This window comes from Marmota marmota, unplaced genomic scaffold (assembly GCF_001458135.2).
Source record: "Marmota marmota marmota unplaced genomic scaffold, marMar, whole genome shotgun sequence".
Lineage (NCBI taxonomy): Eukaryota > Metazoa > Chordata > Mammalia > Rodentia > Sciuridae > Marmota > Marmota marmota.
The window spans coordinates 49,934,475-50,006,563 of record NW_026000108.1 but is presented as its reverse complement, the minus strand read 5'-3'; the positions used below and the strand labels follow the sequence as shown (position 1 = coordinate 50,006,563).

Sequence of the window (72,089 nt, the reverse complement as noted above, 5' to 3'; positions counted from 1 at the left end):
ATAGTTAATTTGAGAACTGGATAATCTATTTTGAAAATATTATCAGCCACTTTCAACTTTAGTCTTGCTGCTGCTTCTTTCCATGTGTTCTTTTCTCTGTAAAATTTACTTAATTTTTTGAGCTTCTTAGTCTTTTCTTTAGGCTGTTAAACTATCCTTCACATTCCTTTTTGTCTCTCTGTGGTATTCCAGCAGGTTGACTCTATGTCGTCTTCCCTTACTCCAATTCTTCACTCACCACACACTTAGAAGAATCCTAAGTACTACAGAGCTTTTTAAAATTTCAGTGACAATTTCTTTCCTTTTCTATCATTTTTTACAATTAAAGATGCTATACAATGTACACATTAGCCTTGGTAATGTGGTTCCACTTCTTCATTCTCTTTTGACTGGCACAAAGAATACACTGAGATGAGTGCATATTTATGAGGGAGAAGCTGCACATGCGTGCACACATGTAATACAAATGCATCAAGTGCTTAAAGGCAGATACATTACAACCTCATATAGTAATTCCAGAATTTGGGTTTTCACATCTTTAATGTTGGAAAATTGCCACTGACCTTGGGTTGTCCTCTTTGTCTTCCTGACTAATCCATGTAAAAGAGCATCAGATTCTTAAGAAAATCAGTTCTTTCTGACCCCTTGTTTATAAATAATGCTTCTTTGATTTTCTCTCTTTCTTCCTATTTCCTTTATTCTTTCTACTTTCTCTTTTTGTACTACCTTATACCAAAGAATGTAATTGACTTAAGAGAAAAAATATGTAATTTGTGCATATGAGTGTGCAATAGTATATTGGGGTAAAATCTTTTTTTTTATACTTTTTTGGAGAGAGAGAAAGAGAGAGAGAGAGAGAGAGAGAGAGAACCCTAATATCTATTTTCTAGTTTTCGGCAGACACAACATCTCCGCCTGCACGTGGTGCTGAGGATCGAACCCGGGCCGCACGCAAGCCAGGCGAGCGAGCCACCGCTTGAGCCATATTCCCAGCCCTTAAAATCTTGAATATATTTAGATGATGAGATGATATAAACCCGTGATTAAGACACCAAGTTTATTTCACACAATATATTGATTTTTTTTTGTTTTCTTGAATTTTTAATAAAATGAATTGTCAATTTTTAAAAATTAAGTATACAAATTGTAACATAATGATTTAAAATGTCCTTCTAAAGATCAGAATATCTGACAATCTTGGCACATTATTTAATCAGGTAAAAATGAACATATTGAATAAGTCACAAATTTAGATGAGACTCTCTGTTTCCAGTTCTTATCATTTATTCACGTCATCTATGTTTCCCCACTAGTGTTTGTGTACAAACCCTCACAAGAATTTACTGAAGTGATTTCCAGGATTTTATTTTTTGTTGTTGTTCTCCTAAGATTTCTTCCTTGCTTGTCTATCTACTTCCATGATTTTCTGCTTCCACCTCACTTGAAACTACCAACTTCTCTCACATTATGCAATAGCTATTTAAATTATCAAACTACATTAAACATTCAGAATCTTCATCCAGCAATGTCTTGTTTCTTGTTCTCACAAAACTGACTCTAGATTCCAGCAACTCTGCCCTATGCTGCAAATTACTGTTCCTGTATGCTTCCATGTGCGGCTCCAGTATCTTAATACACAGCTTTGATACTCAATCACTATGATAATAAAAATCTCTGGAGGGATTCAAGCCAAAAATTAAATATATCAGCCTAGACGGGATATATCTGTTGCTGAAACAACACATGGAGTGATAGGGGTTGAGAACATGGGCCCAGGAGAGACAAAACAAATTAGTGAACAAAAATGATGTGTTCACATCTAGAAAACTGCAGTGTATTCTAACTGGTCTCCTTTTAGCTTCTCTTCCCCCTCTCCAATCTATTCTTCCCACAGGAACCAGAATGATACTTGAAAAAAAAGCATGTTTTATTTCCTAATCCCCTGCTTAAAAATTCTTCAATGACTTCTCATTGCTCTTTGGATAAATTCCAGTACTTGAAACATGGATTATAATTCCCGCATGGTTGGTTTCATTTTATAACACTCTTACCATTGAATGCTATTTCCCAGCTATCCTGGTTTTTGTTTGGTTTCTGAGACATATTAAGTTCATTCCCACCTGAGAACTGCTGTTCTTTCTGATTGATAAATATTCTTCTCACTCATATCATCCTTCACTGAGTATTGTAGACATTAGATCTTAATAATTTTCTGTCTTGCTTTTTAAAATGATTCAATGAAATTTATTGTGTACGCAGATATTTCTACATTTCCACATTTTCTTTATGTTTAAATTCCAAATTACAACTTAAAAACTCCTGATATGTATATTTTAATTACTTTTAATAAGGAAGGTATAGTGGTACAGGTCAAGGAAGGCAACTTACCAGAACATTGTTTAAATAGGATGAATAGTAAGAATCAAGAGTCCATGCAGATACTTTACTTTCCTAAATCTGAATATCACAAAAGACACAAAGACTGGACTAGTAGCAAGGCAATTTTTGGAGCATAAATGTTGTGTGGCAGTAGCTTGAAGTCCATCATGAAAGTAATGGATTGAAAATTGAGTCCAGCCAGGCACAATGGCACATGCCTATAATTCCAGCAACTCAGGAAGCTGAGGCAAGAGGAACACATATTGGAAGCCAGCTTCAACAATTTAGTAAGGCTCTAAGTAACTTGGTGAGAGCCTCATAAACAAACAAACAAACAAATAAATAAATAAATAAATAAACAAACAAAATTTTTAAAAGGGATAGGGATGTGACTCAAGGGTAAATCACGCCTGGGTTCAATCCCTACTACCAAACATAAAAATAAAAGGAAAGAAAAAAATTGAGTCCAAATAAAATTGAGCCCTATATGTTTGTAGAGATGTAAATTACTTATTAAAATAGACAAGAAAAGATCACAACTTATTTAGTTGCATGGTGTTAGCCTCATTATTAAAATAATAAGGAATGATGTGCCATTGGAAAAGAGAAAATGTGCACCACACTTTTAAAATAGGAAATATTTCCATTGAAATAGAGACTAATCCAAGTGCAATGTCCATATCAAGAATAATTTTTTTTAAATTAAAGTGGCACAGAGGTGAATATGACATGGTTAGCACCTTCCAGGATTTTATAATCTAGAGAATAAAATCACCTAACAATTCGAGGACTCACAGAAATCTTATAAATTGAAATTTAGCAGACAGAAATATAGCTATACACTATAAATTTAAATATTCTATATAGCATGGATCAATAGAGTATAGCTCAGGAGTTATATTTTGTAAGAAAGAGAGAAGGAGAGAGAGGGAGTGGAAGGGAGACAAAGGGAGGGAGGGAAGGAAGTTTCATTGAAACATCATTAGGCTCCATTATCTGTGTCCTGTTGTAAGTATTCTTGTACCTCAATGACAAAGTTGGGGAATTAAAACAGAGACCACAGAGTGTAAGAATCCTTAAATATTCATTATTTGACTCTTTTCAGGAAAAGTTTGCCTACCTACAGTGTAGATTATAACTATAAAATGTGAAACAAAAATATTTAATGTTTTTTTCCTCCATTTTTAAAAAAGAGCCTATTTTCCTGTTAGAACCAGGCAAACTGATCTTAGACAATTTTAGAAGGGGCCATAATGATTAAATTATACTTAGTTTTATTCCCTCATTTTTAAATTTTTCATTTTTCTTGAGATATAATTGATACATAAAATTATATATAATACTAGATACATACAATTATACGTAATATTTTGATATACAAATACATTTTAAATTATTATCATAATCGGCTAAATAACATATCTGCTTTGATGTGTGTATGTTTGTTATGACAATATTTAAGATATATTTTCTATTGATCACACTATATTATGTGCATGTATAAATATGCCACAATGAAGCACAACATTTTGTACAATAATGCATAAATAAAATAATTTTGAAAACATGAAAATATTAGGAGAATGAAGTATCATTCTCCTAATCTTTCTATGTAATATGACTTTTATCATTAAATGCTTTGAGAATTATAAAAAAATTAATTCCTTAGCAATTTTCAAGTATACCACACAGTGTAATTAACTATAGTCATTGTGCTGGGTATTAGATCTCCAGAACTTACTTGTTCTGCTTAACTGAAACTTTGTACACTTTGTACAACATCTCCCATCTCTCTACTGCTACCTGCTGTCCATCACCACTCTGCTCTTCCCTTCTATTAATTGGACTCTTTCACATCCTGATTGTAAGTTAAGTCATGTATAATTAGTGTTTCTGTGCCTGGCTTCTCTTACTTAGCATAATCTTACTAGGTTCATTCATGATATCACAAATGATAGGATTTCCTTCATTTTTAAGGCTGAATAATATTCCATTGTGTATATGTGTAGGACTTTTTTTGTCCATTCATTCCTTGTTAGATATAGATTCATTCCATATCTTGACTACAATGGTTTATTTGGTTTTGAATCAACATAAGCCCTCAGAAGGTATTTGAAATATAATATAGAAAACCTAGTTTTCTACAAGTAAAATGGAAAAAACTGGTTAGTTCTATATATTGTTTTTCTGTTAAAGGTATCTGCTCTTAGGAAACAATTTTGCTAGTTAATTTCAGCATGCTTCTACAAACACTCTTTTAAATATATCACAGTTAAAATGGAATATATATAAAAAATAAATAAATATATCACAGTTAACTATAAAAATTAAAAGCAAAGTCAACAAACAGAAATTACTGTTTATCTGAATTTGCAATTTTCAACAAGATAATGATCCTTAAGATAACATGATTTCTTTTCATGTATGCATGTGTATCAAAGGGAATTTTCTAAAATTAATTTTCAAACTAGAAAAGAAAATAAGTAAAAGGAAATTGAGATTGTCACTCACAAATGTCACCCCTGAGGGTGGTCCATTCTATAATGAGTAACAAACTGAACAAAGATTATCAGTGGCATAACAAGGTAGCCATTGCCGGTGAGGTGGTAAATAGTTGGTAGGAAGTTAGGAATTGGCTATGGATATAGCTCAGTTGGTAGAGTGCTTTGCTTCACATGCACAAGGCCCTGGGTTCAATCCCTAGCATCACACACACACACACACACACACACAAGGAAGTTAGGAACAAAGAATTAGAAATGTTGGATCTGTGCTCTTTGCATCAATTTTCCCAGATTATAACATTGAAAGCATTTCACTCCATATTTTCTATTTGTTTTTTCTTCATATGTTTATAAATTTACCCATTTAGCAAGTATTTACTGAGTGCTTAGTACAAAGCCAGACCCTCTTGTAGTCACTGTGAATGCAAGATACACAAAACACAATAGGAGTAAAAAAGTAGAGAGTTTGATGAAATGTAATATTTATCTGTTAATCCTATTTTGTTTGCATTTAGTTACACTCTGTACTTGTATTAGCATATCTAAGATTTATCCTTAATGGATGCACAAAGTTCTTGAGACCTGTTCCTTAATTAATGTTGCTTGTCTGACTAAATATTTTCAAGGATTTCTTTTTCCTGGTACATGGAACTACTCTCTTGGTTTTCCTCTAGCTATACCTGACTTGGCCAACCCCTCTCTTATGGTTTTCCTTGGGTAGAAAAGAGACCAAAGTACCAAGACAAGGTATGAGCAACTGAGCCTATGTTTTATCTGCAGCCAGGTAACAATCTGTGTGGCCTTTTCTCTCCCTCCCTACTCTAATGGCAAAGGCACAAATTTCTTTCTAATCAAATGCTCTGTTCTGAGTTTTCAAGTCTTTCTATATGTGCTTCCATCTGTGTTCACACTAAGCTTCCTTAACTTTAATGCCTTACATAGTCAACCCCTCTTCTTGTTTTTCTTGGAATTTTAAGATTACATTTTAAAAATACTCACTTATTTCATTTACCATAATAGGTAACAATACTTAGAAATATCATTTTCACCTAATTTCAAACTTGATTACAATTATCATGTATATGTTGCTTTTATCATCATAGCCTGAAGACTCATTTTTTAAATGGCTTTCATTTAATATGCTTAATAGCTTCAATATGGTTGATTTTACTAGAAGAGGGAGAGTTATTTATTTATTTTTTTCCCATGTGAGCTAAATAGCATAATGGAGATAGCACATTTATTTCAGAGGTGGTTCTTTATGGACCACATTTTATTCATATGAGCAGGCACTCTTTAATTGTGTGTCCATACTCAAGGGTCAACATGAAATACTTTATGTAAAATTATAAAGCATTTTTAGCATCTTGTGATTGATTGAATCATAAATGTATAAGGATTCTCAGTTCATACAATATCAGTGGACTGTAAGTTGAATCTACAAAGACTTGGCAAATGTTCAAACTAACCATATTTGGACTACCTAGCTCTATTTGTGATGACCAAAGGCAATTCTAGCTGAGTTTTAGAACTCAGGAATATTCAACACTTTACAGGAAACAACCAAAAACATATAATTCAAATGTTTCCCTAGTAAAACAATAATATTATAAATAGTCTATTTTTTATTTCTGTAGTTCTGTAAAAATATATATTCTAATTTTTACAAAAATCCTGTAAAGCAGACAAGGCAGGTGTTTAGAGATGTTAACACATTTTCTCAAGAAAATGAAATTACCATCAGAGCCTGATTACTCTTAGTATAAAACTCCCTTTAATATATCAAACTTCTATTGAAATTTGATGTGTTGCAATGGCAATTTTTAGATCATATTATATCACAAAAATGCATTATAATGCAGTCGAGTATGATTATAGTATATAATAAAAATATTTGAAAAATTATTTTCTTGTAGCTTGTGAAAGAAGAGTCTTCTATCACTCATAAAGATGGAATGCCAACTGTGTGACTAAGTTCACTGTGAACACTCTGCTTACAAGGCAGTGGAGCAGGTTCTTAGTACACCCAGAAAAATGTAACTCAGTACTACTAATTTTATTGTCAATGCTAGAGATCCATTACCAATATATTCCTCAGAAATTAGCATTTGTCTGAATAATTTGAAGTCTGTCTTTTACTAATTTTAATGTAAATACCAGTGACTGTGAAAAAAGAATAGTTTTAGTAATGCTTGCTTATATTAAAAGAGGTTGAGTGAAATTCATTCAATAGAATAATCAAATGTATTTGCGAAATTCCCACAGCCATAGGTTTATGAATAAAAAAGAGGATATTAGTTCAATATATCAAAACATATGACATATAGAGGCATCCGAATATATTGAAGAAATATTTCCCATGCCGTATCATATTATAGATGGTATAAATGATAAGAGTTTACAATACAGGTGGGATAAAGTATGAAGGTCTGCAACACTTCTCTCAAAATGAAGATAAATGAAAGAAGATTATTCTTGAAGTCTGTCTATACCATTCAAACATGAATATCATCTTCTTTATTGACACATTGAATTTTCTACAGTGAATAATGAGTGATGCTTACAAATTTATTATTCCACTGTGCTACAGTTAGATCTGAAATGTTCTGCCAAAAGCTCATGTGTTGACCATTTGGTCTCCAGTTGGTGGTGTTATTGTAAGGTGGTGGAAACTTTAGGAAAAAGAGCCTAAAGTTCTACCTAGAGGGAGTATGTCACTGGAGGCATGCCCTTCTCTCTCTCTCTCTCTCTCTCTCTCTCTTTTTCTTTCTCTCTGTTTCCTGGCTACCATGAAGTTACCATTTATTTCATTATACCCTCCTCATCGTGGTGTTCTGCTTCATCACAGGCCTAAAATCAATGGAGTCAGCTAAACATGAGCTGAAATCTCTGAAACCATGAACCAAAATAAATCTTTCTATATTCTATGCTGTTTATGTCAGGTATTCTTTCACAGCAGCCGAAAAAATAACCAACATGCCCTGGGAGTCTGTTTGTATGTTTGATTGTCAAAAAAGTAAAACACATACATACATACAAACATACACAAACACACACACACACATTTAGAGAGGGAGAGAGAGGTGGCAGGACTATATTCTCACATAGTAAAAATCAAAATAGTAACAGTATTCTACAAAATATGAATATTCTACAAAATATGAATATTTTCATATAGCTATACAGAGATATTGTGAAATCTATAATGCTTATATCCAATATGTCAACTTGAGAATGAAGCATTTTAAGTTCCCAAGCTGAAAAATACAAATGTTGAAATTTATATTTTAGTGTTTTCTTCACCAACTAAATACTTTTATCAACTGTGTGTGTACATGATTTGAAGTGAAAATAATAAAGTGTGTGCAAGTCTTGAATCAAATGTTTAAGTTACCAAAAATCCAATGTTTTCAAAATCTAGTCATAGCAAGATGCCCATGGGTCAATAATTCTGAAGTTGCTAAATTTCTAGGTCCAATATCCACAATTGGTGATTCACCAGACTGTAATGGAGTTCAGCAACCAGAATATTAAGTTATTCTGGTATAATTTGTCATAAGATTAAACTTTTAGGGGAAAAAACTATCATTGTCAGTATATTATCATAGAATAATGTTTACTTAATTAAGTACAAGTCTATAAGAAATACTATTCAAGTTAATTTTTTCCTGCCATTGTTTAAAAGAATCAGGAGTAGTACCTTCATTAGGTATCATTAAGCTTGTAACTTACGCTAAACCCAGTGAGGTCCTAAAGATCTATTTGCTATGTTCTCTCAAAGAAAAAAGAGCAGAGTTACTAAAGTAACACAAGAAAATGACATTTGTGCCTCCTTTCCACAAGTAAATGAATCAGAAAATACTTAAATAGAGAAAGAGGAATATTCAAACAAAATAATATAAAGCAAACAAGGAAAAACAAGGCACTTATCAACAAAACCAGAAGCCAACCAGTGTCAAGCAGGGAGAGTTTTATGCAACTGTCCGGTGTAGCACTGGTTCATAATCAAAGCCAGAAAATAGATAATACACTTTCCTTGAAGCAAGCTCAAAAGACACCAAATTGGCAAGTTACAATTCCTCAGAAACAATTTCAAAGATCAGTTTTCAAAAGGTATAAGAAAGTTAGGATTCACTTTTCCTTGTCTACCTTAACTTGATCAAATAGAATGTAAACTTGAACTTTGGTTCTGCTGACCATCAACATGGGGAGGCAAGAGTGGAGGGCCGGTGAGTCAGATTCCCAGCTGGGTTATGTGATGTTTTCCAGGGAAAGAACTCTTCCAAAGATGGGGTGGTCAAGGCACAGAAGCTTTAGTCAAGGTGACAGGTCCATGCTGGAGGAGGCATGTAAGTACTTTGAGCACACTGAGTTTATAGAGTCAGATAATATTCCAGGGAACAACACGGAATTCATTCAGTTAGGCTCATTTGTTTAGGAAATTTTTACTGCATATGCTTCACATGTCAGGCATGGCTCTTGCTTACTAATTTAAATTCACTGACTTATAGTCTAAAATTATTTATACTACTACTACTACTACTACTACTGCTACTACTACTACTACTACTACTAAAATATTACTAAAAAAATAGATTTACCAAGTATTTTACCCATTTTTATACTAATCCCTTCTTCTGTTTTTAATTTATTTCTGCTGATAGACATCCTTTAGTTCTTTATTCAGTAAAGATCTGTGATATTACTCTTTGTAAATCTGAATATTCAGCTTTTATTTTAATCAAAACTTGGTTCATTATATTATATGAGTTGACTCATCATAACCTCAGACATTTCTGTTTCTGTTGCTCATGGAAATCCTGAGAACTATAAATGCATGAGAGGATACTTTACAGGGAGTCAGTGTTCCCATCCTTGATATGTGTATGTGTTGTGTGTGCATGTGTGTGTGCATACACAGGCATATGTTAAACTTTGATGTTTTGAGACTTATAACAATGTATTCAGTTAGGAGTTTGATTTTTATTTCCCTTGGTTTGGATCAGAGATGATTTTTGAATCTGAGAGTTCATATCTTTTCTGTACTAATAAATACTTTCAGTCATTATATTACTTTTGTTCTTTCCCATTTTGTCTCTTTTTCTGGAACTTCAATTAAACATCGGCTAGTGTTTCTCCTTATGATTGTGTTATATCTGGTGATTTATCCAGAACTTTATGGTTAATAATTCTTTATTCTGCAAAGATATTTCATTATTTCACCTGTCCAATTTTTTTTTATGATTATGGTCTTCATTTCTAGAATTTGGATGATTTTTTCATACAAATATTTTTTTTCTCAGATCATTTTATATTTTTAAATTTTAACAAAATATTTTAAGGTGTATTCTCCATTTTCATGTATCTATGTAAATTCTTCCTGTTTGATGAGTATTTCTTGTTTGCGATTTTTTATCATGAGCTTATCCTCAGCAGCTACTTATTTTCTGGGAGTATCACAGATCTTGAGTTCTGCAGGCATTTTCAGGAGCAGCTTTATATTTTATTTTATCAGAGTAGTGTCACTTTGGAAACATTCCAAATGTCCAGCAGAGACTTAAGTTCTGATTGCTTAGAGGTTGTATTTGTCAGAGTTCTCCAGAGAGAGAGAACCAAGAGTAAATGATAGATAAGTAGATAGGTGGGTAGGTAGGTAAAGATAAGAGGGAATTGATAAGGGCAATTGGTTCCTGTGATTATACAGACTAAGCTCCATAGAAAGCCATCTGCTGGAGATCCTGGGATGCCAGTAGTTAGTTCAATCTGTCTGCAAACTTCAGAATCAGGGAAGCCCATGATCTAACTGTCTGAGGCTTACAGTCTGAGCAACAAGGAAGACACAGGTACAAGTACCAGTTCAAAGGGCTTACCTCTGTCCTTCTGTTGTAACCAGGCCACAGCTGACTGAATGGTTCCTGTTCACATTGAGGGTAGATCTTCTTCCCATGGTACATTGATGTACAATTCAATCTCTTTTAGAAATAACTTCATAGACATCCTCAAAAATAATAGAGGAATCTTTATATTCCTTAATCCAGCCAAGATGACAATTAAAATTAACCACCACAGAGGGAAACTCACCTAGGCTCGCTTTATAATATTGACTAAGATCTCCTGTCAACATGTCTTTCCTTCACTAGCATGAACTCCTGTTGTAAGAGAACTCTCTTTTCCAATTTCTTTCTGTTTCTTACATGTCATAGACATTAAAGAAGTATGATTATTCAACCAAATTCATTAGTCAGTAATTAAATTTCATCCAAATGCATACAAAAGAAAATTTTACTTCAAAACTAAAAGTTATGAGAAACCATGGTTTATGTTGTAAATTGTTATCAATTAAGTAAAATTTAAAGATATTTTTTAAAAAGAAATCCAATCTTTCCAATGTTCAAATTTGTTCTTATGAAAGAAAATAATGCAAAATACACTGGCACAAATTCTCAGTGTTAAGCTATTTGTCAGGCATTAGGTTCTGTTCTTCCAAGCCCTCATGCAAATATTTGTTTCCGAAGAAAGCCATTATATCATGATACTACTTTCTAGTCACAGATGATGAGCTTATATTGAGGGTAAAATGAAATTCCTAAAGGAGCAGGTGCATTCTAAGCATATTAATTATGAAAACAGTTTTAACTATTAATCTACGAACAAAATAATTTTTTAAAATGAACCTCTTGTTACATTTTCGCTGCAGTGGAATAATACAAGATGTTAGGAGGAAATCAAGATATTGTCATTTATACCCTAAGTAAAGAATCAAATTCTATAACTCAGATCATCTTAGAACACCTACCATAAAATAAAGACACAGATATATTGTTGAAATATTTTATGTTCACTTATAGAAAATGAATAACTATTTTAGCAGGTTTCAATCACATAGTCAAATCTTTGCTAAAATTTCTTTCAAAAAACTTGTCGATCCAGAGAAAGAATGACCCTTTTTTAAAAATGTTAAAAAAATTAACACAAAAGCATTTTTACCATCAAAATAATTTCAGAGCAATTGGAAAATAAAATTTTATTTTATTGGCTACCTGGAAGTTTGAAATAAGTAGGTTCCATTTTAGACTCAATCTACAGAAGTAAGTTGAATTACAAAATTACTAGAGGTGATCTACATGTGGAATGGCTATTGCCTAAAATTATACTCTTTGGATTAATAAGCAGTTTTTCATTCGATTTAGAGTGAAACTCTCTCAAATTCCCCCCTGCAATTCTCTCTCTTAAAACCAGAAAATTATAGTCCTCATAAGAGATAAGCAAAAGGTATTTGCATAAAACCTGGAACCATCTCAATTCTAGGCAAAGTAAAGAAATACTTGGCACAGTGCCAGGTTTAGGTTCTTGGGTCTGTTTGTCATCTTTCAACTGCACATGCAATGTAGGATATTTCTCCCAGAAGCCTTGGACTGACACAGTTCTCTTCTTTCTCAAGAAAAACCATAGAATGTACTGAGAATGGAATAAACCTGAGGTAGTTCGGCCAAACAACCTACACGTGTTCCAAGAAACACGATGTACTGCAGTACTTGAGACTAACATATCATGTTGCCTCTGAGGTGTAAAGAGGCAGGGATGCTGCTTTCTGGGATCCCTCAGCTGTGATCTAAGTGCAGCATATACAGACAAGACCATATGCTCCCCAGGACAGGTTTCCTGAACCTTGGGAGATCAGTTCATCATGAATTTTAGACTTCTGTTGTCCCTTCCTGCCTGTCTGTAAGTAATAAATCTGCTTCATGTAACTGGTGTGTGGGTGTTCTGTATCACTAGATTTAGGCAAGTAGTAACCAGAGCATGGATGAACCTGTTTTGCTAAATTGGAATGGAGAGCAGGGTCCAGTCTGACATAGCCATGGCTTGTTGGCAAAGCAGGTCCTGCCCAGTACCCAGTCCACAGTGAAGATATCAACTTGGAAGCGCAGGAATTGGCCATGGCCTATGCATGATCTCTAAATATTGGGAATTTACTTAATTGCTCATTCCTCCACTGAACAGCTTAGGAAGAGAGCACTCACATCATCTTGAAGAATCTGAGAGGGAAGAAACACACATAATGCAGACCTTCACAGAAAGGAAGACTCACTGTCCACAGGACAGATGAAGGAATAAACCAGGGAAATCTTATACAACTTGGTTGCTGGGCTTGTTTAATAAAGCAGTATTGTGGATTCAAACATCTCAGACCTAATTGTGCAGTTAGGAATGGGACCCCACTGGAGGCCAGTGGCCCTATACTCCTTCCAAGATTAAAGGATAAAGATAATTCAGACTTTTTTTTTCAAGATTTTGGATACTAGAGCCCACATGACAATATTTCCAGTTCTTTTTGGAAGAACAATTAATCTGATGACATGAGGAGGTTTGGAAACAAATGGGGTGACCCATAGTGCGTCTCTTAGTGGTGCTTGTCTGCTCAAGGTAGGACCCTTTGTGCATTTCAGGTATTGATGACCATGGTTCCCATTGATGAACTTCATTTTAAGCACTAACATTTTAGATGCTGGTGTCACAGAGCATCACTGCCATCTGAAGGGGCAGTTGCACTGGCAACTAACAGTTCAAACTATAAGAGTGGGGTATATTTGCTCTACAGGTCTCTAAGCTACCCAAGCCCCAAGGGATTATTCAACAAGAGCCACAAAACATAGTAAGTGGAGAAAAGAATGTTACTTTGTTGATGCAGAACTTGCTATAGAGAAAAATGTTCCTACTCATTTTTTTTTTCCACAATGTAACCACCTAATTTGGTTGGTCAAAAAAGGCTTCAGGGAATTGGAATAACAATGGACTCCAAATGGCTGAATGCCAAGACCACTTAGGCAGGAAGCCAAAGTATTACAAATACTATCAAGAAAAAATTTTTGGCTCTAGCAGTAACCTACTGATAAAAAGAAGGCCCAACAACTGTTTAACCATTTGCCCCCCGGGCAGGTTTCCTCAACCTTATGAGATCAGTTCTAAGAAGGTATGTACTCCACTTGGGTGTACTCTTGATTTCCTTTATCAAAGTGACTGACAAAGCTGCCAACTTTAAAGAGGATCTTTGTAGCACATGCTCTTGGAAGCCATTCAAAAGGCCATGGCCCAGATGCTGCATTTGGAACTTGTAGAATCTGTTAACCCAATAAAGGTTCAGATGTTCTTGGTCTTCACATATGTTCCTTGAAATTTGTAGAAGCCCCAAACTGCCACTTAGGTGCACAAGCCTCTCAGATTTTAGACACCTAAATTGCCCTCCATAGTCTCCAAAAATAACTATTTTGAACGGTACCTCCTTGTCTGTTATTGGGCATTGATGGAAACTGTTTTACAGGTCACACTCCACACTGCACAGTTAATTTTCACTTAGGCACTCCAAATCCTCACTAATAAAATTGGACAGGCTCAACAAGACTTAATTGAGCAAAGAGAAAAGATACATTTAAGAACTTGCCCAAATAGTACCCCAAGGGACCAATAAGTTCGATGAAAATTGACTAACTTACCAGAAAGAACAAACAACCCTTAGGAAATGGTTTGCTTTTAGCTGTGGCTAGCCTAGAGCCTAAGACTTAAAGACATGTGTATCAATGGTGTGGCATGATTTACTGATAGCTCTACAAACAACAAGCAGACAGGATCTATTTGGCTATGGCTGCCACATGGTCAGAGGATGCTTATTGCTAACCATTTATGCAGTGTTGCTAACCATTTATGCTACCCCTACTATCATATTTAACTACATTGTCACTGACTCATGATCATTTTCAACAGTCTAGCCAACTGCTCAGGAGAATGGCAACTGAGAGATGGGACTATTCACCCATTCTGTCCCATTATCACAGATGTGGAACACCTATAAAAACTTAAATAAATATATAATTATATAATATATAATGTAGTAATATAATAATGTAATTAATTTATGGTATGATTGTAGTATGATAATGTCAATTTAATAATAACACATGTAGGCTCTAGAGTATGATTTTCAACTTATTTTAATGCACCTATCTCAATTTTATTGAAATACTAACAGAATTGAAAATTTTGAACAAAATGGGTTAAAGGATTCTCTGTGTGGGCACAAAGACTCTGGTATCAGCTTGCTACAAGGGACAAATATATCACTTATGTGGAATCAGGGACTATCATAGCTTCCCTTAATGAGAACTTAGGTCAAATTTTTGGAGAACTCATAAGAATTCACTCTGATCAAAAAACATCCTTTACTTCCCATGCAAAACCCCAATGGGAACATTCTCAAGAAATACAAAGGACTTCCATCATACCCCATCTGATTAAGGGCAATATGGACCCTAAAGACTACACTCCAACACAAGGGGAAAATGACACAGCAGTGCATGTTCAGAAATGCTGTGCTTGCTGGGGCTCAGTGGCAATAAACTTGGGAAATTTAACTTTGTGCTCAGTTCTATGATTTATGTAATGGTGGTCATAACATTTAGATACATTAATTTGAAAGAAATTTAAGAGAAAAAAAGAGAAAGAAACCATTTTAACTAGTGTTTGATACGAATTACTTAAATATTTTATATCTTTGCTAATTTTTGTCTAATTCTTATCATTTTGTTACTACTTGTACCATTATGTGAAAAAAATTAAGGCACTTGCAGATCCAGCATTGTGAAGTAACTATTGTACATTGAAGGTCCAATTTAATTTTTTTTTTCATAAGGAAAATAACATATTAACAAACAATAGAAATTGTCCTGTAACTTTGGCTAACTAACGCCTTTTATCAATAGGGGATTAGTCATACCTTTAGTCATTCAACAAATACTTGTTGAAATTTTCTATATGTTAGGTCCTGGTGTTGATGCTATTGACACACTGGAGACCAGAAGAGAACAAACACTTGCCATCATAGAGCTTATTTCATTGGAAGAAAGAGTAAGCAAACCAGCAAAAATATATATGATTACATATGTGTGCAATACTTAAAATATAGATATAATATGTATTAATAATGGCAGATAGCGAGAGTGTTATAATGGGTAGAAAATATAGCTGAACAAGAATATAGAGAATATTGGGAATTGAGGTCAGGAATTAATTTAAGAAGTGTTCAGAAGAATTATCTTTGTGGAGGTGATGACCTATAATGAAATGAGAAAGAAGACTGCAGGAATCTCTCTCTCTCTCTCTCTCTCTCTATATATATATATATATATCTCTCTATATATATATAGAGAGAGAGAGAGAGAGAGAGAGGAAATGAAAATGAGAATATTTTAGGCAATGTAATAATTTGGTGCTATGATTTTAATTTGTCCCTAAAATTCATATGTTAGAAGTATCCCAGCTCTGTACGACTGAAAGGTGGGGCCTCTTGGGAGATGCCTAGGTGGTGCCTTTCTTCCAGTTTTTCTCTCTCTTTCTCTACTGCCATGTGAGGAACAGCATTTCTCAAGAGGATACAATGTCTTGGAAAGGGAGATGGAACCCAAATCAGACATCTAAATTTCTGGCACCTTGATCCTGAATGTTCCTAGTTTCTACACCTGTAACAAATAAATGTCTGTTCTCTATGAATTATCCATACAATAGTCTTCTGTTATCACAGCACAAATATGACTAAGTTACCAGGGTAGAAGCCCTAAGCATGATGTACTTGGCATCTTTGTTCATGCCAACCATGCCACCTGGTTCAAATTATTCAACATGGTTATTATAAAATTTTCTTATAACACCAGACATATATTAAGCGCTCAGCATGTGATAGTTGCTATATGAATTAATGGGTAAAATATGGGCCACATTGTTGTAGACTAGAAATATCTGGAGAGAGAAATTATCTAATAGAGACATTGTTGAGACCCTGGAAATATAAAGAAGATATAAGAGGAAAGAATAGGCTATAAAAGAAGACAAGGAAAGTCTAGATACAAATATTAATTATTTTGCCATCTTGCCAAGTGAAAGGAACAGAAATATGCAGATATCTTAGGCTTTTAAGATTCTATCATGTTTTCCTTAAATAGGGTAATACTACTCTTAGGCCAGCCTCCCAATAAAATCTTGAATATATTTATTAAAAAAATAAAGTAGATTTAGTAATTTGTAAGGCTTAAACAGATACACATTTTACTTTTACTTTTCTAATTCTTTTTTGTCATATTTTTGAACACTTAGAAATTAATTTAGAGTAAATTATTTCAGCAGCTATTTGTTAAGAAGTAACAGTGGAAAAAATCTGAAAATATGAATTTTATTTGATTGAAAGAGCTCTAGTTCCTGAAAAATGGACAATGGATATGCTTAGCAGTGTTAGCGATATGCAGTGGCGCACACCTATAACCTCAGTAACTCACAAGGCTGAGTCAGGAGGATCACAAGTTCAAGGCCAGTGCCAGAAATTTAGTGAAATCCTGTCTCAAGATTAAATTAATTAATTACTTTTAAAAACCTGGGGATATATAGGGATGTGGCCCTAAAGAACCCATGGGATTAATACCCTGTACCAAGAATTTAAAAAAAGACATTTGTTGAATACTTATTCACACAAAATACTCTCTGACAACAGGAGAGAAAGGGGGCAAAAAAGAAATAATTTTTTTCCTGAATGACAAAACTACCATAAATTGGGTAATTGTAGAGTCAAAGAAAAGGAGTAGAAGTACCCAAGGTTTACATATATTTTGATAAAAATAATTATTCTAACTAAACAAAGAACATGTCTTTCAGGAAAAAAAATGTCAAAGAAAAAGAAGAGTAATCAAAAAGGCAAATTCCTTTAAACTGGTACTTTGTTAACCATTGTCTAAGGACTTCAGGACTTTATTTATGCTGGTAAAAATTCATAACACCTTGAGCCTGCTAACAGCTATAAATTATGAAAGTGCCTCCTAACTCCTGTATATTCATGCTAGTTAAGCAACTTTCTGACTATAAATTGGCTTATAACAGATGTTTGCTGGTATATTTTTCTTCTAATATGAGTGCATGATTCATGTTATTTTTATATTTCACATTAATATATTGTCATTTGGGATTTTATCCATTTCTGAGCTTGAATCATCTGAATATATCCTGAAAAATATGTGTATTCTCACATATATTAGGATATCCAGATGTTCAATATTGAGATTCATGTCAAGAACTCAGATAAAATAGTCCTTTATGAGGCTTTATAGACAGTCACTTCCAGAAGAGCTTCCACTTTGTTGGAATTATTTCTTTAACTATTCTTCAGACTTATTTTCCCCCTTTTACCTATCTATGCCAAAACATATACTATCTGGATTGAAATTTTATTGGTTGTTCCAGTCCTTTAAAATCATGTTACAACTACTTTCCCTGAAACCTCTGGCAGGAATAGCATTTTGTTGTTTTATCTCCCATGATACTTGCAACACTTTTATATTTATTATTATTATTATTATTATTATTATTATTATTATTATTATCTCAGTGATTGAACCCACAGGCATTTAACCACTGAGCCATATCCTCAGCCATTTTTTATATTTTTATTTAAATACACAGTCTTGCTAGTTTGCTTTATGGCCATGCTAAATTGCTGAGGTGAATTTTCAAATCTGGATCCTCCTGCCTCAGTCTCCCAAATCACTGGGATTATAGGTGTGTGCCACCACACCTGGCTTCCCATGATACTTGGTATCTCTGTGTAACATACATATATATGTGTGTGTATAAACATTTATAATCATGTTATTTTCTCTTTATGTTGTGTATTTCTTGTCTTTTCCAAATTATTATAAGCTACTTGAAAAGAACCATGAGATATTATTATGACATGCAGTTTGAGAAATTTCATGAACTCATTTTAAAAGGATAGATATTCCTTTTTAGAGGGTGGGGGTTCTGGAAATCAAATCCAGGTCTTCACACATTCTAACTAAGCAAGTGTTTTACCACTGAGCTACATCTCTATTTCCAAAACTTGAAAAATATTGAATTAAATGCATTTAATGTATCAAAGATTCTTTAAATATTGCATATAGACACATGTACTTCATTTTTGATAGCTATACAACTACATCCTAGTAATGTTTCTCACAGAAAAAAATCAATATTCTCTCTTTGTATTTTATCATTTCAAATAATAGTAATTTACAATAATAGTGTATTGTTCTGAAGAGACAAACTATCCAGTTAGCAGGAGTAGTCTACCTGGAAAGGAGGATAATCTCTTCAAAGCGTACAGAAGGCCTGGATCATTCTCCTCTTAGTGCTGCCTGTCTGATTGTTACCCAACTATATCATTTGTTTAGCACAGAAGTATCAGAGGTACTAGAAGCAAATAGATACGGAGGTTTCTTCTGGTCATGCTTGTTCTTATTTATTTTAATCCAGAAAACTACCACTTCTGAGTACAAAATGATGACATCATTGAGCATTTCTAATGTTCTGTGCTGCTGCTAAACCCTGGGTAGAAAGTAAATAAGTAATCCTTAGGAAACTCTAGTGAGGAGTGTTAACCCAGCTTTATAGGAGGAGTCCAGCACAGAGGAGGAACTGAATGGTCGAAGGCCACATTAAGAGTCTGCACCAGAACTGTCAGCAGAACTAATGAACATCTGCCAACAAGCTTGTGCCCAAAACAAAGAGTGGGAGTCAGTCTTAATTGCTGCAGAGTGACACTACCAACTACAAAAGGCACTTTTAACTAAAGGGATTTCTAGTCTACTATCAGCATCCAAGTTAAAGTAAAAGTATGTCCCTGGTGAAAAAGAGAGCATAGATTGTGCACAAAGCTAACACTTTAAAATTCCATCAGAATTACTATTGAGAAAATTATTTCCAGTTAGAATTTAAGCCATGAGAAAAGATAAACGTATTTTTGTATTAGCAAGTCAAATAGCATTGTATATTTTCTGTTATAATTATAATAAATGAGAGTTCCAGTCTAAGTCTACATAGCAAAGGTTTTCTAGGAATGGATGGGACAGGCTTAAGAGAAGTGAGAAAGATTCTGGAACATTCCATTCTAACTGAAAAAGGAGCCAGCCTCAAGGAGCTAACCTCATCTATGCACCCAGCATTTACTCAAAGAGCTGGTGATTTTAGAATGTGCCCTCCATCCCAGTGCTGATGAGTTCTCTAAAGATACAGATAATAAGTTAAAAAAGTGAATTCCTGGAAAGATTTATAGCCTGGCTTCCTCTTTGCTCTGACATGATGTGAATCTGAGAATAGCAAAGTGTTCTCTCCCATGTCCCTCTAAATCACCTTCATTTGGCTCTAAGACTCTTGTACAAAAACAAGGACAGAGTGACAGCAGCCCAACTTAGAAGTGAGCAGTACCTAGGAGAACCCAGTAAAGCAGCAATACAGGCCTGGAGCCTCAAGTGAAGAAGGTAAAGATGACAGGGTGGGGCCAGCACCCAGAGGGAGACAGCTGCAGTGGCAGCAGCTGGTGAGAGCAGTCTTGTTTGCAAGAAAATGTGAGGCACTCTGAAATACCAGGCAGAGACTGTTGAGTAGGAACGTTTTTCCATCTGCTCCAGAGGTACGCTGCCAGGGTGATTCCTTATCTACGTATGGGCTGGTGAAACTTTGGGAAATAAGTAAAAGGTAAATTTAGTGTAATGCTTCTGGATTCTGTACATCTATGGTGTAATATTTGGGAGTTAACTGATTTTTATGTATGTGATAGTCACAGTTTCTGACTTCAACCTTATTAAATATACATAGAGATATAAGGACTTCGATGAAATTATATTAAGAGTTCTATAGAAGCAGGTGGGAAAATCTTTTTGTTTTGTTTTGTTTTGCTTGGGATTGAACCCAAGGTCTATAGCATGGTAGGTAAGCACTCTACCACCAAACTGTGTTCTCAGCCCTCTTTCTTTCTTTCTTTTATACCAGCTTTTTCTTTTCTTCTCTTTTTGTTTCAGTGACATTTATTTATTGTTTTGGTCAATGTGGTGAATAAGCTTACTTGAAAGTATAGTTGGCCAGGCACAGTGGTGCACATCTGGAATCCTAGTGGCTCTACAGACTGAGGCAGAAGGATCACAAGTTCAAAGCCAGCCACAGCAGTGGCAAGGCACTAAGCAACTCAGTGAGATCCTGTCTCTAAATAAAATACAAAATAGGGCTGGAGATGTGGCTCAGTGGGCAAATGCCCCTAAGTTCAATCCCGGTATCAAAAAAAAAAAAAGTACAGTTGAAGGTTAAGTTAGAATAATTAAAAGATTGGACAGATTTAATAATCACCTTAATTTTTATAAAGGAAGTGAGTTTTCTATGGGAGTATCAATTTTTTGTTGGGTAGGGGGACTGAAGGCACCTGTTTTGAATTTATTGCTTTCTATGACTATTTTTCATTCTTCATCATTAATAAAATGTTAGCTACAAAAAAAAAATAAGACTATAGCAGATATTCAATGTGTTTGAGGGGAAATTTGAAAATTAGGACAGCAGTTTCCTCTGTGACTATTTCAGATGTGGTATAACCTGGTCTGCAACTTGAAATGCTATCAGGGGAGAGGCAAGAAATGCAAATGAAAGAAGCATCCCAATGCTTTCCTATTTCTTGGTGAGCCAGGGTTTTCTTAAACTGCAAGAATGACCTTGAATTAGCCAATCCTCCAGCCTCAGCTTCCCGAGTTGCTGGGATTACAACTGCACCTGTGTGCCACTGCACCTGGGTGGGAAAACATTTTAAATATCTCAAGAATCCAAAAACAAACAAACAAAAAACCCTGCAAAACCCACTGGACAGTGGTGACAATTACCTACAAGTTATAAATACTTAAAGAATGATGACTTATGTAAATAATGTCAGATGGACTGGCTGATGATATGACTTATACTTAGGAATTTGGGCTGAAAAAAAAAAAAACACAATACCTATTTCTGAAATGTAGGAAGGCCCTTTTGTTGTTCCTAACATAGGACCTAAAATGTTTCATACATATGAAGACCAAAAGTCGCAGATTGTGCCCACATCAGGGAACTCTTTAATCAATAGAAACCCCAGGATACCAACTTACTCTAAAAGAGATAATCACCTGAAACCTATCTATATTCATATCTTTGCATGATAAGAAGTTTATCCATTTTATATGCCCAGAACATTATTACATACTCTGGAACAGAATGGTAAACAACAAAGTTATATCTTCACAGGGTTCATAATCTGGAGGGGAAGATAGACAGTAATCAATTAATCACATGCAAATTATGATACTGTACTTCATCAAATATATAATATCATCAATTTCATGATGTGATGAGATTTTTTTGCATCATTAAGAAAAAAACCCGGGGCTGGAGTGGTAGCTCAGTTGTAGAGCACTTGCCTTGCACAAGTGAGGCCCTGGGTTCAATTATCAGCACCACATTAAAAATAAATAAAAAATAAATATATTGTGTCCATCTACAACTAAAAAAGAAAGAAATAAAAAAGCCCATTTTGTGATGCAATGCTTTCCAATAACTTAGGCTTCTTTAAAAATAATTTTTTAAGGTTTACTTAGACATGGTCTCATCAAATATTACACTTGATCAAACAGTTCAGTACCCCTAAGTGAAACCAACTGAATAATGTTTTCTTAAAACTTTTTTTTCTATCACAATCAAGTTTCTCTCAATAGTGTTGATGTCACCCCCTCCCATAAATACACACACTATCATTCACTGTGTTCCTGGGAATTTTAGCACTATAGGATTTCTTTACAATGCAGTCCATTTTTGCTTCCAAATTTCTTTCAAGTCACTGAATTCCATTTTCCGCAATTTTGCAGCCGGTAATTTTCAGCTTAGCATGTGAAAGACAATCCTTCTGCACATAGCTCAGTAACAAAATCTCACCTATCCTCATCTATTCTTATCTTTCTTTTTCAAGTACCACAAAGAAATGTATTGTTCCTTTGCACATAAATATGGAGATGCAGTCATCCCTCCATTGATCTGTATTCACTGCATTACCAAATACATGCCATACTATTCCATGCATTTCAGCTTCCACAATGCACATTTTATTTTATTGCCAAACCATTATGATTTTGAAATATTTTTTAAAAATTAACAGATGTAATGGAAAAATGCACATAGTTCCATTCCATAATTTGTCAGCTTGTTTTATCATAAGTCCCCTCTTCATAAAAGTAGTTAAATACAACAGAATACCAGTTTACCCAAGAAAACAAAAAGACTACTGTATTAAAAATTACTAAGATGACAAGTTCAAAAGGATTTTATAAATCTCATCCTAATCAATGATAAAAGGGTAATAATGAACTTAAAAGTAAAATCTCTGGAAAGAGTTGTGGATATACTGTAAGTTTGGGGTATAAATTTTAGTAAGTTTGGGGGATAAATAACTCTAACCCAAGAGTGTTGATGAATATAGGTAACTTTCTTAATGAGTTTGATTCTAACGAAAATTTAAGGGACATGGAAAGCTCAGTTCTAGGGGTAAGAGGGATGGAGGGATTATATTTTTTAAATGTGGGAGGGAGCCTTGGACACAGCTAAATGCCAATCAGAAACATCAATATTTATAGCTGCTCAATTCACAATAGCTAGACTATGGAATCAACTTAGATGTCCTTCAATAGATGAATGAATAAAGAAAATATGGTATATATACTCAATGAAATATTACTCAGCTTTAAAGAATAGTAAAATTATGGCATTTGCCAGTAAATGGTTAGAGTTGGAGAATATCATGATAAGTGAAATAGCCAATCCCACAAAACCAAAGGCTGAATGTTTTTTCTAATATGCTGAAGCTAATTCAGAATAAGGTGAGGTGGGCGGGTGCGGGGGGTTGGGAAAAATAGCTTTACCTTAGATTAGGTAGAGGGAAGTGATGAGAGGGGAAGAGAAGGGATGTAGGGATAGGAAAGATAGTAGAATGAAACAGACATTATTACTGTATGTATATATGTGACTACATGACCAATATGATTCTGCAACATGTACACTCAGAAAAATGGTAAATTATATCCCATCTATGTATGATATATCAAAGTGCATAAATGCATTCTACTGTCATGTATAACTAATTAAAACAAATTTTAAAATGTTTTTAAAAAGTAACATTTAAAAATATGGGGAAAGTATCAGGCAAAAAAAAAAAAAAAGAAAAAGAAAGAAGAAGCAAAAGTGATAGTATCATAAAGTACCTGAGAAAGCTGTAGGTGATAGGCTAACTAGTTGTTGTGAGATCAATTTTTATACTTGAGATGAGGCCCAGGATATAGTATGAGATCACAGATTCTAGAATCAGGAAATCTTTGTGAAAATACCACTGCTTACTTCTGGGTGGTCTTGATCAAGTTAGTTAACCACTCTGTGAATGTTTTCTCATCTAAAATGTGAAAACAGTTAATGGTACAAATTTCACAGGATTGTTTTAAGGATCCTATGAATAGATGTTTTTAAGTTTCTTAGAATTGTGCATAACAAATGTATAGCATTTTAAGTCTTTGTTGTTACTATTATTTTTATTAAGCAATCCAATTACTCATGCTGACAGAATTGGCTACTTCAGGTTAAAGATTGCTATTGATTGGTCACTCATGATGTCAGTGATCTAATACTTGTGGCACATAAGATTATTGGTATTTTAAACTGAATTTTGTCTTTTTTCACCCTTACAAGTTCATTATAGAGCAAAAAAGCAGAAATGCTGTTTAATAATCCAGCAAGCAAATCCAGCCCTCATTTTGGACTTTATCTTTGACAAAATGTAGATCTCCAAATATTATATTATTTGTGGTTCATGAAGATGATTTTCTCATACTAATATGAAAATTTGGAAATATATAATATATTCACATTCATTTTTCTTTGAAGGAGATTGCAGTAGCAGTATAAACATTTATTTGGCATGCAACAGATCTAGGTTTGAATAAAGATCTATTTACTTGCTACCTATGTAACACTAAACAAGTTTCTATTTATTCATTTAAAAAGATAATGTAAAAAGTATTATCTCAGAAAACTCTGATGAGCTTTACTTAAGAAAATAGATGTCAAAACCTTAATAGAGAGCCTAGTATTTAAAAAGTATTCAATTATACTAATGAGATTATTGGTTTTTTTTTAGTTTTATTGATTTTTCATATATTTGTATATAGAGTAATATGTTCACACCAATTCATGACTTTATACATGTACTTTCTTTGCATTATAATTCTTATTACACATATATACCACAATTTTTTTATATCTGTTTATATATAAAGTATGTTGACACCCAATTTGAGTCTTTATACATGTACTTTGGATAATGATGTCCATCACATTCCACCATCCTTGCTAATCCCCTGCCCTCTGTCTTTCCTTCCCACCCCTCTTCCCTATCTAGAATTCATCTAATCCTCCCATGCTCCCCTTCCCTACCCCACTGTGAGTCAGCCTCCTTATATCAGAGAAAACATTTGGCATTTGATTTTTTGGGATTGGCTAACTTCACTTAGCATTATCTTCTCCAACGCCATCCATTTACCTGCAAATGTCATGATTTTTATTCTTTTTTATTGCTGAGTAAAATTCCATGTGTATATATGCCACATTTTTAATCCATTCATCCACTGAAGGGCATCTAGGTTGGCTCCACAGTTTAGTTACTGTGAATTGTGCTGCTATAAACATTGATGTGGCTGTGTTCCTGTAGTATGCCGTTTTTAAGTCCTTTGGGAATAGTCCGAGGAGAGAGATAGCTGAGTCAAATGGTGGTTCCAATCCTAGATTTCCAAGTGTTTTTTTAAAAAAATTATTTGCATTTTCAATGTAAAAAAATATGTGACTATGTGAAATATAACAAGTTGAAACTCCCATTTTCTGTATAGAACAAAATCTCCATTTTCTATATAGAAAGAAGTCAAATAATATACTATTGGCAAATAAAAGGTATATAAGACTTGTAGAATAAATGAAACCAGAAATGATATAATAAAATAGAAATGTCCCAGTAGTCTTCTGCAACCTAATAGACACACTGAAAAGAAAAAAATAATAATTTAGAAATAATAATATTACTGAATAACTTCAAAGAAGTTTATGTATGTTGTTCTAAGTATAATTTAAATTAATTATGCAAAAAACAACATTCAAAATTGTGAAATATAATATACTTGTTTATCATTTCTCATCTTGAAAGAGAATGTGAAATTTGCCCTTGCAGTATCTCCCCCAATTCAAACATTTTTATATGTATGTAAATATGGCAAAATCTAAATAGTAAGAGTTTGTATTTTTATTATCTTAATAATGTTATTTAAAATTTTTACTATATTGTATCTCAAAGTAAAAGCAATCTTAAAATTTTGCTAAATAAAATATAGATTAAACCATGACATTTAAAAATGAAGGTGAAATTTCAAAATACATGATATCAAATATCCTACCCAAATTAAAACTTTATTTTAATTTATTTATAAATAATGTACAATAGATATTGTAATTAATTATATCATATAATATATTGAAAACACAATAATATTTCTTATTCATCAATTGTTTTTAAATATTTAGTACTAGGTAACCTCAAAATCCAGGTAAAAAATTAATATTTGATACCTGTAGCACTAGCCTAAGACATAAGCTAATATCTCTCTTATTATCTCTTTCTGCTCTAAAAATTAGGTATATTTTCATATTATCAGCAGCTTTAATTTTGTCAATTCCACTCTGAAATATTTTTCAAGTGAATCTACTTATTCTAGTTTGGGTCTTACTGTCACCATCCTGGTTCTTTGCATATAACTTCTCAAAATAAGAATAGCATCAATAGCAAACAAACCAATAAACAAGATAAAACAAAAAAACACAATAAATTTATTGTAAGGACACAAGTATAAAACATTGCATCCAAAAGAATGCATATGGTTCTTGGGAAAGGTGGAAGTGAAGAGGTAGGAGAACTAAGGCAGAAAGTGTCTTTTCTTTTGCATATTTGTTTGTCATATTCATATTCATATTCCCTACACCCACCACTTTCTCTTTGTCCCTGTCAATTTTCTTTGCTCTTCAGACTAAAAGTGGCATATATTCATCATCAGTTCCCAAGTTTTCATGTATAATTCTATCTGTGCAAATAAGGATTCTCAGACCCAAAACATTTACAAGAAGAAAATTTATTTGTTATATGTTCAGTTATTCTCGGTCAGGGCACAGAATTAATTGTATCATTTGCCAATGCACTCTCTAGGGCCTATACAACAAGTAACCATGAATTCCCACAGATGAAAATTTCTTTACAAATAAAATAACACCAAAGTATCTTTCCTTGAGTCTGTATCCCAAAAAATTCATATTAATGTGGAAACACAATTTTCTAACCTGATTTTCTTTTAAGGCTTAAAAACTTAGGAATATTTTTTTAAACTATTCTAGCAGTCCTCATTTTGAAGTCAATATGGAGTCATGAAGCTGGAAGACACTGCTTAAAAAAAAAAAAAAAACACAAAAATATTTTTCCCCAAGTTATCCTGATTCTGCAGTGGATGTATAATTTTATTTAACTTTTTGCATTCTCACTGTTAAGATTGGGGTAAATGGCCTCCCCAAAAGACTCATATGTGAGAAAATTCAAGAAGGTTCAGGGACAAAATGATTAGCTTATGAGAGGTGTAAACTCATCAATGGCTTAATTCACTGGTATGGAGTGGTAACTATAGGCAAGTAGGGTGTGACTGAAGAAGGTAAGTCACTGACAGCAACCCATTGGGATATATACTGTGTACCTGGTGAGAGAAACTTTCTTTCTCCTTCCTCAGTAACCAAGTTCTGAGCTTCTTTTCTCTTCCACACCCTTTCACCATACATGATTCTCTGCCTCATTTTGGGCCCAGAGCCATAGAGGCAGCCATCTATGGACCGAGACCTCTGAAAGTATGAGTGACAAATAAACTATTCCTCCTCTAAAATTGTTCTTATCAGGTCTTTTGGTTGCAACAATGAAAAAGTAAACTAAAACACTCATTATATTATTTCATAATATAACTCAGCTACATCATCCTATCAGATGATATAGCATATTTGAAAACATCTCTGTTGTAACAACTATTCTAAACCTATAATTTTTATTCTATCACAATAGAAATTACTGTATCATTGTTTTCAAAGATTTTACATTACTTCAGTGATGAGTAAATTTAGAATTAGAATTACGAGGTATAATATTGGGTGGGATTTACAAAAAGCACAAGTTAATTAAAGTTTCTCAGCTCTGAGAAAAAATAAAAAAAGGTTCTGCATGGTACTCATGGTGCTTACTACTACAGTCACTATCCATCCTTACTCTCTTTGTGAAAATATTTATTTTCCTTATTAATTTTATGTTGAGAGATTATCAATAAAAATAGGGAAACAACAACAAAATCTTCACATTCTTCCCCCACCCAAGGTTTGAATACTACTAGTAAAGAATGATTCTATATAAAAATAATTGTGATTTTGTATTTTAAAGGATTTGGGAAAATAAAATATCTGTACACTTAATTTTGCATTTCTTGATTTTTAAATATAGTTTTATATATTTCTTTTTAATAGCTTACAGATATTACATTGATAACATAATAAATACATATTTAGATACAGAAAATATGTATAATGAATGATGGTGAAATTTATACTATATTTTAAAGGTAATTTTATCAGAATATATATTTATTTTTACTTAAAGAGATATTTAATATAGGATATAAAATGAAAGTTATTTCTGAAAACTTTTGCTTTCTGAAAACAAATTTAATTTGTAATTTGAATGGATTGGCTTATAGCTTTATTGTCAGTAAGAAAGGCAAGTCATTTTGAATAGAAAATATAGAAAACCTTAATTGCTGAAGCCATTGCCAAGTAGGTATGACGCATGGCATGACCCAGGTCATTTGCAGCTACATTGCATGTAAGGTGACCTTGCTCAAGGACCAGGGCGGATCCGGGTTTAGGGCGGATCTGGGTTTAGGGCGGATTGGGTTTAGGGCGTTCCAGGTTTAGGACAATCCGGGTTTAGGGCAGTTCCAGGTTTAAGGTGTACCCTGCTGGGAATAGGGTGTATCCTGCTGCCTCAGGCATGCCCGCTCCTTGAGTTCCCATTGAGTTCTCGAGGGATTCAGAGAGTATTTGGGATTTTGCCCAGAATGTGAATTGGGCCCAGAACGTGAATTCCCCCAGAACGTGTATAGAGTTCGGGAATAAAGAGTTGCTGTTTGAATCTACAAGGTTTGTGGTGGCTTGTGATTTTGTGCCCAGCCAGACTGCGGCACTTAATGAGTCTAGTAATAATAAACTTTTAATCTGAACAAGACCAAGAAAATTTGAACTTCTGTTTTCCCAATCCTACATGAAATTAAAAGCTTCTGCATTTTTAATCAGCTCATGACACAAAATAAAAATTTTGAAATTTTTTTCTATGTTTTTTAAACTGTACAGGAGATTCAAATAGAGGAGAAATAGGAAATTTTATTCTTTGTCCTTAGCATTTTAAGAGATTTGTTAGGGGAAAATCCATTTATTATAAATGTGAGTGGATTATTAGAATTCAGTGATTATTAGACTCTTCATACAGTGTGAGAAAGAAGTAATGTGAGCAGGCAACTTACCTTTTTCCCCATCTAAAACAGAAGATAGTTGTTTATCAACTATGATATTAGCTGCAGCTTTTCGTATATATCCTTTGTGAAGTTGATTAAATTCCCTTATGTTTTATTTCGCTGAGGAATCATAAACTGGCATTAGATTTTTTTGTCAAATAATCTTTGAGAGTCTTCTCAAAAGATAACATGGTATATTACAATTACTGATTTTCAAAAATTAAACCAACATTGCATTCTTAGAGTACATCTCACTTGGTCACTGTGGTCTCCCTCTTATCACTAGATTTGATTTCCTATTATTTTCTTGCTTTCCACATCCTATTCAGGGAGGATATTGATGTGGTTTTCTTTTTTGTTATTTTTTAAATATCTGTGTCTGGCTTTTGTGTTAATCTAAAGCTGGTTTCATCTAATGAGTTGGAAAATATTCCCTCTTTCTCAATATCTTGTGAAGAAATGGTCTTATTCCTCCCTTAAATGCTTGATAGAACTTACCAGTGAAGTCAACTGGGCCTTGTGTTTTTCTCTTGGTGATATATTATTTTTCCTCTTGGTGATATTTTTTGATTAGCTGTTACCAATTGTGAGCATTCTGAGATTACAGGCAATATCTTTTTATGTTTAAATTCCTTTAAATAACATGTCTTTAATAGCTGAAACATTAACAAATAGTCAAACGTTTGAAAACAGTTTGACATGTTAGAATGGTGAGTAAACCAGTTGTTTGAAAGCCAAGTAAAAATAACAAGTGAGCATTTTAAAATGCATTAGAGACAATTAAATGAATATCATGTCACCCTTTCTTCCAGATCTAATTGTGATAAAGTGCAACATAGATATGAAATTGCATTTTGTTTTGTTAGTTTCATTTTATTTGTTTTTGCTCATATGTGTTGTGTGTGGAATGTATGTGTGCTTTAAATATGAGTTACATTGCCTTTAATGTCTACAAAGATACAGAAAACCTAGAAATCCTCTTCCATCTTACAAGGTACTTCATGTTCTGCATCTCAACTATAGCATTCCTGTATTTTCTAATTAATTGATTATTCATTCATTACAGGGTCCCATTTTCATTAGAGCAATGTACTAAATATCAATGACCCCCCAAATTTGTCTGGTGAAATCCTAACACCCTAGGCAATGATATTAGTAGACCAAAGCCCTCACAAACAATATTGGTGTACTTATGACTCCAGGGGGTTTCTTGCCCCTTCACCACATGAAGAAACAATGAAAAAAATTGATGTTAATGAAGAAGGAGACCCTCACCAGATTCTGATTCTGCCAACTTCCCCATGTCCAGAACTATGAGAAATAAACGTGTGTTGTTTATAAGCCATCTAGTTCACGCTATTATATTATAGTAACCTGAACAAACTTAAGAACTAGATATATGTATTGTGAAGAACTTTAAGAATACATCATGTAAATCATTATAAATTTATATTTTGAAACTTTTACATGTTGTGAAATGCAATAAAAATATATTTTTAGAGATTGATCAGCCACCCATATTTTACATGTTAAAGTTTCTCTTCTGTTCTAAAAAGGTATGGCTAAATAAGGAATCCAGTACTGCTATATGTTTATTGCAAAATATAAAACAAAGATTATTATTTGAGATGTTACAAGGGATAGAACATACATGTGCTACAATATATCATTCTCACAAATTTAAGGCATCTACCCAACTTAATCCTAAATGATAGCTCAGAAACCATTGTCCTTATGTGCTGCTTTGATAACATTACTTAACTTCAGAATTGCAGCCTTCAGAAGCATCAGGAAAAATTCACTATTGGATTCCAGTTTTGTTAAATACGCTTGATCACATAAATCTCCGTAAATTACAGATAACTTTACTGCTTCTGCTCTAGCTAATCTATGTGAGACACTGTGCTTGCAAAATTATTTTCTGTCGTTCCTCAGATTTATTGCTCTAAGAACTGACATAAAGTATATTCTGCCTTACCTGTTAGTGAAAGAAAGCTTCATTCATCTCTTCAAAATTACAAATGCATAATTACAAATATACAATCCTTGGTTCTCATAAAGTTATAGGAATCAGTTTCTCAATCAAAACCTATTTAAATGGTCCAATCTTTGGAATTTCTTTTCCAGTCCAGATTGCAACTAGATCACAAAATAACAAAGCAGCAAAATCAGCCTTTTTGTAGCACTTATATTGGGCTTAGTAATAAATATAACTAAAATTTGTTTAGTACTAAATAATACAAAGCAATATAATTTAAGGACTTTTATCGAGAATATTTTCTTTAGTCTTGTAATCTAGTTATTTTGTTTTGTAGCAGAGGAAAATTTTGACCAAAATCTGCACAGCTAAAAAGTATTTCTACAATGAAGAGAGAACCCCAGTTGGAGGGTTAATCAAATTTTTTTTCTTTCCACTATATTAATCTTATTTATCTCTAAACTTTATTTTCCAAGATCAGAAACATATACAGTCTAATTCACATAATTTAATTGTCCTAATTTTTTTATAACTTAAGAAATCAGGGCATGGGTCTAATGGGTTAGGAAAATAAGAAAACAAACTTTCCTTTAATATGTGCTCAATTTCATGCAATGCACAATCTGGATACAAGAAGTTAAAATTGCCAAATTTTCCATGTCACCTTCTGAGGTAGAGATAATTAATCTCATTTTAGAGTTGAATAAACTGAAGCTCAGAAAGGTTAATTGCTTTGCACAAAGTAACAAAGCTAATAAAGAAGAACAAAAATGCAAACATGGGTCTCTCTAATATATAAATCTGCCTCCTTACTCACACATTGATATTTCTCCTGATTAACATCATGTATTAATAATAATAGCTAATCACTGTGTACAGTCTTTTTCCCCCCGAGTTTCCAGTTTTATTCTTCGTAAAGGTACCTTTTCTTATCCTTGATTTTCTGCAATAATTATCACTGGTACACATGCTCTCAATTATGGCATTGGTGTGCTTTAATGTTTTTAAGCATTTTAACCTTGAAAATTTCAAGACACATACAAAATTAAAGAGAATAACTAAACTTCATGCCTACATTAATCAGCTCCTAAAAGAATCAACATTCATGATCAAAATTCCTGTTTAGATTTTACTTCCACACACACCTGTCTCACTCAATTTTTCAGATAAAGTTTGCTTAAATTAAAATGCACAGATATTAAATGAATAATTTTGGTAAATAACTCATGTATAGTCCACATTTCCTACCAAAATATAGACCATTTCCACCACCCCAGAGACTTCATCCTGTGCCTGTTTTGGCAAGGGCTGTCCATCCCTTAAATAACCACAGTTCTGATATTTTTTCACCACCTTTTTTGTTCTAGAACTACATATACATGTAAATCATAAAGTAATTTTTGTGCCCAGATTCTTTGTCTTACCTTAAAATCTGAGTTTTATCCTTGTTGTTGTGTGTAATTTGTTGTGTTCCAGTTTGTGATGTGGGTTTCTGCAGCCTATCAATTCATTACCTAAATCTACCATGTAGCATTTTTCCCATTCTTCCCTTGATTGACATTCAGATTATTTATAGATTGGGGTTGTTATTCATAAAGTTTCTGAGAAAATTTAGATACAAGTCTTTCTGTGGACAAATGTATTTGTTTTTCTTGAAAACAATTTAGATTTCTAGTTCAAATATTTATCTTTGCAAGATTTTTCAGGTGGAAGGTCAAGCCCAGCAGCCCAGAACCACTCACACAGGCCTGTGCAGGACCAGGCTCACAGCAGGCCCAGTCCACCCTTCCTCAATTTGGGCAGACACTCACCAGAGCCTAGCCTCTGGTGCAGGACTGCCCCTTCTGACCAACAAATTACCTAGGGAGGTCAAGCTCAGTGGCCCAGATTCACCCACTCCAACTTGCGCAAGACCCAGATCCAAAATACAGTAGCATTCATTGAGGGACACCAGCAGGGTATAGAAGCCCAACATCAAGGTGAGGTATAGACAATCTGCACAGGTGCTACAAGAATATAGGGAAGAAATTGTAATATCTCAGATACAAACTGCAAGAAGGAAAGATACATTGACAACATGAAAAACCAAAGGAGGAAATTACCCCAAACAAACCAGGGACATTATAATAACAGAACCCATGGACAGCGAAGCTGATGAAATATCAGAGAAGGAGTTCAGAAGGTTTATAATTAAAATGATCTGTGAATTAAAGAATGACCTAAATGAGCAAATACAGGCAAAAATTGATCACTCCAACAATGAGATAAGAGAGCAAATACAGGTAGCAAAAGATTACTTCAAGGGAGAGAGATACTGAAAAAAAAAAAAAAACAACAAAATCAGAAATCCTTGAAGTTAAGGATACAGTACATTAAATAAAAAACTCAATAGAAAGCATAGCCAACAGACTAGATCACTTGGAAGAAAGAATGTCAGATAATGAAGACAAAGTATACAATCTGGGAAATAAAGTTGATCACATAGTGAATATAGTTAGAAACCATGAACAGAACATCCAAGAATCATGGGAAAAGACCAAATGAAGAGTTATTGAAATAAAGGAAGGCACAGAGTTTCAAATCAAATGAATTCACAATATCTTCAATGAGATAATATCAGAAAATTTCCCAAGCATGAAGAACAAATTGGAAAACCAAATACAAGAGGCTTATAGGACACCAAATGTACAAAGTTAACAACAGATCTACACCAAGACACATTATAATGAAAATGCCTAGCATACAGAATAAGGATAGAATCTTAAAAGCCAAAGAGAGAGGAATCATATCACATATAGTGGGAGATCAATTAGTATCTCAGCAAATTTTTCCACCCAGACCCTCAAAGCCAGGAGATCGTGAACAACATATACAAAGCTCCAAAAGAAAATGGATGCCAACCAAGAATCTTATATCCAGCAAAACTAAGCTTTAGATTTGATGATGCAATAAAAACCTTCCATGATAAACAAAAGTTAAAAGAATTTAAAACTAGAAAGCCTGCACTAGAGAACATCCCCAGCAAAATATTCCAAGTAGAAGAAATGAAAAACAATGATGAAAATCAGCAAAGGGAGGGGTTACACTAAAGGAAAATCTAATCCAAGGAGAAACCAAGTCATGTTAAATACCAGAAATAAACAAAAATGCCTGGGAATACAAATAATGTCTCAATAATAACCCTGAATGTTAGTGGCCTAAACTCACCAATCAAAAGACATAGACTAGGAATTAGATTGGGAAAAAGAAAATAAAAAGATCCAACAATATGCTGCCTCCAAGAGATGCATCTCATAGAAAAAGACATCCACAGACTAAAGGTGTAGGGTTGGGAAAAATCAAACCACTCACATGGACTGCAGAAGCAAGCAGGGGTTTCCATCCTCATATCAAATAAAGCAGACTTCAAACTAAAGTCAATATAAAAGGATAAAGAAAGACTAAAGTCAATCAAAAAGGATAAAGAAGGACACTACATACTGCTCAAGGGAACCATAAACCAACAAGACTTAACAATTATAAATATATATGCCCCAAACCAATGGAGCATCTATATTCATCAAACAAACTCTTCTCAAGTTCAAGAGTCAAAGAGACCACAACACAATAATTTTGGGTGACTTTAACACATCTCTTTCATCACTAGATAGATCTTCCAAACACAAGCTGAACAAAGAAACTGTAGAACACAATAATGCAATCAATAACTTAGACTTAACTGACATATATAGAATATTTCATCCTTCAATGAGAGAATACATTTTCTTCTAAACAGCACATGGATCCCTCTCTAAAATAGACTATATAGTATGCCACAAAGCAACTCTTAGCAAATATAAAAAAATAATATGCTACTGAATAAACAATGGGTTACAGAAGACATCAAGGAGGAGATTAAAAAATTTTTAGAGGTGAATGAGAACACGATACAACATATCGAAATCTCTGGGACACTATGAAAGCAGTTCTAAGAGGAAAGTTCACTGCACAGAGTTCATTCCTTAAAAGAAGAAAAAGTCAACAAATAAATGACTTAACATTACATCTCAAAGCCATAGAAAAAGAAAAAAAATCAACACCAAAAGCAGCAGAAGACAGGAAATAATTAAAATCAAAGCTGAAATCAATAAAATTGAAACAAAAGAAACAATTGAAAAAAATTGACAGAACAAAAAGTTGGTTCTTTGAAAAAATAAAATTAATAGACCCTTAGCTATGCTAATAGAGAGAAGAAGAAAGAAAACTCAAATCACTAACATATGTGAAGAAAAAGGAAATATCACAACAGACACTACAGAAATACAGAATATAACAAGAAATTATTTTGAAGATTTGTACTCCAATAAAATAGAAAATATCGAAGGCATTGACAAATTTCTGGAGTCATATAATTTGTCCAAATTGAATCAGGATGATATACACAATTTAAACAGATAAATTTCAAGTGACAAAACAGCAGATGCCATTAAAAGACTACCAACCAAGAAAAGCCCAGGACCGGATAGATACACAGCCAAGTTCTAAAAGAACTTTAAAGGTGATAGTGGAATGTAATGATCATTATTATCCAAAGTACATCTATGAAGACATAAATTGATGTGAATATACTTTGTATACAACCAGAGATGTGAAAAAATGTGCTCTATATGTGTAATAAGAATTGTAATCAACCAAAGAATTGAAATATTGCGCTCCATTTGTGTACAATGAATTGAAATGCATTCTGCTGTCATGTGCAAATAAGTAGAACAAATAAAAATAATATAAGAAATTTAATTTGCTTATTATTCATTCTCTAATTGATTTCATATTTTGATCTTATTCTATAGCTTTAATAAACTTATCTATTCTAGAAATTTTTTGGAGGTTCCAGAGATTATGTCTGTAAATAACCATATCATCAGTAAATATTGAAAGATCCACAGATCCCAAACCCGGAAAGGACCACGCGAGAGAGACACTGGCTGCAAAAAGCAGGAGGCGTTTATTCTCACACAGGCGCCTGCGGGTGCTCAGCGAAACCTCAGCCGGAGCTTCGGTGAACTGGCACACCGGGCTTTGGGGTACAGATCTTTTATAGGGAGCAGGGGGTTAGTTTCTAGCTTAGCCCAGCAACAGCTATTCTATTGGTTCCTCTGAATCCAGCCTCTTGGTCACCCGGGGGGCAAACTTGTTTTTCCACTTTATGTTCTCGGAAAAACCATAAAATTGCACCCTGTCCTTTTAGTTCCTGTTTTTACCATGTTTGCTTAAGTTTGGCCCTTCCGGGGTTATCTCTATGGAACATCTTGTGGTAACATTGTGCGAGACTTGAAGTGCTACGTGCAGCTGGTGGGGTTTTGACATGGGGGTTGTGTAAGGGAACATCTTGCAGCTTCAGGGCACAGGGGTTAGTTTTCCTAATGTTGGGCCTGGGGTCTTGAGGTCCTTCATTCCCCCCTTTTCTTTATCCAGGATATAATCCTATATCCATTGACCTATCTGCTCAGAGTCCGATATTAACAGTAATATAATTAAGGGGCCAGCTACAGCAGATAATATAGTAGTTAGCCAANCCGAGTTCGTCAACTCCTTCTCCGACTGACTGCCTCAGAAACCTGAGTGATCACAGAACTGCTTCAGAATCAGATGGCTCGGGAGAAGTTTGAACTTCTCCATCACCTACAGATGACTATGCATAGTCTTTCAGACGCTGCGCAAAACAGAGTACAGATAACCAACAGGACAACAAGACAGAAAGTTTGAGCTGGCCAGCTTACCTCCCAGTGATGTCGGGTGTCCTCCGGATAGGGATCAGGATCGGAACCGGGATCTTGGATCTCGGTGGAACCTCCAAAATGAAAGATCCACAGATCCCAAACCCGGAAAGGACCACGCGAGAGAGACACTGGCTGCAAAAAGCAGGAGGCGTTTATTCTCACACAGGCGCCTGCGGGTGCTCAGCGAAACCTCAGCCGGAGCTTCGGTGAACTGGCACACCGGGCTTTGGGGTACAGATCTTTTATAGGGAGCAGGGGGTTAGTTTCTAGCTTAGCCCAGCAACAGCTATTCTATTGGTTCCTCTGAATCCAGCCTCTTGGTCACCCGGGGGGCAAACTTGTTTTTCCACTTTATGTTCTCGGAAAAACCATAAAATTGCACCCTGTCCTTTTAGTTCCTGTTTTTACCATGTTTGCTTAAGTTTGGCCCTTCCGGGGTTATCTCTATGGAACATCTTGTGGTAACATTGTGCGAGACTTGAAATGCTACGTGCAGCTGGTGGGGTTTTGACATGGGGGTTGTGTAAGGGAACATCTTGCAGCTTCAGGGCACAGGGGTTAGTTTTCCTAATGTTGGGCCTGGGGTCTTGAGGTCCTTCAATATGATCTCCCTTCTTCCTTTCTAACATGAATACTTTTTATTTTATTCTTCTTGGGTTATTAGATACAAAATTAGCTCTGAGTATTGGTATATACTTTTCATCCAGTTGAGGAAATTTTCTTCTAATCCACTGAGAGTTTTTTGTTTGTTTGTTTTCAGGGATATATATTAAATTTTACCAAGTGACCTTGTTTGTTCTGAACATTTTTTGTGTTCCTATTAGTATTGTTTAGATTTTTTTCTAGGATACAATTGATTTACTTGGAAATCATTCAACCTGGTGAATATTATCTTATATTGTATTAGAAGGGAGTGGGTTATTGCCTAGTACTAAGTTGAGAAACTGCTAGGGAATGCCATTCTTTGTACTCCAGGTGTTTCCCAATATTTCACTTTGACTTCTGAGAATACGCATATTCTTCACTCTGAGCTTTGTGTATTATTATTTCTAATAATTTTTTTGTAAATCTTTTTCTGGCCTCCGCTATTTCTACACATGCACTGATCAGTATTCCTCAAATACTTCTATGTATGTGCCAGGCATGAGGAGTACTCTTCTCTGGAACTCTGCACTGTGAAATTCATCTGCCTTAGCCTCTCTGGAATCTCAGATCCCTCTCATTCACTCAGAAAAATAACCTAGTTCTATATGAGTTACAGTCTCCAGATTGTAAGCTCAGGAAATTCTGTAATTAGTCTCCTTTCTTTACCAGCTCTCAAGGATCACTTTTTCATTTGGTGATATGATTCATTGTGTCATTTTTTTTTAGATTTTTATTTTTAGTTATTCCAGGTTGGGGAATAAGTCTGTTCCCTTTTGCTCTATCTTGGCTAGAAGAAAATTTGGTCTTTTTATGTTTATGCACATTTTACATCTGTATCCCTTCCTGTGTATTCAGGTTATAGTTTCTTATTTGCAATCATTCTGAATGGTTTCCTTTAGCATTTTTTATGAAAGTCTGAATACAAAATAATTTTCTTGATTTTGTTAGACTTAAAATATCCTTTACTTCCATCACTTTAAAAACATACATTTCTCTAGAGGCAGTTTATAGTTTGATAATTTTTTTTCCCAGCACATCCAGATATTGTTGCATAGGGGTTGAAAAAATATTTTTAAATTTTTATTTTAATCTGATAAGAAGTTAGTTATTATTTTAATTCCTGTTCCTGTGTTTGTCATGTGTCATTTACCTCTGGGCTTGTAGGCACTTACCTTTTGAAATCTACAGTTTCACAAGTGATGTGGGCTGTTGAGTTCTTGGATCTGTGTTATTGGTGCTCCTGTTTTGTTTTTGCTTTTTTGTTTTCAAGTTTGTGAAGTGGTTGCAGTAATGGATAGTCACAATTTTCTGTATAGATTTTTTTTCTTTTATTTCCTATTTAATTCCAATTATGTAAATGCTATAGTGATTAATATTTCTATTATTCAATTTCAATAATTTTTTGGTCTGTTTAAATTTACTGACTTTTATTTTTCTGCCTTCTAACTCTTATCAATTTAATAAAATTTTCGTTTTGATTAATTGTACTTCTTAACCTTGGTGCTTTGATTTGGATTTTATTTTAAAATAAGTTTATCTGTTGATATTCCACATCTATTTAATCATTATAAATATATTTTCCTTTTAAGTCATTGAATATATCATTATAGCTACTATAAGGTATTTGATTGCTACTTACAATGTAAGGATAATTTTAGGAAAGTTTTTGTTGACTGCATTTTTCTTCTCTGTATATATGTGATCTTATATTGTTTGAGTTTTGTTTTTGTTTTTGCTTTCTGATGATTGTGGATTGAACATTACAATATAACATTCTCAAGACTCTACAGAATCATAGGGTTGATTTTTATTTAAGGAGGATTTTTATTTGACTAAATTTCAACTTTTTTTCTTCTCTGTGTGCAACAACTTAAATTTCCATGTGGATATTCCAAGTTTTTTTCCTCCTGTGCTGAGGACTGATCCTCTGGTTTTGAGCATGCTAGATAAATACAATACAGAGCACTATATCCCCAGCTATTCCATGCAGACATCTCAGGTTTGAGCTGCTGCATTTTAGTTGGAACAATGTAACTTCCTTTCATGCATTAAAAATATTTCACTGCTATAAACATTGATGTGACACATCACTGTAGTATGCTGTTTTTAAGTCCAGTGGGTATAAACCAAAGAGTTGGACAGCTTGGTTAAATGGCGGTTTCATTCCAAGTTTTCCAAGGAATCTCCATACTGCTTTCCAGATTGGTTGCACCAACTTTCAATCCTACCATAAATGTATGTGTGCCCTTTCCCCCATATCCTTGCCAGCACATATTGTTTTTTGTATTCTTAAAAGCTTCCATTCTGACTGGAGTAAGATGAAATCTTAGAGTAGTTTTGATTTGCATTTCTCTAATTGCTAGAGATGTTGAACATTTTTCACATATTTGTCGATTGATTGTATATCATCTTATGAGAAGTGTCTGTTCAGTTCCTTAGCTCATTTATTGATTGGGTTTATTTGTTGTTGTTGTTGTTGTTGTTGTTGTTGTTGTTTTTTTGATGTTAAGTTTTTTGAGTTCTTTATATATACTACAGATTAATGCTCTATCTGATGTACTTTTTGATAGGGCAAAGGGGAAGGAGGGTAAGGGAGGGAGTATGGGAGTAGGAAAGATGGTGGAATGAGATAGATATCATTACCCCAAATACATGTATGAGGACATGAATGGTGTGACTCTACTTTGTGTACAACCAGAGAAATGAAAAATTGTGCTCTATATGTGTTCTGTGAATTGAAATGCATTCTGCTGTCATGTATAACAAATTAGAATAAATAAATAAATTTAAAATAAAAAATTCACTGTTTTGTCAAGATTTGTGCATTTTGACTTTTTTTGCTGTTATTATTGTTGATTTAGTTTTTGTTTACCATCTAATTTCCTCTTTTCCAGAATTTCTTCTATAAATTTCACAAAGTTCCTCCAGCACCTAACGCTGAACTCTGCTATCTTAAACAAAGAAAGTCATGGTTTCTACTGCAGGAACAATTTCCAATTCAAAGCAACTTCAGACAAAAAGAAAAAAAAAGTTTGCAATCTCATAATCTTCACATTTTCCAGTTTCTATTTACGAGCATACCTCTCTCCAGTTTCTTTCTTTCATCACTTTACATTGCAAAAACTTTATTCTAGCTAAACTGCAAAACTTGAATTCCATTAATCTCTTAAAATGTTTATTTCCATAAAAACCACCCTATATAATTTTATGAAGTAAGTATGGCAAAATTTAAAAATAAGTAACTATCTAAATTTGTCACTAATTTCGCATAATGATTACCTCCTAAATCTCTTGACTGTCCTCACTTTTTTTTTTATTTGAGAAAAAGGAAAAGGAAGATTTATTGCTTTGTTAGCAAAGGAGAAACACAGGGGACTCCTATCCCAAAGGCTGTAATTCTCCGTCATTTTATGAAGGTCAAAATCAATACTATTTAAAATAAAACTTTCTCCAAAATTAAGGGAAAGAAGACCTACCTTCCAACCTTTACTATGAAATATGTTTACATATTTAATAAATTATTTTGTAGTTCTATGTAAGTATAGCTGCATTTAATTGAAAAACATTTTTTTCCATATCGAATGGAATTTTTTGCCCTGTTTGACCAAATGAGTGTGATTTACTCTTTATACTTTTATATTGTTGATTTCTTTAGGAAATTTTCCCCAAAACTATCTTACTCCTATCGTATGCTAAGTTTGGAGAACTTCTTCCATGGACCTTTAACTTATTCCTCATTTCCTCTAGGAAATTTATCACACTGTCCTGATATACCTGGTTCAACTTGTCTATTTTATCCCAATAGACTGTGGATTCCTGAAGGACAGGCATGTAGTCATCTACTTCTATATACCCGACAATAGGCACAATAATCTTTCAAAGTAAGTATGTAAATAAATGTATTTATCTAAAATGAACTCCTAGTAGGTAGGATTGTGTGATTTGTTCTGTGTTTTCTTCTTATATTCTTAACTCAGTTTGCTGTAACTCGATAATGAATATTTGGACACTTTCAGGATTGCCCTGGTGAATACCTTTCTTTTGTCTATTCTTTATCTCAAGAATACATGGTAATGTTTCATACTTTTAGCTCATTTAAGTCCTTACCTCATTCTAGTGGAATTGGTATGAATAATAAAACCTACCCACACAGTTTTATTTTTAAAGTTGTAAGTGAATAACATCCTACTCAGCACAATCTGTCAACAAATTTATTTCCTTGAAGATAAATGGATCTTCATAAATGTTTAGTTCTTATAAAATACTTGACCATCATCTTCATTTATTCCCCTTCTACTATAGAGAGCAATTAAAAATGTTATCATAGTTTGCATTTTGTTTCAAAGGTTTCCTTTTGTTCTCTTATAATCAGAAATTTTACCTTCCTTTGCAGTATGGAATATGAAATACACAGGTCAATAATTTAGAAAAAAATGAACATATTTTTCTATCAACAAGATATTCTAAATGTACTGTTTAAATTGTCACTCAGTTCCTCTAAATTTGTTTTAACAGAATCATTTATTAAGTATTTGTTGTTTTTACTCCTTGAAAAATTTTTACATAACACTAATATTTCTTACAACCGTTTCAAGATTTCACTAGGAGAAAAAATTATGATTAATATTGAGAAGGACTCTCTACCAGGAAAGTAAGAACATTTGTTCACTGGAGGAAAAAATAATTAGAAAGCAAGCACCATAAAATAATGTCAAAATAGGATAGTTAATTTCTGCATGGCAGATAACTGCTGCTACAAATATATATCATTAAAGATTAACTGGAAAAAAGTACTTACATGTGTTACATTCAGCTTTTTTAAAAAATCTAGCCTCTTCTATCTACACATATATACCTCAGATAGGATATTCAATAATTTTTCAGCCCAACTTTTAATATTAAAGAAGAAAAGAAGAATTATAAAGAAGAAGTAAAAAACAAGTATCATGGTCTTAAAGGTTGTGCTTTATTGTAAGCCATCTGATTTTCCAACATTGTGGAGGAGGCTGTGCTGTCTGCAGAGAACACTGCTGCTCTGTTGCCTGAAACATTGTTAGCAGGTGGTGAAGATGAGGAAAAGAAAGAATATGAACATGTGCCCTGTAAGAAAGAATAGCTTGCACTTAGCTAGTTATAAAAAATATCCCAAGGCAATTCTCCAATATGTTGTGTTAGAAAAATGGGTAGCCAACTCTACAATATTCTAAGTTAAAGTACATTAAACAACAGCCTATAAATATTGACATTTTATATTCTCTAAGTCATGAAGCTAGTAGCATGTAATATTAATTAATGTTATTACTCAAGCCTTCCACTTTCAAAAGATATACAATCTGACAAGTTGGATGAGTGACATTTTATTTTTGTTATGTTGATAATCTGTAAAATGACATATTCAATTCTTGCCTGAGTTGACTCAGCTTTTGTTATTTTCTATTTATTTCTTTCTTTTTTATTATATATAAACTTGCTTATTCTAATACTTACTGACAGTTCTCCTTAGAATGATTCTTTACATATTCAATTGCTGTATAATGTCACAGGATGTTTTTTTTCCCCCTGCTCAGGAATTCCTTCAACAGTTCTGAATGATTTTCACCCTAAATAGAGGCCTTTTTAAAGTAGAAGATAATCAATCTGCTGTTTCATGGAGGATGATCCTAAAATGTCTGCAAAGCAAGTAATAGGAAGAGATCAAAAATCAAATTTCTTTATTACCTTATGTACACATAGGACTGCATGGCCAATGTGATTCTATAACAGAAAAATGAGAAATTATACTCCACTTATGTATGATATATCAAAGTGCATAAATGTATTCTGTCATGTATACATAATTAGTAATTATTTTAAAGTTTAAAAATCAAATTTCATTGTTTACCATTCTTCATAATATCAATCCATGGCTAACTTGTCAAAATCCTTCCTCATCTAGAATAACTTTTACAACTGTAATTCTTACTTCTTTTAGATTTAAAATTTAAATGTAAAAATATGAAGTCAAATATGAATTAAAGTAACAAAGGATGCTACAGTAACTATAAGACTTGCATCAGCAATATATTATATACAAGAATAAATGCTAGGAAAACTATAATATTAATTTATTAACCTCTACAAGAATCATTGTTAATAGTTGTCAGGTGCTAGATACTCAAGGAATAATCATTAAGTGTCAATTGTGTTCCAGGAACAGTTATATGTATTCTGAGGATACAACAGCAAAACAATGATGGGCTTTCAACTTTAAAAAAATTGCAAAGGCTCAACACTGGTCCAGTTCTTTAACTAGTTTCTGAGAAAGCATATTTGATTAAAGTATGGTGCTAGCCCCAGGTAGGATTTTAAATAAACCCTCCTTCCCCACATGAACAGTTAAACTCAGTGTGTTCTAATGAATTTAGAGTCTGTTTTATGCATTTCTGACATGGACTTTCCATTATTTGAAGTATTTTGTCCCCACTGAGAGTGCAATGTGACCACAAATCCCAACCTACTCCTTTCATCCAGGAATATGACGTCTAGATCTGCCTGATTGTGTCAACACTGCCTAGGCAATTTTTGACCACCTTACTACAGTTGTTCACTCACCTTTTGGGCTCTCACTGTATTTCTAATACAGCTCATACCCATCTGAATTACTGAAAGCAAACAGGTCTGAAGCCCAAGTCTGACACTTCCCCTGCTTTTGTAAATACAGTTTCTGGAAAACAGCCATACCCATTCATTCACATGCAGTCTATTGATGTTTCCACGCCATGATGGCAGAGTAGTTGCAGTGCACAGCATACGGACCATGAAGGCAGAGCTATTTATTGTCTGGCTCTTTACAGAAAAGTTTCTGATCCTTGCTTTAAGTGTCAGTTGGAAGGGTGGTTGACTACAGACAGGAGACCAATGGATTGGAATATTTACCATCCATCTAAACAAGTTCATTGTTTTTCTTGCCCAGTGTCTTCCTGTGGTTCTTGCATATCACCCCAGGGAAGCTTACCTAATATAAAAAATTAAATTGCGTCTTTATTATTCACAGTGCGGTGTTTACTGATAGGTGCTTTTAGGCACAATGGTAATAACAACAGTGAGACCCACAGAGTGGAGGCTCTTTCTGATAGGCACTAATCCTACCTCTTGCATTGCTCTGTGAAACATAGAGACAAGCAAAGCTGATTAATGCCTCATGTTAGATTGATAAATTCTCTAACAGAAATAACCTTGAGTCTTTTATTAGCCTCTCTACTTGAGTTTCTGTTTTGTTCTTCTTTTCCTGAACAAAGTTGATTTAAAATAAAGATTGTATAACTTTCAGCTGAGAAATAACAAGTCAAGAACTCAGGTTTGCACACCAATGGGACTGAATTTAGGCCCTGTCCTCTGTAATATCTGTAAATATATTTTCATATTACACTCTGAAATTGTAAATTACTAAATTAAGTTCAAAATAAATAGATTAGTTTTGTGTGTTTGACCAATAACACTGACAACAATAATATTGTTCAACTACTGAGTTTACATTTTCCAAAGCTTGTTTGGATCATGTGGCTTTATACTTTGAATACAAACATATAGATTTCATGTAGGCATGAGTGTACATGACATTTCAAAGTCTGTACATCATTAGTATGAATTTGCCATGATCAGTATCATCATTAATACTGAGCACCCGACAGGGCCTGACATATAATAAAGACCTATGTGAATGAATCAGGTAACTGGAGTGTTTTTTCTGTGCGTGAAACCATGCCAGCTTTACCGTCAGTACTGCTTAGGTAGAATTTGTATAAGAGACCTTTGGAAATGTTGATCACATTCTGTCTTGGCTTTTACTATTAAAATTGGGACTCTTTACATCAACTACCCTCAGAGTGACCAAGTGTAGCCCATTAAGTGTTTTTGAAGCTTCATACACTTTATAAACCTCTACATTTAATAAGTATTTTAGAAATAATTACACAGAAAAGCAATTCTATTTGCAAGCATAATGACCCTGTAATTAGATATTCAATAGGATGTTAAAATTTAAAAATGTAACAGTGCAGATTTTCAAAATGAAAATTTCAAAAGCAAATGTCCTTAAAACAACAAAGGAAAGAAAAAAAATAACCAAAGAGAAACAAGCAAAGTAAATAAAATTTTTCAGTACCATTTGAAATATGTATCATACTCTTCGGTAAAATAAGATAGTAGTAATGACGAGGAACTGCAGATCCTTACAGTACATATATCTTCTACCTCCCAAATTATACGTAAATTTGTAAAGTAAATAAAATATTTATTATGTAAATATGTAACATCATACATATTGCATATTTATTTACTTTGATATGTACAATATAACACATATGAGTATGATATAATATTTTTCTATAGCTTAAATATGGTTTGCCCTCCAAAGGTGAATGTGCTGGGAACTTAGTCCCAAGTGTGGTGATATTGACAACAGGAATACCCTCTGAGATGTGGAACTTACATGTGGAACCTTCTTGAAGAAATTAACCCTGGGGTGGGTTGGTTCTTCAAGGAGTAGATTAGCTTCCACTGTCAGAAGCTGTTATAAAATAATGAGTTTGGCCCTTTCCCCTCCCTTGCTTCTCCCCTCATCATGTGATTTCTTCTGCACACACTTGCTTGCTTCTCTTGCTTCTGCTTCCACAACATCTGCCATGTTGTGACCCAGCCTCTAGTCAGAGGCTGATACCATGCTGCTTGGACATTCTAGCCACCATGAGCATAAATCCAATAAACATCTTTTCCTTTTAAAGCACCCAGCCTCATGTATTTTCTATAGCAACACAAAATAAATAAGGCACATTTACCCTTGTGTATTAAGAGGGAAGCTCTGCAAGATTAAATAGATAAGGAGCTTTTATGTATACATATGTATCTATGTTGCTTGCACAGTGAAAGGTTGGGAAGCACAGTTCTTGAATTAGTAACAGTAATTTTACCTAGTTTTAATTTTTTTTCTTTATAATTTTATATATCATTTAAATATTCTATTGAGAAAGTGTTAATTTATTGAAAGTATATTATTTTTATAACCACAAAGTTATATTTAATGTATTTAATCTGTCTGATTCTTGTCCTATCAATAATCACATATTGTTTAAAAATATAAAGTTCAATTCCTTGGTATATGTACAACTTTTTCCTGATATAATGCTGCTTACCCACCATCACTTTCAGACTCATCCACTGTTGTACTACGTGCATCAATAAAACCAAAATACTTACTTTTCCAGAGAGGGCATTTCTTTCATGCTTCCATGCATTTGTTGAGGCTTTTCATTATTTGCTTCTCCTCTTCCTTATCCATCAAGCCAGTGCTCAAGAAATATTGTCTTCCCCACTCAACCTAGGTGAGAACCAATCCAGAGCCCAGATAATCTAACCAGGCCAAATATAGAAAGTCATATTGACTTTTCACCTTCCACATGTGCCCTGTCCTTTATTGCTGCATCTCTCTGATTCCCCAGAGTAAACGTTTTACTCTGTCTTTGATCTCATATCTCTGTGAAGGGATAGCTAAGAAGACAAAACATAGAAGCAAACAAACAAACAAAAGCAAGCTGTTCTGGTCATGGATTGATAACAGCCAGTCCCATAAGAAAAACTGAACAATCTTCTTTCCTGTTAAACCTCACTGATTTTCTCACTTCAACTAATTACAACTCTCTACTTTGTCAAACAGAACTACAAAATACACAGAACTACCACATTCCATTAATATCAGAAAGCCTTAATTCTCTTGATATGGTATCTCTGGAATTGGGGATATTTCTTAAAATGGAATGGCATTTTAATGTCATGGCATAGTTTGATTACTAAATGTAGCCTCCTTCTTGATACTATCTATAATGAAATACCTTGGCAGGTAACATTATTAAAAAAAAAAAAGAGGAAGTTTGGGAGTTTAACAGCATAGTGCTGGTAAGAGCTCAGTTCTCGTGAGAGCCTTGTGGGTCATGTTAAAGCACATCATATGTCAATGACCACAGCATGTGTTGGAGTAGATGATTACATACTGGAAGTCAGAGAGAGAGAGAGACTGGGTGGAGCCCAGCTTAAGTTTTTGTATCAGTCCTCTCAGGAAGCTAACAAGGGCCCCATGAGAAATATATTAATCGTGTACTCAGTTGACCTAGAACTTGTACCTAATTGACCTAGAACATCTCACGAAACATTGCCTCTTAGAGATCCCTCCTCTGAAATGCCACTATACTGCACATCAAGTTTTCAACACATGGGCTCCTATGTAACAAGTCACATCCAAAACATAGTAATAATGCCTAATTTTATAGAAATTATTTAAAAAAATTATGGCCAGGCATGGTGTTACATGCCTGTAATCCCAGCAGGTCAGGAGGCTGAGGCAGGAGGATCTCGAGTTCAAAGCCAGCCTTAGCAATTTAGTGAAACGCTAAGCAACTCAGTGAGCCCCTGTCTCTAAATAAAATACAAAATAGGGCTGGGGATGTGGCTCAGTGGTGGAACGCCCTTAAGTTTAATTCCCAGCATCCCCTCCCAAATTATGTCGTAGCGCACAATTAATACCTTAGAGTGTGTATGCGTGTGTGTGTGTGTGTGTGTGTGTGTGTTATTTGTTCCACAGTTTTTGGTCAAGTCCTTATATTAAGAATACAAACTTCTTAATGAGAGTGAATACAGTGTTCCTGGCATACTTGGCACTTACTAGCCACTCAATAATCATTAGTAAATGATTAGATAATGTAACATATGTGGACACATGTGGTTTCATTGGAATGTCCATGCTGATACTTGAGTAGTCTAGTACAACCTGGAACAGATTCTAAGATCTTTACCTCAGAAGTGCAGGCAAGCCTCCAAAGCTGAAAGAGATTGCCATCAGCCTGTAAATTCTAAGAAATGCTAGTGAAAATAAGAAAACATGGGGCAATCTAAGTCCATGTCTGCCAAAAATTTTGCAAAGAAGCATGAACGGTATTATCAGGAAGCATATTGTACGAAGTCATAATTAAAGTGCTGTGGAAAGTGCTCTGTTGGGAAGTTACCACTCTTGGTTAAACTGGCAACAGCATCTTGTTTTCTTTTTCTCTGTTTTACTTGCTCCTTTTCATCAAGTTTCACAAAAAATGTTCTTCTCCAAGAAGTTCAAGTGTTGATATGTATGTAGGTTGAATGATGTCCTGCCAATGATGCCCATGTTGAATCCCCATAATCTGCAAATATATTACATTACACAGAAAAATGGAATTTGCAAATGCAATGAAGATTAAGTAATTTGAGATGAAGAGATTATCCTGAATTACCTGGGACAGTCCATTGTAATCACATAGGTCCTTATTAGGAGACAAAGTGGCATCTGAGGACAGAAGAGGACAATCAGATAGAGTAGGGGCAAGACAATGAGGCAGGCAGAGATTGGAGGAATTTAGGGAGTCTTGTTGGAACCTCCAGAAAGAATCAGCCCCCAGACAATGAACTTCAGCCCTGTAATACTTGCCTCAGACATCAGACTTTCAAAACTCTGAGGAAATAAAATTGTTCTGTTTCAAAACACAAAATTTATCATAATTTGATATAGCAGTAATACAAAAACTAATAAGATAAAGTATGCAGTTATGGCTTTGGCCCTCTTGTGTTCTTCTCAAGGAGATTTCATTTGTCTGGAACTAGAGTAACCATCTGTTGATGTTAAATTCTGTCTTGGAGGTGAGTTGTCTCTATGTTGATGTAACACAGGCTATTTTAATACAGTCTTAAACTGAAACTATCTTTTACTCTAACCATGACACATTCTACATTTTCTATTCTGGGAACTGGCACAATTCAAGACAGATTTTGGTGTGTTTGATTCATGGTTTGCATCACAAATCACATTAATTAATTACCAAGTCTAAGATCCCACACCTTAACATTCTTAATTTACACTTAAGACCTCCACTTCAGTTAAAGTACTACTGCAGTGAAATTTGTCATTATTCTAAGAATGATATTTCTGAAAAAGCCTATTTATATCAATGCTCTGTTCCAAATTACTAAAGAATTCTATTGTTAATAATACAAAATCTTACTTAATAGGAGACTTATAATTCTTTATTTCTTTTTGCTTTGTCATGACATAGAATAGTCTTCCCATTATTTTTTAAATGATATTAACTGTTTTAGGTTAGTTATCTTGTAAAATGTTCTACATTCTGGATATTTGTGATTGTTACCTCATGGTGATGTTATACTTGTTATTTTGTTCCTTATATTTCCTATAAGTAAACATTAGGCCTTGAGGCTATAGGAAATTTAGATTAAACATTACATTGCTGTGTACAAGTAGAACTGGTGTAAGCCCATGGGTTACCCTTGGTTCAAGCACTCTTTTAAGGTGTTGGTTTGTTTCTAAATTTTAATGTTTGGAGTGTGACAGGAGCACTGTGTTCGTACCTTATTCTCCAATGTCTTATCATGTAAGGGTTTCAGAATCTACTGATTATATAAGCTTTATTACAAGAAATAAAGGAAAAAAGGCAGTTTTTAAGTGCCACTATTTGTCTTCAGTAAAGAGATTGCTTTCATTATTTTTAATTTTACTTTTACTGTTGACTGTGGGCATTTATTTATTCAATTACTACAATCCAGGTGATATATTCCTTTACTTACTAAATCAATTTCTTCTACATGTCACTGAAATCATAGACTGTTTTCATTTAAGAGAACTTTAATAATTCTAAGATAATCTTATTTCATAAAATATAATAAAATCAGTGATTTTATCAAAAAATGATGGGTGATTCTTCCATACCATAGAGGAAAGACCTCTCTTTCCTTTGCACTTTCTGTCTGAAGTCACTGTTCAAGGAATTCTCATGCATGTATGGATTTTCTCCAGTTTATTCTCACAACCTATTATGGCTCATAACATTTATTCCCATTCTTTTCTACTTTCTTGTTTTATAGATGATGCCACTAATATTATGTTGAGACTAAAATACTGACATTAAACTGTTAAAACTCATAATTAGTCAAAGATGAGCAGAATTTAAACTCAGATCTGTTGCTCTTTCCCTTCTCTATGATACCTTTCTGAATTTTTTTTAACATCATGATACATAATGGTGATAATATTAGTCAGGATTCTCCAGAGAAAAATAACCAGTGGAAGGTATAATATAAATGAGAGAGAGAGAGAGAGATGAAGAGCTTTCACAATTATGGTGATTGTCCAGTCAGAAATCCATAGATCAGTAGCCTAAAGACCCAGGGAGGAGTTGATGCAGTTAATATCTGAAGGTACTTTACAAACAAAATTCATTCTTTGAGGTTCCTCAGTCTTTTTCTTTTAGCTTTTCAATTGATTAAATGAAGCTTATTCACATTATCAAGAATAATCTGCTTCAATCAAAATCTAATGACTTAAATGTTCATCACAATAAAAATTACCTTTATAGAAACTTTAAGACAACATTTGACCAAACATATGTCTATCACGGTTTAGTCAAGCAGACACCTAACCTTCACAATGACGTGTAGTAAATGTGGTAATTCCCTTTGTGTGTGTGTGTGTGTGTGTGTATTTTAAAATGCCAAACTTCACATATTCAATGACCTCAAAGTGTCTATTTTTCTCATTGCAGTAGATTTCTATATTTAGGTTCATTAAAGTTTTTTTCTTTCTTAAATGTTGGTGTTGTCTATACATTTATTAAACTGTTTTTATCTGTCCATTTCTCAGTGACATGTTTGAGGCTAATCAAGAATTATGAGAGGTCATATTTTAAAACAGAAGTGAAAGACACTATAATGGCATAGGTTACAGCTTCATAACCTATCAAAAAAAAATGGTCTTTGCTTCTCTTGGGAAGACTCTCTACAGCTTAGAAATAATTTTACAGTAAAAAAAATATAAGCAGAGGCTGTGTTCTTCCATGAGAATAATGATGATATTGTACATCAGAAAAATACTTCATCGATACCATCCTCTAAGGAGGAACACTGGGCCCAGAGTGCAAATATCAGAATGGCACAAAATCCCATTTAGTCTTCATTTCCAGGCACGATTTTTAAGAGATATGAACAGGAAGGCCAATGTAGGTTTTTAGAAAAGCCTTAAAGGCATGATTTTCCAATGATAGAGAGTCCCTGCCTTGAGACATTTTTTTGGTATCAATTCATTCATTGAATTTATAAATGGCAAGTGCTATAAAATTCCTAAAATCTCCACATATTTTTTTTGTATGTGTGTGTATTTGTGACTTTTGGAATCTCCCAAATTTTCTACCCTTCATTCTCCTGTTACTTTAAATTAAGATGATGAATCAGCATAAAGTTACTGGGAAAAGCAGGCAATAGAACCTGTCCTTTTTTTTTTTTTTTTTTTTTTTTTTTGGCTAAGGTTCAGGTATCACTTCAATTTAGTCCTGCTCTATTCTAATTATTTACTAATTTTTCTCTTGTTTTTTAGATTTGCTACTTCCTGGAGGAATTTATATTAGTCCTTCAATTCTCTAACTTTGACCCTAGGACTATGACTCAAACTCAGCTCTTTAACTGCTACTTACTTCACATAGAAAATCTAGCTCTTGGAGGTTAATTGCTACTCCCAATTACTTGGCTGGTATTATACTCAGATCTTTTCCAATTTCTTGCTTTTTCTAAATATAGTATAACACTCTATGGGGAAAAGGGCTCTTCTGGAAATACATACCATATTCACAGCAGGGACTCATATCTCTGATATGTTTTTGGGTACTACCAATAATTCTTCAAAAATTCTATAAACATTGATCAATTGATTGGAAGCATTGGTATTTTCTTTAGAAAAAAATTTTATCCTATTGATTGTCAGCATAGAAAGGGGCTGGTTACTTTTTACAGGTATTGTTTTTATTAAAAGAAAGAAAGAAGATATGAAGAAAGTCTTACAGCTCACAGGAAATTTGTATCCACTATTGGAAAGAAGCCAGTGGCATTACCTGTTTACCTTTGCCTCTGACCTTCAATATATCCTAGAGTTTCAGAAAATAGACTTAGTACAAATGAATGAAACTGAAGCGGAGAATTTCAAGGAAGAGCTTGAGGTCTCAAGGGATTGGCTGTACATAGATTAGCATGACTGGAAGTTTAACAAAGGGGAGCCACATGCTTTCTCCTGACCTTTTCCCTCTGCTCAGTGGCATTTATGTGAGCTTAGACTGCAAGTATTCCAGAGATGGCAGGAAGCAGATCTGGATGCAGCTCAAGCTATACAGATTGGGTTTTGCTTCAAAGAAATGTAGCAAGTTATTTTTTTTCTTCTCTCTGACCTCTGACATAATTAAAAAAGAGAGGAGAGAGAGAGAGAGAGAGAAAGAAGAAGAAGAAGAAGAGAAAAGAAAGCAAGAGTAAAACAAGAGAACAAACACCTAGGAATATATACTAAATTTTATATTAGTAGATAAAAATTTGATATTAAACAATAACTTACTTAATAGGACTGTTTTCATGTTCATCCTTATTGAGAAGAAATTCTTCATGGTAATTTCTAAAGATTTAGGTAGCACTAAGGCAGAAACAATAATAATCACCTTTATATTCATTCAGTAATGATATTTCCAATAACTTTGTTTTCAAAAGCCCTTCCTATACAAGTATTATACCTCTATAATAAAAAATATTTTTAGATGCAAAATTATTATGTCAAAAACTATTCTCATATGTTACCATTTGGTTGAACTCATTAATTTCCGAAAACTATACAAAAAACAATGATATGTAAGTTTTCAAGAAATGTTTGAAAGCAAAATTATAGTACATACATACACACTCAGAATATACACCACACACACATAATATCTGACACGTGCAGTCATAAAAAGACAAAAAAATTTTGTCATAAAAAGACAAAAATCAAAGGTAGCACATTCTGTTAATGCCTAAGCCTGTGCTTTTTACATCAACTGAATCCATCAGCAGTTTCAGTTGACAATTTCTAGCACACCTTCAACTTTTCATCTCTACCCATGATTCCCCCTTGTTTGTCTGAAAACTTAATTGGGACATGAAAACTTGCATAAAATCAATTAAGAACAATTAATATGTTTTAGAGAGTTAATATCCCTTGGTCACCCTCTAACAATGAGGAATGATATCACCAATAAAATAATATAATATTGCAATAAATAAATGCCATCCCTTCTTGTGTTAGTCAGATTTTCTGACTATGGAGGTTTCCTTCCTCGCTATGACCAAAACAACTGGCAATAACAACTTGAAGAAGGAAGGTTTATTTTGGTTCATAATTTCAAAGACTTTGGTCCATGGTTGACTGACTTCACTGCTTTGGGCCTGAGGTGAGGCAAAGCATCATGGCAGAAGGGTGTGGAGAAAAAAAGTTTTCTTAACTCATGGCAGCAGGGAAGCAGAGATGAACCTGGAACAAGATACAGCCCTCAAGATCAAACTCTCAGTCATTTACTTTCTCCAGTCATGCCCCATTGGCCTACAGTCTCCACCAAGGTAGTCCATTGCATCTATCAACAGATGTATCCATTTGATGAAATCAGAGCTCACATGATCCAGTCCTTTTCCAAAAGCCCCACCAGTGCACATTACTGCAATGGTGACTGCTGAGAGCCACAGCTGAGTTGGAATGGCCCCTGGCATTTTGCCAATAGTATTGGTTGACAGGCAAGGCATTACTATCCGCCTCGGCCACTACTTTGGAGTTCTCACACTACTTTGGAGTTCTCATGGGGATTCCCAGAGAATTCCCATTGGTTGGGGAAGTGCAGGAGGAGGGATTTCCGGAGGAGATATTTCCGGTGGCTGGTTCCTGGATGAGCCACGTGGGGTTCGGGATAGTTCCCAGGGAGCAGTGTGTGGGGTGTGCTGGTGGAGTTCAGAAATAAAGTTTGCTCCTGCTTCAGTGGCTCGTGATTTGTGCCCAGCCAGACTGCGGCAGGTGACCAAGTCTTCAACATACAAACCTTTGGAAAACATTCTAGATCCCAAAATACAACACTTCTTTTGGAGAAATTAGTCAAAATCCTATTCTACATATCTTCCAAGTGGGTCCATAGAGGACTGAGCCCCACTAGTCTGTAGCAATAATTCCATTAACAAACTTCTTCCCTTTCTCACTTTCCCTGCTTTCTTGTATTTCCAGAGTTCACTTCTCACATACATTAACTGAAGAAAGTTTTCATCTCATCTATATTAAAGACCATGCACTTTTGGCATAATAGTAAAAAGCAAATAGAATTTGTTCATTTGAATTATTTCTATAATCAAAACAAACAACAGAGATAGAAAATTGGCCAAACTGAATCCTGACAAACTGATACTACTTAATATTTTTATTTCAGGTATAACAAGGTACAGTTGAAAAATAAAAATTGTATGTATTTACAAAGCAGAACATGTTTGGGAGTATGTAGACATTGTAAGATGACTAAATCAAACTAATTAACATATTTGTCACTGCACATATTCCTCAGTTTTTTGTGATGAGAATATTTAAGATCTATGCTATTAGAAATTTTCATATATTAAATATCTTATATAGCCAGAATAACTAAATATGGTTATAATTAACGATATTGTATTGATTAATTTCCAACTGAAATATTTACAAAATACATTTTAAAACCTTTTTATAATAAATAACACTATATTAAAACTAAATAAAATAATATTTTATGTAAAATAACTAATTTTTAGTGATGTAGAACATACTATAATTTAATAATAACAAAATAACTGGAAGTTGTCTTTCATTTATTGTAATAGATATTAAACTGTTCATCTTCATTGTTCAAAAAAACCAGGAAACAGTTTTAGTAAATATGCTTATCACTCACTATCAAAACTACCAACTTCTTTGAAAATTTTGTTCTTGGTTTCAAAGTTACTAGCCCATCTTCAATGAATTTTGTTCACAGTAAATTTTATTTGTCTTCAGATTGTCTCTCATTTTTCTTAGAGGTTCAAGTACTTTCCTAAGATAAAACCCAAGAAGGGGTGATTCATTATAACTGCCTTAAAGTAAATTTTCCTTTATTTCATTTTGAATTCACTTGTGATGTTTATTATATTCATAATGCAAGATCACGTAAGAATGAGATTGTGCACTTGAGGTTGCCCACAGCCCAGTTCATTTCTAGTAATTGTAAATAGTAATACCCATACTTTTTTTTTCTTTTTGGCTAATGCTAGAAGGTGGCATCTGTCATCAGCATCCTCATATAAACTCACTCTTGCTACAGCATCTGTTCCATCACACAATGTTCTATTTTTGTGTCTCGCACATTTAACTAGGAAGGAACAAATAGACTATTTTAAGATAAGTTGCCAGTGTTTCTATAAGGGAATTCAAAATATCTTTGCCAGAAATGTATAAGATAGAATAAGAATAAGCCATAACTTTTGATTTTAAATAAAATAACACAAGTTGTTTCATTTATATTTAAATATTAATATTGTGCTATAAAATAATTTGAAGATAATTATGGGATTAAAAATGCTCTGCCTTTAAATATCACATTTTCTAATATGTGTAGTATAGTTTTATTTTGGATTTGAAATCTATTCACAAAAATAGCAAAAAAAAGTGTCATAAATATTTTTAATTTAGCATAGCTAATTTCTATGCCAAATACTTCTGAGAAAGAAAGAATTGAAATGTGAGTTTGGCTATCTATTTAGTTGTCTATTCATTCATAAAATAAATATTGATTGATCACACCATGTGCCAGGAAATAAGAATAAAATAATTAAAAAGCAGTGAGAAAAGTGGTTTCATGTAGTTCAGCATCCTAAAAGAGGAAAATAGAAAGTATAAAAATAAAACATTTAAAATTTGTAGGTAGTACAAAATGTTGTGAAGAAGAATAAAAGGAAGATATGGGAGAGAAAAATAGAAAAACGTGTTACTCCAGAAAAAGCAATCTGGGAATAAGTTTCTGATTAAGTGAAAAATGCCTTAAGTGAAATTAATTTGCAAAAAAAAGAGTCAAGGAAATATATAAGTAGTCATTTTTCTTTTTTAAAAAAAGTTGATTAAAAAAATCTCGAATGGTTAAAATATATGAATGTACTTATGACAAAAGCTGATTAGGAGAGTCATTCCAAAGCTCTAAATGATGAAGAACATTGATTCCACACACACATTTTTCCAGCTACGACTGCAATCCAAAAACAAAGTGTAAAAATATGTAAGAAAATCTTAAACACGCCAGTCCCTTGGAGGACTCATGCTTTTGCTTCAATGCAAGCATTATATTTTGATGCAAACCCTACATAGCTTACATAGTGGAGTAAAGACTGGTGTTTCTTTGTTTAAGAAGAAATGCAGCATAAATTACTACGATGATAGTAAATTATTCTTTTTACTGCTTTACAACTTTTTGAAAGCATTTTGCATAAGGAAAAAATATGTCCAAATTAAATGAAGGCCACCCAATGTGTGACAGGTAGCAGCATTTTGTGGCACATGGTGTGTTGCTCAAGGAAAAAAAAAAGACATGACAAAAATAATTTTAGTCATTTATTTATTCTATTAATCTATTCAAATGGCTTTCACTTTAGACTAAGTAGTTATGTCACAAAAGAACCAAGAGCTGTACATTGAGCATAAAACATTGCTAGTATGTCACTGTATGTGTCAAACAAAAACTAGAAAATAGTGTTTAATACATACAAGCATGTAAGCATGAAAACAGTCAAATTTAAAGTAAAATTTTAAGTAATACTGCAACAAACTAAGTAAAATTTGTTTTCTGAACAAATAAAGTCTACTATTGTGTGTCTATTGCTATGAAAATCATATAGGCTCAGGAGCGAAAAGATATGGATTATAACTCTGCTTTTGCAATTTCATAAGAGGATAACTTTGAGCAACAATGCCTATATCTCTGAAATGTCAAATATATAGGGCTGTTTAGCTAAGTGGTAGATCTCTTGACTAGGAGGGAGACAGGCATAGGAGAGAGACAGAGATTCAAATGAGGTAATATATGTAAAGATACATGAAACTTTTTTGGCTTTTGTTTTGGTTACCATGAACATAAGATTTCAGATTGGGTAGACTTACTGGTTCATTGATATCTTATTGAATGAAATTTATTTCCTGCCAATTATAAGGAATGAGTAGCATATATGTGGCACAGAACATATGAATCTCCTGCTCTAGATAAGCTTACTTACTGGAAAAAGGAACATAAACTTAACAAGTAAACAGACTTACCAAATATGAGATAGAAAGAACCATTAGGAATAAAAAATAATGCAAAATAAGGAGATGCAGAATTACAGACTGTGGAGACATATTTTAAACAGAGCAAACAAGGAGATTTCTTTTGAAGAAATGATATCAAATAAGAGAACTGAATCATATGAGGGCACAATCTAAGAGGGTTATTAAGGTAGGCATGTTTTAGGAAAATGAATAAATAAATATGAACATCCTAGGAGAAATTAGCATAGTATGTTGCACAAAGAGCAGCGGAATGATGTGAATGAGAAGCTGATGGAACTTGGGGCACATGGAAGAGTGCCCTGTATGTAAAGAGGATGGGGATAGTGTGAGAAGGCTTTGAAAGAATGCAGGATGTCACCAGGATCTGAAAGAAAATTGAGATCTCTAAGCAAGGGAAACATGAAGAAGGAAATGAGAAAAACTTACTAAAACTTCAAAAGAATCAAGGTCAAAAAAGAAGTATAATAGATATACTGAACCAAAGGAAATTTAGAAATTAAGAGCCATTAAATGTTGTTTGGTGTGAGAATTGTCTGGGCAATGACAAAAAAGACCCTTTGAAAAGATGAGCACCTTAGGTAATGTCCTGTTCATCAAGTTATGGGTCAAAAAGCATCCACATTATAATGCATTAGTCAAAGTAGGCTGATTTAATGTATTGACTACTAATCTCCCTGGGTTAACACAATCACTTTATTGTTTATGTCATAGAAGGAGCTTAGAAAATGTAGTCCATTTGTATGACCAGAAAGAACAACAAAACATAGAAAACGTAAGAGATAAGTACACATATCAGATATAAATAGGTCAAATAAGCATTGATCTATTTATACTTGATATATACACTTATATATATACACATACATATGTGTATACACATATGTATATAGGTCAATATATATAGAGGAAAAAAGTAGTACAAAGAAAAAAAGGATACAATATTATAGATACTCTCTAACTTTGATATCTCTATTATAATAAAATGAAACATTGTCATTATAAGAAAGCTTTGGGGTAAACATCATTGGAACAAAGTATGACAAAATATTCTAGGTTACATTAAAATTTTATCTTTTGGCGTGAATTTAATTTTTTCTGATTTTTTACCAACTCACAGGACATCAATGCAGATCATGGCATTTGAATAATTGTATATTCTAGTCCTTTATTTCCTCAGTGTTCTCTAAATGAATAATGCTGATTCATTATGTCCTCATTCTAAAATGCAATATGTGTATGCATCTGTGTGATTGTTGTTTATTGGAAAATATTTTTTCTCACCAATTTGTAGTTAAGAGAGTTTCAAGTGAGATCTTCCTCTTAATTTAAGGCAAATATATTATGCAAACAATAATTTATTATATAGAAATAGTGAAAATATCAAAGAAAGCAAGATTTTTAAATATAAATCATTATTTCAAACAATACAATAGTTATATATGGAATAGTTAATGCAATAGTTATCAGTCTAGAAGAGCCATTAAAATCACATATGACCTTCCAAACCTGACCAATAGATTTAGCCTATGATTCATGAAAAATTGGTTAAGTTCCCTAAGCCCTAAACATAATTCATTTATGTAGTTCATTACTAGTGGTAATGACACTTTACCAAAAAAAAAAAAAAAAACTTTGATGCAGAAGACTATTCTTAAACACAGAACCTGTTAGATAGCAATTCTTCTAATCTAGAAGACACTTCACAAATTGCTGATGCACCAGGAATACCAGTAATTAGAACTGTATCTGTAAAATAATTATTGTTTTTACATTAGATCTAAAAACCTCCTGTCTGTCTCATATTCTCTCTTGCTCATTTTTTCCTCTCTCTCTTTTCCTCCTTCCTTTCCTCCCTCCCTTCTACAAGACACATGGACAACTTTATCAGGTGGTAAAAATATCCCTGGATCTCATAATTAATAACTTCAATGTAGACTTATATTTTAATTATTCTCATGTAAAGCAGTATTTTTAAAAAGTGTTTACATACCCCCATAAAATTTAGAATAAAACAAGTGTTTTCAAAGGCGTTTTCAGGTTAGTGAATAAATTATAGCAGTTTAAAAATGACTAAATGTAGAAATTTTACTTTTTTTAAATACTAGAATTTAAAAATGGACAGGTTATATCAGTCTTTTAATTATATGCCATGGAGTCTAAATATCACGATGATTTGAAACTCAGCACACCGAGTTTAAAGAAATACATGGAAGAGTAGAATATACCAGAGGTCCTGCTTCCTTATATCACACAATTCCACTTCTTCCATCGGATTTTATTTAAATGTATACAATCCACTGAAGGCTTTTATTGAAAGTTTTGTATTGTTTCTCTACAATGATAAATGTCTATTTATTACTTTTTAAGTGTTTGACTAAAAATATATTAATTGTATATGGTTTTTTTAGTGTAATATTTCTACACGTGTTTGTTACTTGCACTGATCAAATCCAACCTCTCTTCATCCATCTTTGAATTCAAACTCATTTTTGAAATTTCCTGTGAGTATAAGACAGTGAATGTTTTTTAAAAAACATTATATTAACTTGACTTTTTTTTATTATTTTGTGTAAAACTAATGAACAATCAAGGAACATGTGCTAGGTATCCATGGATGAATATTATTTATTATGAGAACAATGGAGATTTTGACATCATTCTATTATTATATTTTTAAAAAATAGGTCTAAAACTGGGAGCAGATGTACATGCCTGTTGAACTAGCTACTTGGGAGGCCGAGGCAGGAGGATCACAAGATCAAAGCCAGCCTGGGTGATTTAGAGACACCCTGTCTCAAAATAAACAATAAAATGAGCTGGAATGTAGCTCAAAGGCAGAGTATTCCTGATATGAAAAAAAAAAAAATAGTTCTGAGCATAAAGAAATTATTCTTTTATGTAAATAGTTACAGATACAGTTGTTAGGTGTTCAATTTTTTGAACATCGGATTTCTGTGTTAAGAAATCACAGATTTCTCATTTAAAATATGTTTAATAATCTCTCTTCTAACAACTTTGTTTTTTCAATTTTGTTAAAAAATTAGATTGGAAACCTTCTAAAAAAGTATTTGTTTTTTAGTCATTATAGTTACTCATTTCCTCAACTCTAACATCAATATCTAGTTTATCCTCTGTGTGTGTGTAAAACCCTGGAGAATTTTATATCCTGGCACATTATAATTAGTCTCAAGATGGGTGAGAAATATTCCTGTTTAGTAGAAAGTGCAAATACATGTAATTTAGAAAGGAGAGGTAGGAAAGGAGCTGTTTGACTCAGGACTTTATCAGTGTTATAAAAGAAAACATAAAGATTTGAGGATCAAGAAACTAATTTCCTTAAAAGCATAGTGCTTGTGTCTTATAAATAAATCTAGGGTGCTTATACCCATTTGGGAGACAGCTGGTCTAAAGAGACTAACTGCAAAGTTGGGACAATCTTTTGTAAGGTTTGATTGTTTGAGCAGTTCCTTGCTCAGCCCTTTATAAGTGGTCACATGTAACAGATGTAATGTGTCCTGTGTAAAAGTAAAAGTTACACATCCTGGAGCTATCTACAGTGTCACATTTAATCTTTTCTTTGCCTGAGCATTTTTTGACTTCCTGAAGTTTGTAAGTACAAAGTTAAGTGGACTTACATTCTATGTTTTAGTTAACAATACTCACAAAATGAACAAGTGACTTACAAAGATCTGTACCTGTTATGGTTGGCTATGAGGTGTCCGCAAAAGTTCCTGTTAATGAAGGAATATTCTAAGGTGAAATGATTAGATTATAAGAGCTATAAACTGTTTAGTCCATCCTAGTTTGAATGGACCAGATGAGTGGTAACTCTAGGCAGGCAGGGTATGGCTGAAAGAGGTGGTTCCCTGGAGGCATGTCCTGGAAAGATGCTTCTTCCTGCAGTCCTTTCCCTCTCAATCCCATTCTGTCTCTGTTTCCTTTGCTGTGCCTTTCTGCCATGCTGTTCTGCCTCACCCTGGGCCCAGGGCAACAACTCAGCCATGTATGGATGAAGAGCTCCAAATACACTTTTTCTCTTCTAAGTTGTTCTTGTTGGGTGTTTTGGTCACAGTGACAAGAAAGTTACAAAAATAAATGCCAAAAAAACAATGGCAATGTATTAAATGTAACATAGGATTAATTATGCAAACATGAGCAAATACCAAAAAATGGCAGCTCTGCTATTTATTTACCAAGTTCAGTTTTTTTCTGGCAGACACAACAACAAATACAAAACATCAATGATCTGAATTAAAATGATAAGAGGTCAGCAAAAGTTTTCTAAATCATCAAAAATTAATGTGAATTGCAAATATATGTAATAATGAAAGAATTAATCAAATATTTTGTTTTAATTATCTTAAACTCCCCTGTTCTTTGAGATAGTTTATAATGTAAACAGTGTATTAGTAAAGAAAGGGTACATAACTTATAAATAACATGTTTGAGGAAATTTATTAAAAAATGTTTTAATGATGGAAGGTGGTATGAAAAATCTTTGGGGCCATTGGTCTTGAGAAGGAGGTAATATTCATGTTTCCAGATGATAGATAGAACAATAGCTCACTAACTGCTATCTAGAAATTTTAACAGCTTTCTTTTTTCTATATTTAGCACTAGATGGGAAAAGAGAAGGGTGAGAAAGATACAGATATAGTCTATTACCAATAATATTAATGAAAACATAATTATGCTATCCTATGCTATTCAACATGTATAAATAGAATGAGTGATATTATGATTTGCATAATAATTTATATGCACATAATTTAAAATATGATTTATTAATTAACAGAATATAAAGAATGGTAAAATATATATACTTATATATTAAATATATGTGCAAATATATATTTACATATATATTAAATATACATATGTAAACATACATTTGCATATATATATTTAAGGATGGATGGTTTCCCAGAAACATTCTTAGTAAATATATAATCCATTGGAAATTCCAAAATTTTGGTCACGGGCTAATACATCTTTGTGTCAAGGTAGCATGCCTGCCATAGGGAAGCAGAGAACTCTGTGAAAACAAATGCACAAATCTTCCCCAGTTCAAAAGCTATCCATGGCTTTCTTCATCAATCCCTTCAATTGAAGGTACAGGTTTTTTATTTAAGATGGTATATGTGTCCAATGGAGCCAGGCAGGCAGTCTATTTAGCAATAACCTTGCCAGTAATTTATATGCTTCAGTGAGTGAGCAGTGAGCAATTAATATTTTCTTTCACTGCTGGCCAAATTACAGACACTCAGTTCCTGGAAGATGCATGTCTTGAAATACCACTGTGTTCTAATACAATGAATAGGAACCAAATATGGCTTTCAATGAATTCTTCATTACAAATCTGAGAACTACAATCCAGACAGAAAAAGTACGAAGAAAGTGCTATCCATCTCAAAGCAAAATCCATACATTTAGATCACCTAAACGCCTGAAAAAGAAACAGAGTGAATAAATGAATTTGTCTGTACTAATTAGTAATTCCACGCTAGGAAAGATTTGAGGAGAATGGGTTTTGAGGTTGAGGCTGCGATTAACTTGAAAACAATTTAAAAACTCCATTTCTACAAATGGCTATAGAAAGAATTGTGAAAATTGTTCTTCATCAGGCTTGAAAATTATCAGCTACCCTTGCAAACACAATTTCAGCAGTTTTACCAGTTCTTGTGTATAAATTTCAATAGCAATTGCACACATGAATACAATTTCCCTAGAAATTTGATGCATACCTTTCTAAGATATGATATTAACTGAAAGCTAATTTTTTAACTTAAATGGTGAAATTGACTTCAGTGACTCATAAATAAAACAGGTTTTATTTTATTATTATTTTTTTTTTTGCTAGTTGAGACTTCTACTTAAAATTGATCTTGGGTGACTGTATGACCAATGTGATTCTGCAACCTGTACAATCAGAGAAATGAGAAATTATACCCCATTTGATTCAAATATAAGAATTGTCAAGATCATTGTACTGTCATGTGTAGCTAATAAAAAAATTGATCTTGAAGATATAATTTAACATTTCCATTAAAACAGAAGGGAAAACTTAATTCAGTTAAAAACTACAAAAAAAAAAAAAGAAAAAAAGAAAAGCCCAATAGAAAATCAGGTTCAAATTTAATTCTCCCTATTATACTAACTAATGATATTTCCTTAAGGTGATGCTAAAAATTTTAAGGGGGTTCATTTCAAATTATGTCTTTGTTTCCAGTTATTATACTATTGCAAAATACAACTCATAAAAAATTGCTTAGTAAGAAGGTAGGAAAGAGCAGAGAATGGGGGAAATGCATTAGTGTGTGTATTTATATAAACATACAAATTATTTTAATGTTTTCCTGTTTCGACACTGAAAAGCTGTGTGTCTCTTAAGCACAAATACTCAAAAATCAGCATTTTATTTGGAGTAGTTTTCAAATTAATATACAATGATCTTAGAGCTTGAAAATATTCTTAACACCTTCAGGGATGTATGAATTAGCTATAATTCAGATATGTAATAGAAAATGTATGAAAAATTCTGACCCTTGGAGGATGAGGCAGAGAACGTTGAGAAAATCAATTTAACTCATAGTATGGTTTAAATACATAGCTTCCCAGATTATTCAAACATTGTCAATGAAAATGATTAGCTCATTTCTGCCTCCAAAGACTACATATATATATAAAAAAAAGGAATAAAAAGGGGGAACTTCATGAAAATAGAACAACAACAGAGTAGAGAAAGTTGATCAAAATTGGGCAAAACGTGCTATGAGCACATATGACTATAGGATAATGAATCTCACATTTATTGTTAATTATAAAGTACCAATTAAAAAATAAATAGAATGCAGACAAATAAAGTAGAGGAAGAGGGTAAAGGGGAAAGAGGAGAGAAGGGAAAAGAGAACTTCTGGGGAATGCAATGGAGCAGATTATGTTATTTGCATGTATGGATATGGGACAACAACCCCACCCACCATTGCATAATTATAATGCACAAAAAAACATAAAAGATTCCATGTAATGAAGTCATCATTGGTACTAGAAAGTGTAAATGCTATCTCAGAAAAAGTATAGAACTACCAGGGCAAAATGTCAGTCACTCAGTTTTTATTTATTAAGGTGTATTTGATAAATAAAATGGTGTATAGCATGATGTTTTGATGAATGTATATATTGTAAAATGATTAAGTAAAGCTCTTTAACAATTCTGTCACCTCATATAGTTAATATTTGTGTGAGACTATTTAAGATCTATTCTCTTAACTATATTCAAATATACATTATTAGTATTATTAACAATAGTCACCACGCTGTACAATAGATCTCCTGAACTTATTTATCCTATAACTGAAACTTGATACTCTGAGCAACATCTTCTCAGCCCCTGGCAATTCATTGTTAAAGGCCATGGCCTATTGATAATACTGGAACATGTGATATTTAAGTAGATCATTATTTGAATGAGAAGGAGTTTCACTGAGAAGTGAAAAGAAAACCGCACTCCCACTCATTGCTAACACCTTTTTGTATTTTCTCTCCATCAATTCAAATATTTTCTAAATCATTCTTATATTTTCTTATCCATTAAGTTTTGTCTGAAATGGCATCTTCTAGGGGACATCATCTATGAACCAACAATACTAAATAGATATTTCTTGTCATTCAGCTTGAGTACTTAACTTTTAATTAAGAAGTTTAAGCTGTTCATATTTATTTCCATGACATTAAATTAGGTCCAATGCATAGTTTTATTTATTTTTTAACCTTTTCTTGGTGCATTTTTGTTCCGTATTTTACTTTACTCATGCATTTCCTTCTGTAGTGATTTTAAAAGATAAAGTGCTTATTTCAACTAAAAGATTTTGAAAAGTTTATTTGAAAACATCTAGAGTTATATTAATGTTAAAATTAAACTGCTTATTTTTAGACTCATACTTCTTTTCCTTATATTAATTCTCTAATGGTTATCCAAATTAATATTTAATCCATCTTTAGGTCATAAATTCTATATTTAAAGAAATAAATACATCTTTCAAGATTGCTTGGACATTATATTTTGGGGTTATAATTACAAGTTATTTACACTCATAAGTATCCCACACCTCCCCAAACATTTTATAGCTTTCATATTTTTATATGATTTTCTAGCTGTTAAGAATGTATAGTCATTCTTTAGCTCAAGTTTTGTTGATGTCTTGGTAATATGGAAAGAAAATTTCCAGAAAAATTTTCAAGGAAAACATTTGGGTTTTGTTGTTTTGAAGTCACACCAGGCTTTGACTGTTTCCTCAAACATGAACATTTTTGAGCATAACATTTTAATTGCAATTATTTTCTTTTACTAAATCTCTGTTGACTTTGCTTCACTACTTTCATGCATTTATTTTTGCCCTGCCTCATGAAGTTCTGCATATTCCTTATAGAAAACACACTGTGGAAATTTAACAATAATATAAATATACAGTTACTAAGAAACATTTTGTCAATCATGTCATGCTTTGGGCAAGAGAAGGGCAAAACTATTCAGCCTTTCCAAAACTTAAAGTTTCAATTGAAAGAACATTTTTTGGCAAACAATTTGTCAACATCTAGTTAAGGTTAAAATGTCCACACTTAAATTCATTCCATTTCAAAATGTATAAGCATAAAGTAACACTAAGGAAACATGTTTAAGAGTCTTCATTGCATTTTCAAAAGTAGTAGAAAAAAGGGGAATTAAGTTGTGCATTAATCTATATATCAGAATACTGAAAAATACATGATTAATTTAAAGATATGCATACTTATTGCCATGTATAGAAAAGTTGCAAATATATTGCTGATATTAAAAAAACATATTGAAGACTGGGGATATAGCTCAGTGGTAGAGCACTGCTCTAGCATGTGTGAGGCCCTAGTTTAATCTTGAGAACTACAAAATAAATAAATAAATAAATAAAACAAATTGATAACTGTATTATATATGTTAAATACTTTTGAAATATTTAAAAATACACAACCTATATCTTTTTTATTTTATTTTTATTTTGACCAATGTTAAACATACATAAAATATTTAACAATTCCTGTAGTCCTAAAAGACCTCTGTTATAGTGGTTCATTGTCCTTTCCCTTGAATCAGCTACCTCCCAAATCAACCATTTCAACTCTTCAGCTGATTGTCTTTGTATGTAACAATATACCTCTAGATAACAAATCCTTTAGCATCTTGATTTTTAAATAAAGTTCATGCACTATTGATTTTGTAATAATAAAGACAAAGATTTGATTCACTTTCATCATTTACCTTTTTATCCAGTCCTTCCCATCCTCCCATCACTCATATTTACCAAACTTTAAAATTAGATCTACATTATTCACATTTCTTATTTTTATGTAAATGTTACTGACAGGTAAGTCAAGATGTATCTTAAGATCGCTTGTCCCTTCCTTCCTTAAAACTGTGTTTTCCCTGAATAACTGTCTTGTTTCTCTGTCAATTTCATTAAACTCTTCCTTGCATTAAGTTGCATCAGATTTTCTGTCAATTTTATCTACTTAAAGAAAATTTTCTGACAGACTCTGATCTCTCCAATCAGGAATGGTTAGTCTTCTTACCTGTGTTCTTGAACATATTTTCAGAATGAAATTTTTTACTTATCTCAGTGATAAAGGCATATTTTCTCAATACAATGTGTTCTTGATTTTCTTGGTTATAACATAGTTTGATAGTAAATGTCATCTATTACCTTCCTACGAAAGGTTGAATTGGCAGTGACAAAAATATTAACTTACACAATCCACATTGATATGCATCTAGATGTAGAACTCAAGGTTGAAAACACTTTTCTTCTAAATTTTGAAAACATCATTGCATTATATTGTATTATCCAGTATTTCTGTCATACAATTAAAAAAGTGTGGATGAGTACATTTTTTTCCCATTTTACTGATCCTATGGTGTGGAGAATAAGCTTTCAATATGCAGACACATGCCCCCATTTTTAAATGCTTTAGTTATTTCTTACTTTTGTTCTTTTTTAAATTATTTTTCTGCTTCTGAAATTATTAGTTTAGAATATTTGATCTTCTGATAAGTTCTTTGAATCTCTTACATTTACTGTTTCCCAGGTTTTTGTCTCTTTGATTATTTTCTTCAAGCATAATCAATAATTTTATTGAGTTTTTTATATCAATGATATGTTTTAATTCTCATAGGCTCATTTTTTATACTCTTCCATTTTTATGTCCTATTTCATGGATTCAAAACAGAGTGGGCAAGGAATGCTGGCCCATCAGGAGTTCGGTGCACAAAGATCATGTGTGTCAGGCACACTTTATAAAATGTCCTCTGTGATCTCACCTCTTGATATCAGTATCCATGTAGAGTCCCCTCCTTTGAGAGTGGCTTGACTCACTACCTTGCTTCCAATGAATTGAAGGCATTTAATTAATAAAATATCACTTCTGAAGTTAAACTATAAAATATTAAAACTCTCTTTTTTCTTCCACACTCTTTCATCTTTGATACTTGACCACTTTAATGAACCAAGAAGCAATACTGAAAAGACCCATATGACAGGGACTTGAGAACAGTTTCTTTCTAAGGGCCTACAAGGAACTGAATCTAGCCAATAACAAAGCAAGTGATCTTGGAAGTGGATCTTTCACCATTTGGGTCTTAAATGATTATAATCCCACTCAACACCTTGATATTAACCTAGAAGAGATCAGAGCACATATTTATCCATAGCATTATGAAATGATAGAGTGGAATGTTAGCATAATTTGTTTCACACTAATAGACAACTAATATAACATAACATCCAGAATGCTAATCTTTATTCTTCCTGATATAAACTAGATTAGAGGCCACCTTTTGTACTTTTCCCAGAGAATAAAATCACATTTTGTGTGTGTGGGGGGAGGGTACCAGGGATTGAACTCAGGGACACTCAATCATTGAGCCACTTCCCTAGCCCTTTTTTGTATTTTATTTGAGACCAGATCTCATTGAATTGCTTAGTGTGTCACTTTGGCTGAGGCTGGCTTTGAACTCATGAGTCTCCTGCTTCAGTCTCCTGAATCCTGGGATTACAGGTGTGTGCCACGGTGCCCAGCTAAAACTGCATTTTTAAGAGGGCATTTTACCTAGGATGAGGACCAGAATATGGGAATTCTTTTTAGAACACATTCTCAATCCAAACTCATCTTTTTATTCCATCATTCCACTATCACAGTTATCTTATGCCATAAAATTCAGAGCCTTCTTGGGGCTTGTGCTGGAAGTCATGTTGCTGTTTAGTTTTTCTGCCTGTTTCTTTGGAATTCAAATTTTCAGATTTCTTGGGCATATTATTTACCACTCATCTGTTCAGCTTCCATAATTGTTTTCTCTTGTTCTCTTGCTCTTCATGGTTTTGTTTGTTAAACAACAACAACAACAAAAAAAATCTATCAGTAATTTTAGTAAATATTCAGTGACCATCTAAAATGAAGTCAATCTAATATTTTATAGCACATACAAGTTCATCAGTATTTTTGATGATATTAAACATATATGGAAGTTATGACTTATCCATATGAAGTAAAGTGTATGTAAATATTTTTATTTGGCTCTTTTCAATGTTTCATTTTAATAGTTTTATATCAAACTTAGTGTTCATAAATCCTATTAAAATATTTTATCTTGACCATAAAGTTTGGGATTTTTGTAGTACAACGTTACTGCATAATAATCAATTAAATGTTTTAACTCATTTAATACCATGGGGAAATCCAAAATTGAAAAGTATAAAAAGGAGACTTGAAGTAAAGTTCATGATACAAAATAATTAAAATAGTTGATGTTTGCTTATCAAGTGCTTTTTTTTCTTTTTTAGGAAGAAAACAAATTGCACATGAATAAACAAACTTTTCTCACTGTGTGGTTGGAGAAACCAAGTCATAATCCTCTGCCAACATGCATGATGATGTTTAAAAAGGGATCTGTTTCCATTTTCTTCAGACTGGCTGCTTGACATTTCAAAAGATAAGAAGTACTGCTCAACTTGAATGAACTCAAAAATATCTCTGCAAATGTATTTGAACTCATCTTTTGAAATGTCAGTTTGGTACCAAGTGATATAAGTTACTCATTGAAATACTAGAATATAAGTGTTAAGAGTCTGAAACCTTTTCTTTAGAAATGGAATGAGGTTGATGAATACATTTTGGGTAAATCAAGGAACTGAGAATTTATGTGGCTATTCCTTAAGATAATTAGTTCTTTACAATTAAGTTACTTACAGTTTAAATATATAAATATGTTGTTGAATTTACATGACAAGATATTTATTTCATTTTTTGTAACTTTTTTCTCATTTAAATTTTCTTCTTTATTTATTCAATATCTAGCAGCTATTTTACTTTCCTGTTTTGTCTACATGTTGTGTACTTTTTGTGTGTTCAAATATATGTGCTTTTAAAAGAATATTATATACTTGAGTCTGTTTCATCTATTTCTACTGGACAAGTTAGAGGTGTCATGGTTGTGGCTATAACCACGTGTTATTAATAACCAATGATGAAAACTGACTTACCACACAGCCTAGCAATTGTTCTCTTGAGGAGTTAGTTACCACACACCTATGAAGAGTTATTTTCACACAGGAAAAGTACGTGAATGTGCATAGCAATTTTATTTGGAAACTACCCAGATATCCTTCAATGAGAGAATGCTTAAAGAAACTATTTCACATCCATACAAGGAACACTAGTTAACAATAAAAGAAGGAACTATTGATATACAAATAATTTGGACGAAACAAACAATGATGGATGCAAAAAGTTAATTTCAAAAGGATAGATACTGCATCATTTCATTTATGTAACGTTTGTGAAATATAATAACAATTTAATTAGAAATTGATTAGTGCTTTTTAGGAGAGAAAGGGAGGGTAGTAGTTGTGTGGGTATAAATTGGTAACTTGAAGGAATATTGTGGCAATGGTACAACTAAAAGAACTGATATTCCTGGTGGCTATACAAGGCCAAAAGTGTGATACAAATGCATAGACTCATGTACACAACCTCACAAATGAGACCATGTATAACCGTTAAAACAGTAAACTTTATAAAATGTGCCAATGCCAACTTCTTGGTTTTGCTTTTGTATTATGAATGTGTATTATGTTAATGCTGGGAGAGATTTGGGGAAAGGCATATGGAACTTCTTTATATCTATCTATATATATATATATTGCAACATCCTGTGAATCTGTAATTATATAAAAACAAAATGTTTACAAAAAACTCACTTGAGGTAAAATTATTTTGACAGGCAAAACCTTCAGAGAAAATGTGATGTCACACAAGTTTACATGGTGGAGTGCTAGCACATTTTTTGGACACTGATGCTCACTTCTGATTACCTCTGTTGGGTGTCCTGCAAAACCTGCTGTGGACATATACAGGAGTGCTTCATTTAGATGCCATGAGCAACAGCTTGGAAATAGATTTTTAAAGACAGAGAGCATTTCTATTCTACCTTTTTAAACATATTCATTATTTTTCATAAACATGGGATGAAAGTTAGTTCCAGGGCATAAACATAAAAGAATTATATTTTGTAAAGGTGAATAAGAGGAGTAATTCTTTCTCAAGTTTTTTGTTCTCTGGAAAAATACTTGTATTATATTTTAAACACATATTTTATGAAATAATGTACATCCATTTTCACATATTACTGTTTCATTTAATAACCAAATTGAGATTTAACACTAAGAACTATAAGTGAATTCCAAATGTAGACTCAATTTGTGCTTTATTATTCATGTTCAGGCTCTTTTTTGAGTGAAGTTTTTCCTCAGAAAGCATCAGTAGTGATGGGAAAGTACTTTACAAAATTATCAAACAAAAAGGCCTGACAGTATCTTTAATGAAATTGACTTGTTTTACTATAAACATTTTCTTGTTAATCTTATATCCTTTATCACTCAAAAATAATGATACATATTTGTCCTTTTCATGGTTTTATAAAAGTTGATAAATTTAACAAAGAGGAAGCATGAGGCTGAGAGGTTACTTCAGAAGCTGGCTCCATGCTGACCTAGTAGAACT

At 33.2% G+C, this 72,089-nt stretch overlaps 2 long non-coding RNA genes across 2 annotated transcripts; one reads left to right on the top strand and one right to left on the bottom strand.

The window, feature by feature from the left end:
- Window positions 1-36,950: 36,950 nt before the first annotated feature.
- LOC125610977 lies at window positions 36,951-59,179 on the top strand. Its single transcript, XR_007341088.1, has 4 exons — window positions 36,951-37,561; window positions 55,964-55,975; window positions 56,541-56,542; window positions 59,166-59,179. It is a non-coding gene; the product is annotated as an uncharacterized LOC125610977 (long non-coding RNA).
- LOC125610978 lies at window positions 37,284-40,902 on the bottom strand. Its single transcript, XR_007341089.1, has 2 exons — window positions 40,869-40,902; window positions 37,284-37,757 (listed from the first exon to the last, which is right to left on the bottom strand). It is a non-coding gene; the product is annotated as an uncharacterized LOC125610978 (long non-coding RNA).
- Window positions 59,180-72,089: the final 12,910 nt, after the last annotated feature.